The sequence below is a fragment of the Spermophilus citellus genome (assembly GCF_964194105.1).
Source record: "Spermophilus citellus genome assembly, chromosome: X".
Lineage (NCBI taxonomy): Eukaryota > Metazoa > Chordata > Mammalia > Rodentia > Sciuridae > Spermophilus > Spermophilus citellus.
The window spans coordinates 16,464,582-16,536,670 of record NC_138190.1 but is presented as its reverse complement, the minus strand read 5'-3'; the positions used below and the strand labels follow the sequence as shown (position 1 = coordinate 16,536,670).

General features: G+C 37.3%; 2 protein-coding genes across 2 annotated transcripts; both read right to left on the bottom strand.

Moving 5' to 3' along the window:
- Positions 1 to 18,817: 18,817 nt before the first annotated feature.
- On the bottom strand, positions 18,818 to 65,307 carry MBTPS2 (membrane bound transcription factor peptidase, site 2). The gene is made up of 11 exons (XM_081278365.1): positions 64,783 to 65,307; positions 61,466 to 61,614; positions 59,513 to 59,729; positions 50,238 to 50,341; positions 47,935 to 48,062; positions 32,972 to 33,090; positions 30,768 to 30,948; positions 25,249 to 25,343; positions 24,682 to 24,877; positions 23,131 to 23,206; positions 18,818 to 21,894 (listed from the first exon to the last, which is right to left on the bottom strand). Exons 1-11 carry the CDS (start codon positions 64,855 to 64,857, stop codon positions 21,672 to 21,674), a joined length of 1,563 nt encoding a protein of 520 aa, XP_081134491.1. The 5' UTR covers positions 64,858 to 65,307; the 3' UTR covers positions 18,818 to 21,671.
- On the bottom strand, positions 42,394 to 43,785 carry YY2 (YY2 transcription factor). Its single transcript, XM_081277010.1, has one exon. The coding sequence runs from the start codon at positions 43,563 to 43,565 to the stop codon at positions 42,432 to 42,434; it is 1,134 nt and encodes a 377-aa protein (XP_081133136.1). The 5' UTR covers positions 43,566 to 43,785; the 3' UTR covers positions 42,394 to 42,431.
- Positions 65,308 to 72,089: the final 6,782 nt, after the last annotated feature.

The following is a 72,089-nucleotide window of genomic DNA, read 5'->3' as shown; positions in this document are numbered from 1 at the left end:
AGTTACATACAATACCTTTATTTGTTTGAGGTGCTAAGGATCGAACCCAGGGCCTCGCACATGCTAGGTGAATATTCCACCACTGAGCCACAACCCCAGCCCCTCAAATAGCCAAATTTAACACTCCCAATAATCAGAATAAAGTGTTCATTTGAATAGGAATCCTTAAGAAAACCTTTGACCAATTAAGATCAGTGGTGTTGTCTTTGCCTCCCCAATTTAAAGCAATTATGTCTAGATTGTATTCTTATCATTGTGCTAATAAATTTAGCCAAAAAAGATTGTATATTTTCACTCTTGTAGTGTGTTTTCCCTCAACGCATATGAACAAGTCTTTCTATAATTCCCGAGACTTGCCAGGACCACATGTTTTGGGGATCTAAGCTGATAGACTCTCATAATGTCAAGGATTTTCTCATATGCTTATGTTCAGTAGCACACCCTCATAGTATCTGAGGAAAAATTAGTTAAATACTTGGTGAAAAATATTTTTTTCCTGCACTATATTTAAAATCTGATGCAGTTAAAAAAAGATGCCTTCAGCTCTGAGTAACAATATCCAACTAAAAGTGGCAAATCCAGTGGGAAATTGTGTTTGCGTTATGTAAAAAGACATTAGAGGTTAATGGTCCCAGGCCAGTGTAAACTGTGACCCAGGCTTTTTTCATTCCTGCATGTTACCATCCTAAGTACATTAGCTCTTATCTACTGCTTAATAGCCACAATATTATTTCCACAGTTCCCATGAAATAAAATGCCTATGAAATGACAGGAAGGAAGAGCAGGGAAAGAAAGCCCTCCCTGAATAGCTCTTGTTTTTGTCAGGATGGAAAATCTTTTCAGAAACTTCTTGGGAAAGTGCTGCTGAAAAGTTCATTTGACTAGATGAGTCACATGGCTAGCTCTACCTGCAAGGTGGCAAAGAGAGGATCTGGCATTTTTAGCTGCTATCATAGGAAGTAGACTCTGCAGGAGGGGAAGGAGAGACAGGAATGTCTTTGGGGGTAAGCAACAGAAAGTGAGTGCCAATACATTTTTTAAGATTATTCCTTAATTTAAAAGCCTATAGCCAGAGCCTGGCACAGTAACATATACTTGTAATTCCAGTGACTCCAGAGGCTGAGGCAGGAGGACTCCAAGTGGGGCCAGCCTCAGCAATTTAGTAAGACCCTAAGCAACTAAGTGAGACCCTGTCTCAAAATAAAAAAAAAAAGGGGGCTGGGGATGTAGCTCAATGGTAAAGCACTCCTGGGTTCAATCCTCAGAATAAAAAAAAAAAATCAAACAAAATAAAACAAAACAAAAAACCCACAAAACAAAACAAAAAGAAAGCTTATAGCTGAGTAATAGCATGCTTGCAATCCCAGTGATTGGGAAGGCTGATGTAGGAGAATCACAAACTCAAGCCCAGCCTGAACAACTTAGGAAGACCCCGGACAGAAAAAAAAAAAAAAAGGTTGGAGAGCTGGGGATGCAACTCAGTGGTGGAGTATAGATACTAAGAGAAAGCATGAGATCTCAGCCTTCAAGGAGTTTATAAATCAGGAAAGTAAATAGGACACATGAGGTTATACCTGAGTGTCATGAACATGTGTTTATAAAACTTAAGACAGTAGAGCGGGCTGGGGATGTGGCTCAAGCGGTAGCGTGCTGGCCTGGCATGCGTGCGGCCCGGGTTCGATCCTCAGCACCACGTACAAACAAAGATGTTGTGTCCGCCGAGAACTAAAAAATAAATATTAAAAATTCTCTCTCTCTCTCCTCTCTCACTCTCTCTTAAAAAAAAAAAACTTAAGACATTTGCTTATCAGCTCTCTGTCATTATCACAAAATAAACTTATAAGGATAAAAGGTTTATTTTGACTCATGGTTTCAGAGATAAATTTATTAAGAGGAAAGGTTTATTTTGGCTCACAGTTTCTGAGGCTTCAGTCCACATCAGTTGGCTCCATTGCTTTTGAGCTTGTGGCAAGGCAATACATCATGGTGGGGAACATGTGGTGGACACCTCATGGCACCTGGGAGACAAAGAGACGGTGGCGGGGAGAGGAAGAGACCAGAGTATCCATATTGCCTTTAAGGGCCCACCACCAATGACCTGACCTTGTCCAACTAGGACCCACCTCTTAAAGGTCACACTACCATCCAATAGTGCCATTGTTGGGGACCATGTTTTTACACATAAGCTTTTGGGGGACATTTCAGATCCAAACTTTAACATTACAGTACAGATGAACATTGAAAACATTATGTTAAGTGAAATATGCCAATCATAAAAGGGCAAATATTGTTTGATCCCACTTATAGGAGGTATATAGTATAGTCAGTTTCACAGGGAAACAAAGTAGAAGGGGGTTGCCAGGGGCTGAGGAAGTGGGAGAAGTGGGGAAAATGGGGAATTACTTTTTAATGGTATGGAGTTTCAGTTTTGCAATATGAAAGAGTTCTGAAGATAGATGGTGATGATGGTTGCACAACATGTGAATGCACTTAATGCCATTGTACTGTACACTTCAAAACGGTAACTCATATATGTATTTTACCACAATTATAAATAACGTTAAGCTGGGCATAAGCTGGGTGCAATGGTGCATGCCTATAATCTCAGTGACTGGGGAGGCTGAGATAGGAGAATCACAAGTTCGAGGCCAGTCTCAGCAACCTAGTGAGACTCTGTCTATAAAAAAGGGGGTGGGGCTAAGGATGTTGTTCAGTGGTAAAGTACTTCTAGGTTCAATCCCCAGAACCAAGAAAAAAAAAAAAAACAAAGAAGAAGAAGCTGGGCACAGTGGTGTGTGCCTGTAGTCCCAGCTACTCACGTGGCAGAGGCATGGGGACTGATTGAGCCCAGTTTGAGGCCAGCCTGAGCAACATAGCAAGTAATAACAAATAACAAACAAAAAACCAGATAACAAAACAAATAATAAAACAAAAACCCCAAAAACATTTGAGAAGGAGAAATATCAAATTGTAATATAACATAAAGAATATGACTAGGGGCTAAAAGAACTTGAGTTCACATCCTGTATTTACATCAGCAGTGTGACCTTAGCCATGTCATTTAACTTCATTAAATGTCCTCACCAGTAAGGTAGAGAAAGTTATAACTTGGAGGGTTATTGAAAGAATTCAAAGATATATGATAAAGCAATTTAGCTCAATGTGTGGTGCGATACAAATTAAGTGGGTATCAATGGGAGCAATGAGGGACAGATTCATAAAGGAAATGTAACTTGAATTTGTTTTGGAAGAGTAAATAATAGTACTTCTTGAGAGCTACTGTGCATCCATTTCAGTTTACTCGGCAAAAGTTAGAAGATATTATCCCTGTTCTAAAGAGCAAGAAATGAAGATACAAAATTTGTCTAAACCCCCAAAGCAGCTATCTTTCAAATACCTTACCCTTTGCACCCTTGGAAAGTTGTGAAATAAAAAGGTATTGACATTGGAAATAGAATGAAATAGAAAGTAAAAAAGGAGAATTGATCAATAAATGCAGACACTTGTTCTTTTAAAAAATAATTTTATTTTGAAAGAATTTCAAGCAAAATTTCAAGAGTACAAAGAATTCTGAAAAAAAAAAGAATTCTGTATCATTGACCCAGCTTTAACAATTATTGATGTTTTGCTCTATATGCTTTATTATCTCTCCTTGAATCATTTGAGAGCAAACTTCAGACATCATACCTGTTTTATATTGTCAAGGAGGAAAAACTTATGTTCCTATGTTCTTGGAGACCTGCAAATTAAGCTGACAAAATATAGAGTAGTAATATAAAAAACAGTTTTTTATTATGTAGGTAGGGATGGGAGTTCATAAAAAATGTGACTCAAGGAGGTGGTTAGAATTTGGGGCTTATATGCCATCTTAATAGGGAATGAGGAGGGGCAGAGGACACTTCTGGGAGAACAAATGCATTCTTAGAAGGGACAGGGGAAAAGTAGGTACTCATAGAAAAAGCAATATTTCTGAAACATTTGATAAAGCTCTTATAGGGTCTTTTTTACTTTATTTTTTAGTTATAGGTAGATACACTATCTTTGTTTATTTTTATGTGGTGCTGAGGATCAAACCCAGTGCCTCACGCATGCTAGGCAAGCACTCTAACACTGAGCCCCATCCCCAGCCTCATCTTATAGGGTCTTGATTTAACATCTGAGCACCCATCTTAAATGTTAAACACCATCTTATAAGTATTGCTTTCCTGTACTTCCTCTTACCCAAACTCCCCCATCCCCATTAGTGACCTACCCCTATGGTACCATAATCCTAATCCAATCCCAAAAGGACACAACCCCTTAACTCTGGAATGGCCCATGGTGCCATCGACCTAAGCCAATCCCATGCTATTCCCCACTTCCCTAGCTTTGACACAAGCACTCCTGAGCCTATCCCATAACGCCACTGCTACAACTCCAAACCCCTATCCCACAAAAGCTGAACACCTGAACATCTTGGGGCCTCTCTCCTCTCTATAGAGAGATGGCCTTTATTTGTCAGCTTTGACAAATAAACCTTTGTGTGTATCTCTGCCTGGTCTCCATCCTTCATTTCTCACTCGCCCATCTCTTGCTTTCTCATTTTCCTTTCATTTTGATGCTGATACCTAGGATCGGGTTCCATGGTGTGCCCGCTCCCTTCTTCGAGTGTCACTGAGCATTCCTGGGCCCGAATCTGGATTCCATCGTGGGACCAGGCTCTCCATTCTGCCGAATGCCCTCTCTGCCCTCACCACTGGACATTTCAGGTAAGACTGTCTCTGGTCGACCTAAACGACCTACGGACCCTGGGAGGTGACCGTTGATCCTCTGGTACTCCCAGGGTTACTGTGTGGTGAGGGCACCCCCCAGCCACACCTTTCACAGCTACAGCTGATCCCTACTGTCACCTGAAGCTATAGGTGGTCCTTTATTTGGGTCCTGGATTTTGAGAAAAAAACCACCAAAGGTGATTAGGAGTTGTTCCTGGTGAGACTTCCTCTTGGCCATGGGTTAATCTCTATGGGCTTTTGCCCCTTCTACAGGCTTCTGCCCCTACTACGTAGTCCTAGCCAGGTGCCCAAGTGCCTCTATGGGCTCCTGCCCTGACACTTACACAACAGTGGTGATGACCCCTGAGCGTAACCATCCTCTCGACTAGGTGATACTAGAGACTGAGGGATGCCCCTCCTCTAAACTCACCTCCTACATCTCACCATGGGCGGCTCCTCATCTATCCCTCCAATAGTCCTCTAGGCTGCCTCCTGGCTAACCTAGTTTCTCTCTTACCCAGGACCTAAACCCCCCAAAACATATCTGCTTGTGCAATCAGATCTGGCCTCAGTATCCTTTGGATAATGACTCTAAATGGCCACTTAATGGCACTCTAGATCCCAATATTATCAGGGATCTTTTCAACTATTGTGAGCTTTTGGGAAAATGGAAAGAGAACCCCCTATCCTCAGGCCTTCTCTTTCCTTCCTTCCAAATTGTCCTTCTGCTCTTCCTGTTCTCCGGCCCAAGTTCTGCTGGCTCTTAAACCTTCTCTTCTTGACCTCAGGACCCTCGTGAAACCCCAGACTTTGACCCGCTGATGAACCCCTCCCTACTGTTCTCCACTTTCTGCTCTGATTCTTCTGGGATCTCCTTCACCTACAGTCCACTGCTACTCGCTTTTGCTCTCGCCCTGCCCCGTCTACCCAGCTTTCACCTCTGCTTCCCTTTTGTGAAGTAGCAGGGTCAGAGGGAGTTGTCTGTGTACATATCCCTTTCTCCCTTAGTGATCTTTCCCAAATCAAAAGAAGGCTGGGGTCTTTCACCTCCAATCCTTCAGGGTACATTAAGGAATTCCAATACCTAACCCAGTAATATGATTTAACTTTCCATGATCCTATTCAACACTCTCCTACTCGAGGATTGCAGAAGTTTGGGAATAGCAGTTTTCCCCAGCTCCTTCCAGACATATGTCAGAACTTACATGGAAATACAAATGGAAGAAACTTCATACTAAACCAAAAAGTAAATTGTATGGTACTTTACTAACTTCCAGCTTGTCATTTTTTCTAGGACTCTTTGTTTTTCTTAAATTCCATATTTTTGGGGGCTGGGGATGTGGCTTAAGTGGTAGCGTGATCAGCTGGCATGCGTGAGGCACTGGGTTCGATCCTCAACACCACATAAAAATAAAATCAAGATATTGTGTTCACCTAAAACTAAAAAAATAAATATTAAAAAAATTACACATTTTTTGAACTGATAATTTTGGTCCTATGTACCTAGATTAATGTTTTCCTGATCAGTCTTATTTTTTATTCAACTACAGAGTTTTTAAACATCTGTAACATTGCAATGGAGATTCACCTGCAAAAAGCTACAAGGTCTTTACTTTTGTATGTGTGCACACTGTGTGTTGTGTTGTCTGCCCATATGTATGTCCATATGTCATGTACATGATATCAAAATTGGCAGATTGAAAATGAGTGCTCATAAATTTAAAAAAATGGATCCAAATACCTTTAATGCACATGATTTAAAATTAAATGGTTCAATTTAAATTGGGTAAACAGATGAAAGTAAAGCTGTCTTTAAAATTAAACTTAACTCTCAAGTCTATCTAGGTGGACAAAGAATAAAATGTTGATGTCTATAAAATGTTGAATATCCATTGTTTCTAGGACTTTTCTTCAACAAGGAAGAAATGGCCAATACTGTTCAATACACTTATCTGATATCTGCATAAAAATAAAAAGATTTGACATGGGATTTCTCATAAATGTGTTTGTTAGACATCTGATTAAATTTACAAGGTTAAAATGCTAACTATTAAATATACCATCAAGTACTCCTAACTCCTTGAATTCCATTGAGTAACATGATTGATGTTTTCATAAATTGGTAAATGAAAAAAAAAGGGTTAAAGTTGCTTTGTCATCCCTGGGAAAATGTTACTAAAAATTTTAGAGTCCCAACAGCTATAATTCTATATACTTGAAGATTGTGTTTTTATGAAATGGTAAACAGATGTGATTCTATATACAAAGATTTATGAAAGATTTCTATATGCAAAGGCCCAAAGTTTCAACTGTTGCAATTAAGAGTACTGTAGATAACATAAAGTATCTCTATTTTATTAAAATGAAATAATTTATCTAAATTCAGAAATTTATAAGGATTGTTTCAGAATGTAAACAGAAAAGAGGGTTAACAGATGGGAAAGAGAAACTAGAAGGTTCTAGGTATGGAAACCATATTTAATAGAAGGAAATTAAAGTGTTTCTGGATAAGAAAGTCTTTAAGTAATAAAGTAAATAAGAGGGTTTAAATAAGTGATAAAGAACGTCTATGTAAGTTATTTATATATGTATATGAAATAATCAGTCAAAGCTATTTAAGGTGTTTTTCCTAAGGTCAAATGTTAATGTGCTGATATAAGCCAAAGCTTAATCTATGTGTTAAAAGGACAAGGATTTCTTCAAACATTAATTTACCCATACATTGTGTTTATTGTTTTTTTTTTTTTTTTGAGCAAGTAATCTTGAAGGAATTAAGGATTAAGTCTGGAGGCTACAAAAGAGAGGTTCTTAGGAAGGTATGCCTAATAACTATCAAGTGAAACTGCTAAGTCAGAAGGTTTTAGTCAGTTTAAGGCCTATAGATCTTCCTAACCTCCTACACAGGTAGGATTAATATTTTTCTAACATGATTATCTAGCCCTAAGTGACAGAAATAAAGGGTTCTCTCTCTTTTTAAAAATATTTTTTAGTTGTATATGAACATAATACCTTTACTTTATTTATTTTATGTGGTGCTGAGAATCGCACCTAGGCAAGCACTCTACACTAAGCCACAACCCCAGCCCCAATAAAAGGTTCTCTACTAGACACAGAGGTCACAACAGTAGAAAGGTTTTAGAGATCAGATGACATTAAGTAGCTTAACTACATCTTATGGTGATGGACATCTGTAACATTAAAAGTTAACTGTTGTGTTTGCATTCCTGATAACTCTGGATATGTTAAAGATTTATGTCCCCAAATAAAGGTACTCTCCAACCTTGTTATGGGGACAACTTCTTAGCCCTCACACCTCCTGGTGAGAGATTATTGGCTTATCTCACTTAATAGCAGGTCTTCTAGCCTAAACAGCTCATTGGTAAGTCCATACTCATATGAGCCCTTGACACAAATGGGCTATCCAATTTGTTTCCCTACTAGCCTCCCTGGGGTTACGGCAAGCTTCACCACAGAAAATGCAGGAATAACCACAACCATTACCTATTTTTTTTTTTTAAAGAGAGAGTGAGAGAGGGGAGAGAGAGAGAGAGAGAGAGAGAGAGAGAGAGAGAGAGAGAATTTTTAATATTTATTTTTTAGTTCTTGGCGGACACAACATCTCTGCTGGTATGTGGTGCTGAGGATTGAACCCGGGCCGCACGCATGCCAGGCGAGCGCGCCACTGCCTGAGCCACATCCTCAGCCCCCCATTACCTATTTTCATCAGCTCTCCAATCAGCTGATAGGGGATATCCAACAAGTAACTGAGTCTATACTAACCCTCCAGAATCAACTGGACTCCTTAGCCTCTGTGGTCCTATAATAAAACAGCTATGGACTGGACCTGTTAATAGCAGAGAAAGGCAGACTTTTGTCTATACCTACAGTAGGAATGCTGTTTTTATGTCAATCAATCTGGTATAGTCAAAGCCGAGATAAAACAACTCCAACAGGACCTTGAAGGTCAGAAACAACAGCTCTCCTCTGTTGGAGGATGGCAGTTAAGTAACCCCCTTCTTCAGTAACACTTTCTTTCCTGACCCCTTTCCTTGTCATAGGCCTTTTACTAATGTTTGCCCCCTGCGTCATTAATTTTTTTCAAGACCAGATTCAAAAAATCTCTAACCAAACATTTCTAAAGTGCCTTCTCTATGCCAAATATCATTCTAGACACTTTGGATTCATGTGATGTTTGACAGAGACCCACATGACGTTCTCCATCAAACCCACAGACAACTGTGCTTGCACCCATTTTTCCCCCTATTTACTTACTTTTAGAAAGGGCACCTCTCTTACTGAAGGCTACTATTGTACTTGTGCTCTGGATCCCAGCTCCTCCCTTGGGCATTTTATCTTGTCCTTTCCATTAGCATCAAAAATATGCATGTGACTCTCCCATTGCTAACCCAATAACAACTTCCCCCTACATCATTATCTGGGTCCTACACCCTTTTTCTGCTCCCCTTTCAAATGAAAAAAAAATATATATATATATATATATGCTTTTTTACTAAGGATTGAACCTAGTAGTAGTCTACCACTGAGCTACACTGCCAGCATGTTTTTTTTTTTTCTGCAGGGTCTTACTAATTTGCTGGCCTCAAACTTGCTATCCTCCTGCCTCAGGCTCACAAGAGGCTGGGATTACAGGCATGCATTACTGTGCTCAGTTTCTTGACCCTCTTTGAATTTTCTATACCAAACTATCAAATACAGTGGATTCTACCTTTGAATTTGTCCTCATTGTCTTCTCTCTTTTCATCTCAACTGCCACCACCTCATTTTATATTGCCATCATCTCTTGCCAGAGATTACTAAACAGTCTGCTCACCAATTTCCTTGTTGCCAGTTTTGCTTCCCTCCCATTATGCTTTACCTTCTTACAGAATTCTCTTGCATGAAATTTTCACTGGCTCCTTATTTGCAGTGAAACTAAAGCCTATCATGTCCTTAATGTATTTCTAAAACTTGGCCTCTACCAACCTTCTCAATTGAAGGCTTCCACTGTATGCTTACAAAACTCAGTAATGCTTAGCATATTTATTGGTTCAAAGCCAAATGGCATTTTTTTTTCTTACACATTACCAAAGAGAAAAACTGTCTTATTGACTGCTGCATTCCCAGAACCAAGAACAGTTCCTGGCACATAGTAGGTGTGTAGTAAATATTTATTAAATGAACAAAAAACTATATGTAACCAGGTGTGGTGGTGCACATCAGCACATCAGTACTCCTAGCAACTTGGAGACTAAGGGAAGATGGATTACAAGTTAGAGGCCAGCCCAGGCAACTTAGGAAGACACTGTCTTAAAATAAAAATTAAAAAAATAAAAAATAAAAAAAGAAAGCTGGGGATGTAGCTCAGTAGGAGAACACCTCCCTAGTATGCCTGGGTCCCTGGGTTCAAGACTCAGTAAAGGGTGGGGAGGAAGGGAGGGAGGGAGGGAGGGAGGGAGAGGGAAAGGGAAAGGGAGAGGCAAAGGGAGAGGGAGAGAGAGGGAGAGAGAGGAGAGAGAGAGAGGGAGAGAGAGGAGAGAGAGAGAGAGAAAGAGAGAGAGAGAGAGAGAGAGAGAGAGAGAGAGAGAGAGATTGTATGTATCAGTTCTAGTGACTGAAGAATGGTAACAAGCAGGAAAAAAATGGAACCATTTTTATCCAATATACATCTCTTAGTATAACATACGTACAAGGTTCATATTGTAAAATATGGTAAGTTAAGCCTGATGTGACGGCATGCACCTGCAATCTCAATGACTCAGAAGGCAAAATTGTAGCATTGCAAATTTGAGGCCAGGCTGGGCAATTTAGTGGGCCCATCTCAAAATAAAAAAGGGCTGGGTGGCCTTAGTGGTAGGGTGGCCCTAAGTTCAATTCCTAGTTACACACACACACACACACACACACACACACACACACGCCACTTAATTAACTTCTTTTAAATTGATGATTTACTATAAATAGGAAAAATTATTAAACTTTTATAAGAAAATATAAATTCACGTTATCTTCATTATACCTTATTTTTGAAATTTAAATTATGATGGTAAAAATTAATGCATGTATTTGAACAAGTGAATAAGGAATTCAGCATTCCGTACTTCATCATTATATAACTAAAACACACGAAGATACTTTTAAAAATCAGGATATCTGTTCTAAAGATAGATTTTTTCAACCTTTAAAAACTAGTCTTAAATAACCCTCAGAGGAATTAAAAGTTTTGAAATTTATGAAGCAAAAATACTTCAAATTAAGAAGTTGATGAAAACAGTATCTTTCAATAATGACATATGTTAAGTATAATCTTCAGATTACTTATCTGTATTGTTTAGGAATGAGAAACATTATTTCTATAAAAATAAAAACACTTTAATGAAAAAATACATGAGCCATATACTTACTTCATTGTATTACTGGATTGAGAAAGTAAAATAATAAATAGTTGCCTCCTATATAAATTAGAATTATTTTTCAAACAAGAGATAATTTCACTAATTATATTTATTCTCTCCAAAGAAAAATATTCACACTTTTCCTTAGTTGGTATGAAATATCTTTGAAGATTACCATCTCCTTGGCAGGACTCGTTAACCATTTGAGGAAAACAAATATAAGGCTACATCCCTATTTTGCACCAACATTAAAATATATTATATGTGGGTTAAAGAGTTAAATGTTTGAAACAAATCATGTTTGTGAATATTTATAAATCTTGGGGTGGGTAAGGCTTTCAAAATGTATCATCAAAGGTGGAAGACATAGGCAAGAAATGGCATATCAGGGTATATAAAACATAAAGATAGCATTACACTTAAAGTTATATTCACGTGACAAATCAAATGGTACAGTTGAGTGTATGAGAAAAGCGGTAAGAAAATAGTCACTTCTATGAAAAATGTGCAAAGAATGTGGATAAACAAAAAAGTCCCATAATAGCCAATTGACACATTTTAAAATGTTCAACATTTTCCTAATCAAAGAAGTACAAATTAAAGTATGAGGTCATTTTTTCATACCCAATTAACAGATAAAAATTCAAATGTAGGGCTTGGGATGTGGCTCAAGCGGTAGCGCGCTCGCCTGGCATGTGTGCGGCCCGGGTTCGATCCTCAGCACCACATACAAAACATACATGTTGTGTCCGCTGAAAAAACTAAAAAATAAATATTAAAATTCTCTCTCTCTTTCTTATAAAAAAATTCAAATGTAACAAGGCTATATATATATATATATATAACTTTATTCCTACTTTAAGATAGCAATGCTCCCTCTAGAACTTTCCTAAGATTTTTCTGGAATTATATATAATCATAAATATGGAAAAAGATTTAATTGTAAGGATATTCCTAGTGACTTTATTTATAAATGTTTAAAAACTGGAAAGAATAGGAATTGATTAAATTATAGCATATTTTGCATAGTGATATTATATGATCAGTGAAATAACATCGGAATATTAATAACATGGAAAAATGATTGTAATAATACATTGTCAAGTTTAAACAGCAGTTTACTGGTTCATATATAATATAATCCTATTTTTTCAATAAATCACTATTTTCATTAACTTGTTTTCTATAATACACGTGGTATTTCTTTTCTAGCAAGAAAGAAATTTTCCTATAAAGGCCACTCAAATTGCATTCTTTTTTGGGGGGAAGAGGAGTGCTGGAGATTGAACCCAGGGCTTTGCGCATGTAAGGCAAGCACTCTACCCGCTGAGCTATATCCCCAGCCCTCAATTGCATTCTTTTTAAAATTCCAATTGTATTCTCTCCAAACAAGCCCCTGATTACCTATATCTTTTTCCTAGAAATTTCCATGAAAGATAAAGGGAGAAGTAAACATTCTATAAATTGCATAGTACTACCTACATTGTAGACTTCTGGTGATACGTAAAGCCTAGGGAAAAAAAATTAGAAGCCATTAAGGAATGGAATCAAAGGGGTCAAAAGGTAAGAAAAGAATCCTCTGTAAAAAGTATGACAGAGACTATAAGAGAAATTAAAATAGAGCCGGACACTGTGGTGCATGCCTATAATCCCAGTGGTTTAGGAGGCTGAGATAGGAGAATCACGAGTTAAAAGCCAGCCTCAGCAACTTAGTAAGGTGCTTAGCACTTCAGCGAGACCCTGTCTCTAATAAAGTATAAAAAAGGACTGCGGATGTGTCTCAGTGTTTAAGTACCCCTAGGTTCAATCTTCAGTACCAGAAAAAAAAAAAAGGAGTTAAAATAGAGTCTAAAAGTCTGAAGTTTATAAACCCTCTAAAAATGTGAGTCTGGATTCATGACAAGCAACAAAGTAACAATTGTTCCAGCAAAATATGGGCAAAATATGTAGATAAACAATCTACAAAAGGATGGACCTTTTTTTTCAAAGTTTAATCTCTTTCTAATCACAAAAAAAGAAAAAAGAAAAAGAAAATTTAAATGAACACATAAAAAGAGCTTAGTTTGCAATACAATACCCCAAATCATGCACAGAGCAGAGGGTTTTGTGCTATCTGATTTGGTGGCCTCAAAGGATCAAGCTATCCTACTCCTTGGTCTATATCCAAAGCACTTAAAATCAGCATGCTACAGTGATGCAGCCACCTCAATGTTTATAGCAGTTCAATTTACAATAGTTAAACTGTAGAACCAACCTAGATGCCCTTCAATAGATAAATGGATAAACAAACTGTGGTATATACGCACAATGAAATATTACTCAGCCATAAAGAAGAATGAAATTATGGCATTTACAGGTAAATGGACTGAGCTGGAGAACATCATGCTAAGTGAAGTAAGCCAATTCCAAAAACCAAAGGCCAAATGTTTATTCTGATAAGTGGATACTGATCCATAATGGGGATGGGGGGCAAGGGAAGAATGGAGGAACTTTGGATTGAGCAGAAAGAAGAGAGGAGAGGGGAGGAAGTGTGTGTATGCAGGGGAGATGGTGGCATGAAGCAGACATTATTACCCTATGTACGGGTATGACTGCATGAATGGTGTGACTCTATATCATATACAACCAGAAAAATGAAAAGTTATGCTCCATTTGTGTAAAACTAAAATTAATTAATAAAAAAGGATATCCTGCCCAAATTCTCTCCAATAATGATTTGCTGCAGTGTCTCCTTCTGTTAAGCTATTGTTTTCATAAAGCCAGATTTAAATATTAGTTATGTTACCATCAATGAACACTCCCTTGAACACAGGTTATTTTGACCAGTTTCTTTTTCTTTCTTTCTTTTTTTTTTTTTTTTTGGTACCAGGGATTGAACTCAGGGGCACTCAACCACTGAGTCACATCCCCAACTCTATTTTGTATTTTATTTAGAGTCAGGGTCTGACTGAGTTGCTTATCGCCTTGCTTTTGCTGGGGCTGGCTCTGAACTTGCAATCCTCCTGCCTCAGCCTCCAGAGCTGCTAGGACTATAGGCATGAGCTACGGCACCTGGCTTATTTTGACCAGTTTCTTTCTTTAAAAAAAAAATATTTATTTATTTATTTATTTATTTATTTATTTGGTTTTAGATGGACACATCACAATGCCTTTTTATTTTTATGTGATGCTGAGGATCGAACCCGGATCCCGCCTGTGCTAGGCAAGTGCTCTACTGCTGAGCCACAATCCCAGCCCTTGACCAGTTTCAATAAGCAAAATCCTTAACCAATAGCTTAAATATTGTGATTTTTGGTCCATTTTGATCAGGGGAAGAAATACTTAAAAGGACCAAGGCCAGCAGCTGGATGCAGTGGTACAGGCCTATAATTCCAGCTACTTGGGGTGCTGAGGAAGAAGAATTGCAAATTTGAGACCAACCTGGATAACTTGATAAGACCCTGTCTCAAAATTTAAAAAAATAATAAAAAGATCTGGTGATGCAGTGCAATGGTAGAATGCTTGCATAGCATGTATAAGGCTCTAACCCAGCACCACAAAAAAGTGGGTGGGGTTGGCAAGGCCTGGAAGATACTCTGGAAAACCAGAACCAGTCTGAAAGCACTGGAAATCTCGAAGGCATACCAAAATAAGGCAGCACCTAACACTAATGAGGACTGAACTATCAGGACAAAGCATATCATAATTCTGTATTCTGAAAATAAGTCATTTAAGTTTATAACACTTGAGTATGCTAGGCACCATATTAAGAACTTTAAATTTTTATTAAAAAATCTTATAATGAAAAATACTATTATGTCTATTTTAAGTATAGTTAAATCTACATAGAAAAATAAGTCTGGGTTCCTTACTTTATACCATATCTTTTAGGAGTTAAAGATCTCCTTGTGCAGGGCCGGGGTGGTGGCTTAGTGGTACAGTGCTCACCTGGCATGTGCGAGGCCCTGGGTTCGATCCTCAGTATCACATATAAATAAATAAAATAAAAGTATTGTGTCCAACTACAACTAAAAAATAAATATTAAAGGGGGTTGGGGGGTTATGGCTCAGCGGTAGAGCACTCGCCTGGCACGTGCAAGGCCCTGGGTTCGATCCTCAGCACCACATAAAAATAAATAAATAAATAAAGTTATTAAAAAAAAAATCTCCTTGTGAAAGTACAACTCTAAAATAGAGAAGAAAATGTAGAATATTATTATGACTTTGGAACAGGATAGGATTTTAAATAAGATGCACAAAACACGGGGCTGGGGATGTGGCTCAAGTGGTAGGGCGCTCGCCTGGCATGCGTGCAGCCCGGGTTCGATCCTCAGCACCACATACAAACAAAGATGTTGGGTCTGCCAAGAACTAAAAAATAAATATTAAAAAAATTTCTCTCTCTCTCTCTCTTTAAAAAAAAACACAAATAATAAACCAAGAAATTAATAAATTAGAATGTATCAAACTAAAGATCCTACTCAACAAAGGACTTCATAAATAAAATTAACAGATGTGTAATAGCCTGTAAAAAATCCTTTGCAACATTTTTTCCCCTGCTACTGAGGATCAAACCCAGGGAATGTGTGAAAGCTAGGCAAGTGCTCCACCACTAAGCTAAATTGCAGCCCTTTTCTATAAACTTTGAGGCAGGGTCTGGGTAAGTTGCCCAGGCTGGCCTCAAACTTGTGACACTCCTTCATCAGCCTGCTGAATATATCTGCAACATCTTAAATGGGCAAGAGATTGATATCTGGAACATGGGTTCTTTTGTGGATTTATAAAATATAACAAATATTTTAGGCTTTGTGGGCTATACAGTTTCTGCTGCAATTGCTCAACTCAGCCATTGTAGAAAAAAAGCAGTCAGACAATATGTAAATGAATGAATGTGGCTGTGTTCCAATAAAATTTTATTTACAAAAATCCATAGTAATCAGGATTTGGCTTACAAGCTGTAGTCTGCTGACCAATGATTTAGAATATATAAGGAATTCCTATGGATCAATAAGAGAAATTAGGACACCCAGTGGAAAGCTGGGCAATGGATAGCAATGAGCAACTGGCAGAATGAAAAATCGAAATGGACAAATAAGTATATGGGTGTGCAACTTTAAGAATAATCTAGGAAGCCAGGCACAGTGTTGCACACCTGTAATCCCAGCAGGTGGGGAGGGAGGCAGAGGCAGGAAGATAGCAAATGCAAAGCCAACCTCAGCAAAATCGAGGTGCTAAGCAACTCAGCGAGACCTCGCTCTAAATAAAAAATAGGGCTGGGGATTTGGCTCAGTGTTTGGGTGCTCCTGAATTCAATCCCTGGTACCTGCCTCGCCAAGAAAAAGGAATAATCTAAGAAACATAAATTGCTTAGAATTGTCAATTTATATCCAATAGATTTGTCAAAACCTGGAAGTCAGATAATTTAGTAGGAGATAAGGGTATAGGAAAACATAGAAACCTCATGCTTTGTCCCTAAAAATGTCAGTTATAAATAAAAAAGCCATTATAGAGTACAATCTGGCAGTGCTAAAGAAATTGTTTCCATACTGCAATAAAGGGGAGCACTTTGATAAAGGGTAGCAGGCAGACTTATAGCATCACACATACATTGTTGTAACTAAAGAAAATACACACAATCTTTTTTCTAATTTCACTACAGATGGAACAAAGTACCATCACAGATAACAGTAATATATAGATCAGCTGCTATAAACTACTTTACATCAATAGGTTTTAGAAGGGTGAAAATCTTAATATTCTTGCAATCTAAATCTTTTATAGTATAGCATTTCATATCTTTAAGAGGAGAGCTGGCTTTATGATAGCTGATTAATGGAATGCAAAATCCACTTGAATTTAAGATAAAGTGAGACTTCAGTTTTATACTGTGGAGGGTCAATTACAGAATTATATTCTTAGATCCTTCTGGGTTTTCCCTCTATTACAATGTAACACATCAATAGAAAAGTTTGAGAAGTATTCAGTTAATAAGACAGGACAATTATTGATTATATGTTAATAGCTAAATAAACTTATTAAGGATTCCCTCCCTTTAGTGGGAAATTGAAATATACAATATTATTAATTGTTTTGTAATTAGAATTACAACTTCCTTTAGACATTTTTCTCTACCTCCACTCTGAGTGTAACCTATTGTAGCACTAGATTCCAAAATAGTCTTTCCTTTCATTGAATTCATCTGACATGGCCTGATAAAATATACAATGGATTATTCAAATTAGTGTTTCCTAAATAGTAAGAGGAGTTGGAAGTGTACTGATTAAAAAGGCTTTTCTCAAAGAAAGTATATCCGGATACTTTGCCTTTACTTCAACTTTATTCTGGTGCTAAAAACCACCCCAGGTTAATATAGTTGTGAAATAACTGAATGCAATTGTTTTCCTCCCAGTCTTATCAGAGGTACAAGTATTCAGTTAGACTAAAATAAAGTATATAGTCAGGTTTTTGTTGCTGTGACCAAAATAGTTGAAAAGAATAACTTAAAGGAGAAAACAAAATTTAGCTCACAGTTCCAGAAGTTCAGTTCATGGTTGGTCAGTTCCATTGCTGTGGAAGATGAGACAGAGCATCATGGTTGAAGGGTGTGGTGAAGGAAAGCCTCTCATCTCACAGTAGCCACAAAGCAGAGAAAGAAGAAAAGAGGAGCCAGGGGAAAACAATATAATCCCTAAGGCATGCCCCTAGCAACCCACCTCCTTCAGCCATGCCCCACCTACCTACAGTTACTACCCAGTTAGTTCATTCAAACTAGGGGGTCACAGCTCTCACAATCTAATCATTACAACTCTGAAGATTATTTCATTAACGTAAGTTTTGGGGGAGATATCTCATATCCAAACCATAACACACATGTATGCTTTTGTTTGATAAGACACTAAAAGAAAAATGATTCTACATTGAATCGCACACTTTCAAATGGGTGAATTTTATAGTATTTATCTCAATAAAGATGTTTTTGTTTATATTTTTTAGTTGCTGATAGATCTTTATTTTTTTTTAATACGTGGTGCTGAGAATCGAACCCAGTGCCTCACAAATACCAGGCACGTGCGCTACAGCCCCAGCCCCTCAATAGAGGTGTTTTTAAAAAAGTGGTTTAGTCTTGTGGCTCTTAACTGTAGTGTAACATGATCAGAGGTGAGGAGTGAATGAGGCTAGCTAATCAGGAACTGGGCTAAATTCCCAGCTGAGAGAACACCACACACACACACACACACACACACACACACACACACACAGAGAGAGAGAGAGAGAGAGAGAGAGAGAGAGAGAGAGAGAGAGAGGAGGAAGGCAGGGATGGGGGAAGGTTGGTCCTAGGAACAAGGGAGAAAGTACGGGGGCAAAAGGTCAAGAAGAAACCAAATGTTACAGTTAAAATGCTTTTTTCAGGAATTCCCCAAAACACAGATGAACTTACAGGAGAATTCTGACCACACTAAGGAAACATGATAGTCCTTTTTCTTCATCCACAAACCAGCCATTTCCAAGATAATAGTGAACACAGGAATCTTGTTTAAAAGATTTCTTTTCAAGGCCTGCAACAACTTTTATATGAATAAAAACTGAAGGCTGCTTTTAGATCAGGAATTTTTAAATGATTAAGATCTTACTCTATGTAAGCAGAACAATTTTGACAGAACAGAGTACATTTTTTTAAAAAAGACAACACATAGATTATGATAAACATAAAATGCTGATAAACATTTTTTTTTATTGCTAAACACCAAACACTGGCAATTATGATATCTTCAAGTTAAAGCTTAAGAATGAATTACAGCACGGTCAAAAGATCTACAGAAAAACAAATACCTATGTACCATCAGTATGTGGACATTCAATAAATACCATAGGACAAAATGATGGCTGAAAATCACATAACCATGAAGCACACATTTACAATTTGCTATTGGAACAGACAAAGACCTAGCAGAGTTATTATATTATTAAAAGATCAGGTTTAACTGCGTGTCTTTTCAAACTGAGATGCTGAAAAAAATATATACATTCTCTACAGAGTGTAGGTGATTAAAAAAACTTTCAAAAATGTAAACAACGCAGAATAGGAACACTGAGAATAAAAGTTTAACTGTTGAACAAAGTGACAACACAGAACACTTTCTTCAAATCCTCAAAATAATTAATTTTTTCTAATCACTTTACAGAAACCAAAATGAATTCTTTCCAGAAAGATGATAATATGCCAGGGACATAAAGAGCTTCCAAGGTTTTTTCTTTTTTTATGTTAACATATATTTACAGTAAATATTCAATAATACTTTACAGCTTAAATAGAAACATGCTTTTCTAATCCATAAATAACACTAATCACCATCCATCCAACCACATTAATTAAGTACTTATGATGTCTCATGCACTGTGCCAGGGATGCAAAGCTGAATATGACATAGTCCTTGATCTAGAAGAGCCCATAGTCAAGCTAAAAAAACAACACATAACATTTCCTTTTTTATACAATGAGGCCATTTCTATACAAACAGTACTGATCTGCTCAATTTCTTATGACAGTATTTCCAAATCCTAACCCTATGGATCAACAGAGCAAGGTGTTTAAAAGCTAAAATAATATGAGGTTGCGTTTTTGTTTTTATCCAGAAAAAGAAGCTAATGGATAGGATTTCCTGTATTAAATTCTTTTCTTGGGCTGGGGTATAGCTCGGTGGCAGAACGCTTGCCTAGCATGCATGAGGCCCTGGATTCAATCCCCAGCACCACACACACATAATTTTTTTCCTAAATTTTAAAAAATTGACTTGCACACATAAATTTTCATTAGTAAACTGCTTAATTCAAATGTAAACAAGTTAATTACATAACTATTTCATGAGCATTCTCTAAGGTCTACTACCAGAACAGGTTTAAGCATTACTAGGCTAATACATTTTGGTCCAGAATGACTGTTCTACCTAAGAGTAGAACAAATGTAATGTTTTCTGGGATAATGAATAATTTGCATGGTTTTAGTACTGGGGTATTGACTGATGACCCAAGTCATTAATAAAAGATTAAAATTATTCAAAATATAATTTCTGTTTAAGAAGCAAGGTAAAATTCTAATACAATCTAAAAAGTTTCTTAAAAATGATTTAAAAGTTTTAGTGCTGAAAGAGCAACTAATGATCTGACAAAGGTAATCCATAGAGTACCTCACTTAGTGAAGAAGTTGGATACATGGCTATTAATAAGTTATTGCCTTTTATCACCTCTTGAGTGTATGAGAGAAGTGTATATTTTTCATCAAAGAACCAGCATGCTCATAACACTTCAAAGACCAACTGCTTCACAATGGCCTGTTGACTTCCCAAACTTCCCAGTGCTGCATCTTCATTCCATAAGACCTTAAACCAGGTATGGCTCTTTCAGATTCAAGAGTCTGTTCCTAGGCTCTGGCAAATCCAAGTTTGTCCCCTTTCACATGCAGCCATTCTTAACATACTACCAAGTCTTCTATGGACCCGCAGAGGTAGCTTAGGGGAGAGATAGAAAGCAAGGACTAGGTGTTTAACTACCCAACACAGAGAAACATGGGAGCCGCTGGTGAGGACAGAGTATGGCTCAGGGTTTAAAGTTGTTGCTTCTTAAAGATAGGCCCCAGATGGCCTTGGTAGCACAAGAGAAAATGTTTACCCTGGAAGAGCTCTAAGCTTCAAACCTCTATAAGAGAATGGTATCCAGGTCTACTGAAGATCCTGGGTTCGTCTTGTGATCTGTCAGAGGACCCAGTTGACTCTGAGGTTTGGTCCTAACTGCCTCAGCTCACAAGCTGCTGGTGTGAGACACTTCATGCAGCTGGCTCTGAATATCAAAGGTTAGTGCTTCATGATGTGGAGATACATTATCAATGAATATAATGCTTGTGGGACAAAACCATCTCATATCATTGGCCCTGTTTCCGATTTTGGTTTTATTTGCTATCATTTGACAAAGATTTTCCCTTTCATGTAAGCAAATTCTTTTTTAGAAGTTTATTAATTTAATTAAAATCAGACTTCTCACAGTTTTCAAAGTACAAAATAATACATCAATAAACTATAAAATACTTTTCAAGAAAAATGACAAGTGATGTAGACCAAGAACACATTCACCCTTCCACTTGGCCAAAGTCTGGTCTTCCTTAAATCTAGATTAATGGTGCTTTTAAGTTTTTCCTAATTACTTCCAACTGATTCTGTTCTTCTTTATACTATTTCAAGACAGTATGTAGTCACATAAAATGATATTAAAAGAATGAATTTTCACTCGTTTAAAAATTGTTCCACAAGCATGTGAAATGCATACATTCAGTTTTTAAAACTAGAATGTAGTTAGGGATTATGCCTTTCATTTCTTTTGCTCATCCTCTACCACTAGTTTGGGTACTCTGGATATAGGAGGAGCATAAAGATGTAGGCCAAAATGTAATTTTAAGGAAACACTTTACATTTCATACCAAGTAATGATTTCAATGGCAATGGACATTACCACGTAGATGAATATTGTAACTCAGAGACTTGTCAGATGAATGCAAATATTACCGTGCTGTAACCATCCAGAGTCCTAGCGTCACATTGGCAGCCAAAAGTACACTGCCACCAAGTAGGATGATAAATCCTACCAGATCTTTGACATCATTGTCTCCAATCACTGAGGTAAGGGTGGCATCCAGGAAAGAGTTTAAAATCCACTGACCATCCAAAGCAAAGCAGGGCACTGCATTAACAATAGCCAGTGCTCCGGAGAGGGAAATCAGATACCTGAGTTAAAATCAGTTAAGGAGCCAGCTGTGAGCTGAGTAGAAACCACCTTTCTGTGAGTCACAAGAAGATACTGTTCTGGGACTGAATTTGAGATTACGATGGATTTCTCTACTTTTTATTTTTTAACATATCTGCCATTATATCTATTATTTAAAACAAAAGAGTTTATATTATTTTGAAGTTCAAAAATCTTGACAAGAAAAATAAGGCAAACCACTTATAGACAAATCAATTTATAATGAACTCCTAGAAAGATTAAGCTTCTCTAATCCTTTAATGACACCATGGAAAGAAATGTGGAAGGAATAAGAAATTGGGGGGAAATTACTTTGTTTTGTCTTGACAGTGCTGGGGATGGAACTCAGGGCCTCACACATACTAGGCAAGCACTCTACCACTGAGCTCTACCCCCAGTCCCCAAATTACTTTTTGGTCTTTACAAAGACTTCCTTCATTTGAGGAAATGAAGCCTTTGACCCTTGAACCTTGCTTTATTTTATTATCATCTATAAGGTTATAGCATTAAGTATCTCTGACAAAGTTGCAGAGTCTCCAAGATACAATCTTGATTATACACTTTTTTTTTTTTGAGTAACTGCTCATTTGTTCTCCATTTCATTTTGTTCCAAATCATCAAGGAAGTTAAAGATTTAAAAGTGACAAAAATAAAGAACTCTTCCAATTACATAATAATCAATTTCTATTAAAAAATTCACCTTTTATATGCAAACAGGATATGCTAAAGACTACATGAGATTTTGTCCTCTGAATTGCTATTTTATTAATGTAAACTGGTTTGATCTTCCTTAGGCATTCCTTAGTGGACCAGTGAAATGCACTTACATAATTCCTGGTTATGTATGTAAGAATTGTCCTCCATTTGGTCAAAACTAACAAGCTCAGATGGGCAGAATTCATCACCTTACTAGTAACTGAAGCTTTCATCCTTTATAAACTTACTAAAAGGTTTTAGACCTGTAAATTCAACTTTTAATTTGTATTCAGGGTTCCTTGCCTTACAGATCTTAACCTTTCTCCCTTTCTGATAATTTTTTTCTCCTTTTTCTCTCCCAGGTACAGTCTAAGCTCTTTCAACTTCTTTAAAGTCTCCTTTTTAGTTGTTAGTAATTAAGTGATACTTGTAAGGTTCCAATACTCTATTCAAAGTAAAACTAACCAAACTCCAAACAACACTTTGAAAACTTTTTTTTTTTTTCATACCAGAAAGGATACTTAACAAATGTCTCCACAATCACTGGCAGATCTATGCTTAAAAAGTTGAAACGTGGGATAAAACTGGTGATGCTCACTAAAAAGGAGAAACAAGGAATAATGCATATTATTTATATTAGATAAGCAACAGCATTATAAATTTTACCATAAGGTCAAAATGTAGGCTAGCTATTAAACAGGTTGAGAAAGCCCAGGCTATAAAAGCAATCATTATTCCAGAATAGCTAATAAAATGATTGGAATGAAAGAATTCATGTCCCAGTATGTATTTATAATTTGAAGCAAGAGTAAGATAAAGGGGACTATATACCAAATATGACTACTAAATACGGAGTTTGAAAAAACATTTTATAGTTTACATTAAAGAACTCCTACACTTTCAAAGAGTTATAACTTTAAAATCACATTTACTCCAATTATTATGCTATTTAATCTCTTTTTGTTTTTTTTTTTTTAAAGAGAGAGTGAGAGAGGGGAGAGAGAGAGAGAGAGAGAGAGAGAGAGAGAGAGAGAGAGAGAGAGAGAGAGAATTTTTAATATTTATTTTTTAGTTCTCGGTGTACACAACATCTTTGTTGGTATGTGGTGCTGAGGATCGAACCCGGGCCGCACGCATGCCAGGCGAGCGCGCTACCGCTTGAGCCACATCCCCAGCCCTATTTAATCTCTTTTTGGTCTCAGTTTTTTCTTCATTGCTAAAACAAGGATTAAGATCAGGCAATCTTTAAAGTCCTTCCTCTTCCATGGATTCCAAAATCCTGTCTTTGTTCAAAACACTTAAAAACTATCCTGTAATTAGGCAGAACCCACAGTACACATTTATGAATGATCCCAACTTGGGACATATCTTCATATGTTGAGGGTGCACTGAATAATTGCAGTCTAGAGTCATTTAGTGTCAAATGAATAAATAAGAAAAATGACCCAGATTTGTTTATCAGGATATGACTACAAAGCAATGAAAAAGCCTTATGTTTATTTATTTGATACTAAGGACTTATTTTAAAAGTGTGAACTGTATGATGAATTGTTATAAGAAAAAATAACATTAGGAATCTTGTACAATAAAATGAGTTGGACTATATAAGCCATATGAAGAAGTTATATATTTAGTTCAATCAGGTTGCTACTGGTAAAATGACTATGCTGGCCCAACTTTGTAATCCTACGTTCATGTGTCATGCATACATGCCCATACATCATGGCGTTGTCTAGGGTATGAAGCTCTTGCTACTATTTGGGGGAGCTTGAATAAATTTAATAAACTCACAGAGAACATCTCTAAGACATCACCTATTTGACTTAGACATAAATAGTGGGAAGGTAAAAATTCATCACTATTCATGGGCAGGCTCTTTCTTGCTTCAGAAATTCAGATTATCTTCCTACTGCCTAAATTTCATTTAATGCTTAAGAACAAGAAAATAAGACTTTGACAAGTGATCAAATTTATAATAAACAAACTTAATGCAAGGACTTCTACTGAATTTCTACACTAAAAATATAGGTGGTTTTAATAATTTCCTACAGGTCCACCACAATAATACCCACCTGTATAGTGAAGATGTAGTGGATGTCCTACGTATAACATATCAATTTGAGGCGGGTGTTTTACTTTTATTAAGCGAGTGTGAGTTTCCAAAGAAGGTATTATACAGAAACTTGAACTTGAGCTTTTTTTACAATCTTTATTGGTTCTACAAACTTGAGTGGCTTCAACGGCTTTCCGGGCGGGTAGACATGTATGCTATGAATAAAATATTAATTAGTAAATATTAAAATGATTTATTGATTTATTAAATTCAAGTCACATTTTATCAATATTTTTCATGTCAACTAGCATATTAGCAGTAAAGTTCACATAAAGGAATTGCCATTTATGTGCATATACTATAAATTAATTTCAAATATTCCACCGTGGTCATATAAGATATTACAGTAGTATAAATTTTTAAAGATTCTCAGATAAAATGTGACATGAAATGTAGAGGTATTAATAAAATGATACAAAGTAAACAGAGAAAAAAGGGAGAAATTTTCATAATTTCCATTATAGCTTTCTATGCTTATTTTGTTATAATTATATCAGACAAGCAAGATTGCCTCAGGGCAACTTACCAAACGTTTATTAAAATTATTTCTGTAGGAAAAGCACACATCTGTGAGGCTGTGATTGTTACAGCATTCAGTGGAACCATCTAGCCGTTTGTATGCTAAAGAGAAACAGTGCTTATTTGATTATTAGAATCTGTTACATATTTGTAATAAAAATTTTGCTTTTTTTAAGACAAAAAGTAAATAAAATGGCATATGAATCAGGAAGCTGCATAATTCAGTGTTTAGCTTGACAGCTAATTGCTACAGTTTGATTTTACATTATAAAAAGCAATTCATCCAATTTGAAATCAAAAGTGGCACTTAACCCTAGGTAAGCTGTCCTCGTAAACTTATCCACCCATAAAGTTGGAGTTACAGGATCTCAGTAGGTTTTATAATAATAACCCTTTCTGAAGTAGATAGTGAAGAGGGCCTATCTACTTCTGAAAGGTTTTGGAAGATAGTAAATCTTGAGAATAGGGAAAATTGACAAATATTTCAACCTTAAAGAATCAGGTTGCAGGCTGCGGTTGTGGCTCAATGGTAGACTGCTTGCCTAGCATGTGTGAGGCACTGGGTTTGATTGTCAGCACCTCATATAAATAAATGAATAAAATAAAGGTCCATTGGGCTGGGGATGTGGCTCAAGCGGTAGCGCACTCGCCTAGCATGCGTGCGGCCCGGGTTCAATCCTCAGCACCACATACAAACAAAGATGTTGTGTCCGCTGAAAACTAAAAAATAAATATTAAAAAAATTCTCTCTCTCTCTCTCTCTCTCTCTCTCTCTCTCTCTCAAAAAAAAAAAAAATAAAGGTCCATCAACATCTAAAAAATATTTTTTTTAAAAAAGAATCAGGTTGGCCCACTGAATAATTTTAACATTACTAAATGGGAGAATACAAGTGCCTCCTGTTATGATCAATAGGAAATACCAAGTATTACCTATGAAGTATTTCTGCTAAAAGAAAAAACAAGGAGTATCCTGAATCAAATCCAGCCTCTAGACCTAACCACTGGTTTACAGGAAACCAGGGGCATCTGAACATATTAGTGACATCAAAAGGATATATAAATAGAAAAACCCAGAATATATGAAGTTTAAATGGTTCAGTTTCTTCAATAAACATATACCATTTCAAAAACAGGGAACTACTAACAACTTAAAAGAGATTTTCAGAAGCCAAATTAAACAAACCAAGTATTAAAAAAAAAAATTAGTGGGGCTGGGGCTGTAGCTCAATGGTAGAGTGCCTGCCTCGAACATGTGAGGCACTGCCTTGAACATGTGAGGCACTGGATTCTATCTTCAGCACCACATAAAAATAAATAAAGGAAGAAAGAAAAAAAAAGCTATTGTGTCCATCTACAACTAAAAAATAATTAGGGGTCTGGGGATGTGGCTCAGTGGTGGAGTGCTTGCCTTGTTTATGTGAAGCCCTGGGTTCAACCCTCTAGCGCCATGAAAAGAAATTAAGGAAAACTGAACAGCAATAAGATATTTTGTTAGGTGTTGTTATGATTTGGATGTGAGGTGTGCCCCAAAAGCTTACATGTGAGACAATGCAAGATTCAGAGGAGAAATGATTGGGCTGTGAGAGTTTTAACCCAAGCAGTGATTTAATACCCTGGTAGGGATTAACTGTGTGATAACTGAAGTGGTAGGGTGTGACTGGAGGAGGTGGGAGTTGGGGCATGGCTTTGGGGTATGTATTTATACCTGGAGGGTGGAGTCCCTCTCTCTGCTTTCTGATCTTGGTGATGGGAGCTGCTTCCCTCTGTCATCTTCTCCCGCCATGAGGTTCAGCCTCACCTTGAGCTCTGAGGAATTGAGCCGGCCTTCTATGGACTAAGACCTCTGAAACCGTGAGTCCTCAAATAAACTCTTCCTCCTCTATAATTGTGCTGGTCAGACCCTTTAGTCGCAGCAGCAAAATTGCTGAATAAAACAGGTGTGATAATGGCTTTGTGTTCATGTTTAAAGAGTAATCACCTTCTAAAAAGAGGCTTAAGTTTATGGGTGAATTGATAGGGTGCCTGGGATATGCTTTAAAATACTCCTCCCAATAGTGGGCTGCTTAGATGACAAAAGTGACAAAACGTTGGTAATTGCTGAAGATGGGAAAAGGTCCATGAAGGCTTGTTTATACTACTCTTGGCTTTTATATATTTATTTATTTATTAATAAAATGTTCTTAAAATGGGTTATACAGGGGGTTTGGCTCCGGGGTTATGGCTCAGTGGTAGAGTGCTTGCTTAGCACATTGAGGCACTGGGTTCGATCCTCAGCACCACATAAAAATAAATAAATAAAATAAAGGTATTGTGCCCAGCTACAACTTTAAAAAAAATTAAAAAGTGTATTATCTAGGGCAGGGAATGTAGCTTAACGGTAGAGTTCAATCCCAAGCACTGAAAATAAAGTTATATATAGAAGACTAAATTTGAGAAAAAATAAAAAATGGTTTTCACTACTTTGCCTTTGTTGCATAGTAAAATTATTCTCGAATATTAATCACATTTACCTATACCAGTAGTTGTGGACAAATATCTAGGGTATTCTTGACCTAAAAATACAGGTTGTGAACATAATTTGTATTTTGGAACACTTTAAAAATTTGGGCCCAACAATTTTGTATAAAGAATACTGATGGGGCTGGGGTTGTGGCATAGTGGTAGAGTGCTTTCCTAGCATGTGTGAGGCACTGGGTTCGATCCTCAGCACCACATTAAAATAAATAAAATAAAGGTCCATCAACAACTAACAAAAAAAAAAAGAGTACTGATGATTTCCCAGCAACTTACGAGGCTGAAACAAATAGATCACAAGTTTAAGACCAATTTGAAAAATTTAGTAATACCCTGTCTCAAAATAAAAAAAAAAAAAAAAAAACGGCTAGAGATAGAGCTCAGTAGTAGATTGCCCTCTGAGTTCAATTCCCAGTACTACAAAAATAAAAGAAATAGAGATGCTGATTTTTTTTTTTTTTTGTACTGGGGATTGAACCCAGGGATGCTTTGCCATTGAGCTACATACATCCCTAGTACTCTCTCTTACTCTCAAGCCCCCAACACAATCTATCTGTCTGTCTCTGTCTCTGTCTCTGTCTCTGTCTCTCTCTCTCTGTCTCTTTCACACACATATCCTCACACATTTATGTATGTATGTATTTATTTATTTAGCAACAAGATCTCACTAATTTGCTTAGGGCCTCACTAAGTGGCTGAACTTGCAATCCTCCTACCTCAGCCTCCTGATACACTGGGATTACAGGCATGCATTACTGCACCCAGCTAAGTTGCTGACTTTTTAAAAAATATTTATTTTTTAGTTGTAGTTGGACACAATATCTTTATTTTATTTATTTTTATGTGGGGCTGAGGATCAAACTCAAGGCATCTAATGTGCTAGGTGAGCGCTCTACTGCTGAGTGACAACCCCAGCCCAGTTGCTGACTTTTTTAGAGCTGAGAGAACTCAAAATGTTTAGTGGGTCCTGAGAAGAAACTTACTTTAGTCCTGTTACCTGCTGCACAGGGCAACATATCTGACCTCAAGGGGTATTTTCATTAGCCAAGAAAACTTTTCCTGGATTTCTGCCACCTAAAATATATAAAATAACTCTATCCCAAATAGTTTTAAATATGCCACCATTCACACACAGCTACCACTAGAATTGTTTAAGTTTAGGTATATTTCAGCCAGAATATGTAAGGGAAAGTTTATGCAAAGGAAAATTGCTTCTTGTTACTTAAACTAATTTCAAAATTATATAAACAAAAATACTATTATATATCTACACATAAAGATATTATATTAGGGTATTTAAGTACCCCTAATTAATTAAATTAAATTTAGTTAATTGGTTATGGTTGAGTTTGAGTGCTGATTTAACAAGTTTTTTTTTTTAATATTTATGTTTTAGTTGTAGTTGGATGCAATACCTTTATTTCACTTATTTATTTTTATATGGTGCTGAGGATCAAACTCAGGGTTTCACACGTGTGAGGCAAGCGCTCTACTGCTGAGCCACAACCCCAGCCCCTTAACAAGTTTTTTTTTATGGTATTGTGAACTGAACCGAGAGTTTCACACATGCTAGGTAAGCACTTTACCACTGAATGATATCCCCAGTCTATATTTAAATTTTTTTGTTGGTGAATCATAGTTATATATAATATTGAGTTTCATTTTGACATAATCATACATATATAGAATATAATTTACTCTACTTCATTCCCCAGTACTTCCTCCTTCCCTCCCCTCTTCCCTTTCCCATTCTTCCTCTACTCTACTGGTCTTTTATTTATTTACTGTTTTTTTTTTTGTTGTTGTTGTTGTTTTTAAGTGGTGCATTGTAGATATATATACAGGTAAAATTCACCATGATGTGTGTGTAAATTTGGTCAATTTCATTCCACTATTCCTCTTTTCCTGTTCCTCCTCCCTCCCTTCAATTCTCTTCCTCTGCTCCAATGATCTTCCTTTAATTTTCATTGGACCCCCCATTTTTCTCCTCTTTATTTTGGTCTAGATTCTGTATATGGGACAAAATATTCAACCCTTGACTTTCTCTGTCTAGCTTATTTCACTTAGCATATTGTTCTCCAGTTCCATCCATTTACAGTAAAATACTACAATTCCATTCTTCTTTATGGCTGAGTAGAACACCACTGAGTATATATACCACATTTTATTCATCCATTCATTTCTTGACAAGCACCTAGACTGGTTCCATGACTTGGCTATCCCAGCCCATTTTTTAAATTTTATTTTGAGACAAGGTCTCACTAAATTGTCCAGACTCACCTTGAACTTACGACACTCCTATCTCAGCCTCTGAGTAGCTGGGATTACAGGCATGTGCTGGGGTGAGAGGAGTGGCGTACTAAAGATTGGACCCAGGGGCACTCTACCACTGTGCTGTGTCCCCAATCCTTTTTATTTTTATTTTGAGACAGGGTCTTGCTAAGTTGCTGAGGCTAGCCTCAAACTTGCAAACCTCTTGCCTCAGCCTCCAGAGTCACTGGGATTTTAAGTGTGTACCACTGCAAATTTTTTAAGAACAGAAAGAATTTTGTAATTCTAAAAGTCAAATATAAACTAGGCGTGGGGGCACACGCCTGTAATCCAAAGGGCTGGGGAGGCTGAGACAGGAAGATTGTGAGTTCAAAGCCAGCCTCAGCAACGTCAAGGTGCTAAGAAACTCAGTGAGACCCTGTCTCTAAATAAAATACAAAAAATAGGGCTGAGGATGTGGCTATGTGGTTGAGTGCCCCTGAGCTCAATCCCTGGTACCCCTCCCCTGAAAAAAATCAAATATGATATTATAAATTAGAAGTTCAACAATAATATACAATAAAGGAAACATATATTTAGTATCCAGTTTACCAAGAATAATGCTTAGTGTGGGCTTGTTTATTTTGCTGACTTGCTTTAAAAATATTAGAAGAGAATAAATCTATAGACATGGTCTAAGGATTAGTGAATAGAAGGTAGCTGTGTTCAAAGCATTATATTTCACTGACAAAATACACATACCTCTAACTGGGAAGCTTAACTGTTGTAAAGTTGAGGCACTTATACAATAACCAATTTGGGGCTCATAGGCGATAGTATCTAGACATTCGTTCCAATCTTGCACATTAGTAACAGGACAGTCCTGTAGATGAGTGACAAGGTCTCCAACAAAAAGGCCTCTGGGTCCAATGGCAGGAGAGTCCTTGGGAAGAGGGAAAAAACAAATCAGACAACATGTGAAGACAAGCTATGATTAGTTTGAGCAAACAATAGTAAAAGACATGTAGTCAATTAAGTAGAATATTTTTTTAAATGCAGAAAATAATCCAGACTTGAATCTAAAACCTATAGTCCTAGAAACTTACCAAAATAAAATTATAGTTGCTTTCTCTAAGTCTCCAAGATTTTGACTTTGTCACAAAAAAAAAAAAAAAAAAATCCACTTGCTGACCATTAAGACTAAAATGACAAAGGACTGGGAGAGTGAATTATTAGCATATGTGAGGCCCTGGTTTCAATACCAAGCCTCATATTCTCTCTCTCTCTCTCTCATACACACACACACACACACACACACACACACAGACACACACACACAGAGCTTTTACCATATTTTGGAGAAACTTTCCCATATTCTCAAAATACATATAATTTTATAAGCCCGTATATAAATATAGTCCCAAATATGCAGACAATACTATCAGCACTATGAACAGGTAAGCTCACAAAAGCAATTTTCCTCTTTAAAAATGTCTGAAGGGAAGATTTGGTGCCATTATAGTAGTCATTGTATAAGGGAATGAAATACAAAGTTGAAGACATTAACTTAAACTCCTATAAAATGTTTTGTCTGGATAGCTTAGGTTTCATCTTTCTTACTACTTAGGAGAAATGACATTTGTCTCAAAAGCAGAGGCATAAAAATTAACAGTAAATGTAAACAATTAATTTTATTAACAAACTACATGGAGACAGATAATCTTGATATTATCTTTGTAACTCAGAACAAAACAATTTCCATGGAATTTTTAAAAGGCAAAATCTTTTGATACTCAAATTAGTATTATAACACCTTTATATCTGTTGGGTGTAGCAGTGCATGCCTGTAATCCAAGTGACTCAGAGGCTGAGGCACAAGAATCACAAGTCCAAGGCCAGTCTCTGCAACTTAGCGAGACCCTATCCCCAAATACAAAATAAAAAGGACTAGGGATGTAGCTTAGTGGTAGAGCTTTCCTGAGTTCAATCTTCAGTATTGCAAAACAAAAACACAAACAAAACCCCAGCAGTAGACACATTAAAAAAAATCCTTGGGCTGGGGTTGTGGCTCAGTGGCAGAGTGCTTGCCTAGCATGTGTGAGGCACTGAGTTCGATCCTCAGCACCACATAAAAATAAAAATAAAGGTATTGTGTCCAACTACAACTAAAAAATAATTTTAAAAAATTCCTTAAAAGAATAGAAGAGCTGGACATGGTGGCACATACCTATAATCCTAACAACTCAGAAGGCTAAGGTAGGAGGATCAGAAATCTGGGCAATTTAGTAAAAATCTGTCTCAAAATAAATAAATAAATAAAAAGGGCTGGGGATATAGTTCAGTGGTAGAGTGTCCTGGGTTGAATCCTCAAGTCACAATAAAAAGGAAGGAAGGAAGGAAAGGGAAGGGAAGGGAGGAAAGGAAGGAAGGGAAGGAAGAAAGAGAGAAACAAAGAAAGAGAGATAAAGAAAAAGATAGAGAAAGATAGAGAGAGAGACAAAGAAGAGAGACAAAGAGAGAAAGATAAAGCAAAAGACAGAGAGAGACAAAGAGAGAGAGAAAGAGAAAAAGAAAGAAAGAAAGAAAGAAAAAGTGAGTGAAAGTATTTCCCAACATTATATTTAGATTTGAAAGAACTGCAGTAATTTCTTCAGAAGAAACTGAGCATTCTTGGGCTGGGGATGTGGCTCAGGCGGTAGCGCGCTCGCCTGGCATGCGTGCGGCCCGGGTTCGATCCTCAGCACCACATACCAACAAAGATGTTGTGTCCGCCAATAACTAAAAAATAAATATTAAAAATTCTCTCTCTCTAACTCTCTCCTCTCTCACTCTCTCTTTAAAAAAAAAAAAGAAACTGAGCATTCTGTGTATGAGAACTTGAATAAAATGCCTGATATTAAATGCTAAGTATTAGATCATAACATCTGGAGAAAGAGTGCCCCAAGTACCAGTAATCCATTATTTACCTCAGCAACTTCAGTGATAAGCACCCCAACTCCAGTGTAGTAAAATGGCAAGAGAATTACCGGGAGTAGAACAAGAGCTAAAATACCCAAGAGGGCAAGAACAAAATTATGCCAGATACCTGAAAAGAGAGAAAAAAAGTAGTAAGCTCAACTGGGACAAGAGTGCCATAGGTAGCTGGATTTTACAACATGTAGGTATTCTGATAAATTAGTAAAGTGACCAGAAGAAACTGGGAAGTAGAGAGAGCTATTTATTAATATAGCAGACAAACGTTCTGTTAGAGGCTACCTTCAATTCAGATACCAATATCTAAAATGGACTTGTTAATATCGCATTAGAAAGACCACATGCTAGTATATTTAATACCAATAGAACTAATATATTCTACTATTTCTTCTCTTCACAAAATCTATACATCATTAATTTAAACATACTTGTGATATTTGAAGGAAATCTCAAATATATTCAAGTGAAAGTTATGACAAAATTTAAAAAAAAAAATCTTGCTAAACTGGGGTATGAAATCCCAAGTGGCACTTAGAAAAAAGGATTGTTTCCATTTAAGAATTGAACTATTACAAAGAGTAATTTGTGGAACAACTAGTTATGTATCTTATATCATGTCACAGACTATAAAGCAACAAACCTTTATAAAGGAACTGGTTCTTTTAAAAAGAAAAAAAAAAGCTAAAATTAGGGATGGGGATGTAGCTCAGTGGTAGTGTACCAGTCAAGCATGTATCAGGACTTGGTACCCAGCAACAACAACAAAAAAAACCCAACCAAACAAACAAAAAAACAACAAAAAAACAAAAACAAAAACAAAACAAAACAAAAACCCCAAAAATCAACCAGGAAAAAAAAAGCTAATATTTACACAGCCAGATCTGCTGATCTTTTCCATCATATATTCAACATTTGCAGCCATTCAAAGGAAGACTTTTCCTATCCCTAATATTATGTAAGTAATTACTCTTTCTGTTTAGAAAGGTGGTCTTAAATAGTTTTGTTTTGACATTTAAGTCTTTTATCATTTGGAATTTTTGTGTGTATGTTGTTGTGATTTATAAGTATGATTTTATTCAAATGTTTAATATTTTTTCCTCACTAAATTAAATGTTACTTTTCACCTATACTATACTTGCATCCATTCATTGATTTGCTTCTGAATTTTCCACTCTTTTCCACTGTTCAGATTATTTAAGTGATGATAAAGCAGTCATAATTACTGGTAGTAATAATATTATAGTATTTAGCAAGTAAATAGCTTCAATTTATTTTAATTGTTTATTTTGGTTATTTATCCTTTATTCTTTCTGAAAAATTTGAGAATCATTTTTGCAACCACCAAATAGTATTCAGAATAGCATTGCTAATACCACTACAATAACTAGGGGTGAATCCACAATTTTGTATTTCTAACATATGATCTTGGCATATCTACATTTACTCAAATATTTTACATCTCTCACTAAAGATCTGTAGTTTTCTCTATATTGGACCTATATATTTCTTGAAAAAAGTTAACTTTTTTTTTTTTTTTTTAGTACAGTGTATAACTTTCTGAATTGAATCTTTTCTTCCTAGGATGCTGTTGGGTTGTTTCAGGAACACTACACTCATTTACTTCTTAACCACCAAAATGAATTTTACATATAGAATTGCATGGTCTCTAAATTCTTCTAATAATGATAATTTATTTCCTCCCTATCCCACCTGTTTTGGTCTTTTTTTTTTTTTCCGGTGGACACAACATCTTTATTTTATTTTTATGTGGTGCTGAGGATCGAACCCAGTGCCCCACACATGCCAGGCAAGAGCGTTACCGCTTGAGCCACATCCCCAGCCCCTCTTTTGGTCTTGTAGCAGTGGCTAGAACTTCTAGAACAATGTTAAATAGTTGTGATAGCACGTCTTCTCTTGCTTTCTTCAGGATTTTAATAAAACACAAGAAACATCAGGGCTTAGATGGAATTGGTTTATATACTAAGCAATGAGATCAGGGTAAAAATAGAAAAATCTGAGTATAGGTGATCCAGGGTTTAAGTTTGAGATCATGGATCAAGGGAGAAGAAAATCTATTGCTGTGATCAAAGCAGCAAGGTACCCATTGCCTTGAGGCTGGTAATCATTACTGAAGAGGCTAATGTTTACTTCAATCAAGCCCTACTTGTGTTCAGTATAGTTTGGAAACAATAAAACACAACTACCTCAATTCTCAAACACACAGAAGTGATCAAGATGACTTAATAGGTAAAAAAAATCAACTCACATTATTATTCCTAGAATCATCCATAGTAGTTATATCTGAAGGAATATAAACTGTCTAGCAAGACCATTGCTTACTATAATTACATTATCATTTCCAGATTCACTAATATTTTTACTTGACCCCATAAATAACTTTCAATTAGCTGATATAAATAAAAACAAGATTTTCAATATTTAAGATTTTAAAAAAATTTAAGTATAGAGCCAGAATAGTCAAACTTTCTTTATTATTTAAAGTGATTTTTTAGCAACAAGGCATAGAGGTTTAGTTAGTTTGTTTTGTTTGGCAGTGCTAGGAATCAAACCCAGGGCTCACACATTCACACATGCTAGGCAAACACTCTACCACTGAACTAAACCCCCAGCCCAAGAACTTTTTTTTTTTTTTTTTTGGTATCAGGAATTGAATCCAGGGGCACTTAACCACTGAGCCACATCCGTAGCCCTTTTTATTTTTATTTCAAGACAGGGTCTTGCTAAATTGCTGAGGTTGGCTTTTACTCCTGATCCTCCTGCCTCAGCCTCCAGAGTTGCTGGGATTACAGGAGTGTGTCACCATGCCCGGCTCCAAGAACTTTTTAAAAGCAATTTGCTCTTCACTTAGGATTGGACAGTGGGTACTATTTAATCTCCCTTCTGAAAATTCTTTATACTTTAGTTCAAAATTTAAACACCTTCCTATAAAATTTGCTCAGGAAGCATCTATCTCATCTCTCTTCCTCACCAAATTTCAGATATATGGCTACTGGATTTTCCTTTTCAAAATCAGTATGTATTTCATTGCTTTAAAAAATAGCTATTACCTGGGCACGATGGCATATGCCTTTAATCCCAGTGGTTTAGGAGGCTGAGGCAAGAGGATTGCAAGTTCAAAGTCAGCCTCAGCAACTTAGTGAGACTTTAAGCAACATAGTGAGACCCTGTTTCAAAATTAAAATAATAATAATAAAATAAAATAAAATAAAAAGAGATGGTGATGTGGTTCAGTTATTAAAAGACTCTGGGCTCAATTCCTGGTATCAAAAACAAAACAAAACAAAAACTTCAAACCAAAAACAGTAGCTATTACACATGCAGTGCTTTAAAAGTAGCATTATAAAAGCAGAATTAAGTATTCTTCAGTAGACTACCATAAATAATATTCTGGACTTTTTACATGGAAGTGGGAAGACATTTTAGAAGCAATGAAATTATTAAGTTTAAAATCAATAAGCTAGGCATTATGTGCACACGAATCTGTTATCTCTCTAAGTATGTAATTTATGTATATTCCCCCTTGCTCATTTCCACTTTGGGCAACAGCAAGGTGAGCCCACAGATAAGTAACTATTTAGCAGGGAATGAGATACTAATCCCTTCTTTTTAAAAATATTTTTTAGATGTTGACAGATCTTTATTTTATTTATTTATTTTTATGTGGTGCTGAGGAACGGACCCGGTGCCTCACACATGCTAGGCAAGTGCTCTACCACTGAGCCACAACCGCAGCTCTGATTAATCCCTTCTTACAGATAATTCTAAATATTTGAATTTGCCCTCTATTGATTTCATGGCAAGATGAGCATATCCCCCATTCCACCTCTCCTTATCCCTCTGCCTGGGAAAGATGGCAGAGCACAAAGCCACCTCATTCTCCACTAGGCTGACAACTTCTAACTGGGAATGAGAAGGTGACAGGTTAGGTAGATAGATAGCAGGACTAGTTACTCCTATGCCAATTAGTAAACTCTGAAGGAGATATGTGGACCCAATTATTGGCCCTAGTTGGGAATGTAGAGTGCTTGCCTACCATATGTGAGGTCCTGGGTTCAATCCCAGTACTGCAAAAAAAAAAAAAAAGATTTCCCTATTTTACCTACCAGCACCACTCACAGTAAACATATTCAACATTTTCCTTTTATCCCTCCTGAAATTTTCTCTGACCACACCAGCAAGTATGTGAGTATATTTATGCATATATTTATTTATCCAAAGGTAAAAACCAGCATGTTTTCTAATAATTCTTTAAGGATACTTAAGAATGGTTTTAAAAGACTTTTTCCCCCCTGCAGTACTGGGGATTCAACTCAGGGGCGGGTCTTTACCACTGAGCTACATCCCAGCCCTTTTTATTTTTTGAGGCAGGGTCTCACTAAGTTGCTGAGGCCAGCCTTGAACTTGCAAACCTCCTGCCTTAGCCTCCTGAGTTGCTGGGATTACAGGCACCCACTACTATGACTGGCTGGCTAAAGGACTCATAAGATAATTATCCATTTAAAATTTGTATTGTTACAATTATTGAAGAATGAATGTGGTGTTTAGTTCTAGGTTATGATGCATTGTGAATGTCCAGAAATACGTATACAAACACAATAAAGGGCATTTTAAGATACATGTTTTTGCAAAGAACTTAAAATCAGCCTACTACAGTGATGCAGCCACGTCACGTTTATAGCAACTCAATTCACAATAGCTAAGCTATGAAACCAACCTAGGTGCCCTTCAATAGATGAATAGATAAAGAAAATGTGTTATACATACACAATGGAATATTATTCAGCCATAAAGAAGAATAAAATTATGGCATTTGCCAGTAAATGGAACTGGAAAATATGCCGAGTGAAATAAGACAATCCCAAAAAACCAAAGGCCAAATGTTCTGATATCCAGATGCTAACACAAAATAAGGGTGGGGTTGGGGAGTAGAAGTTCATAGATTAGACAAAGGGAAATGAGGGAAGGGAAAGAGGATGGGAATAGGAAAGACAATAGAATGAATTGGACATTCCCATGTTCATTATGAATACACAACCAATATACATGTACAACCACAAGAATAGGAATTCATACTTCATGTATACATAATATGTCAAAATACACTCTACTGTCATGTGTATCTAAAAAGAACAAATTAAAAAAAAGTGAATGGGAATTTAAACCTAAAAAAAAAAAAAACTGGATACAGGTTTTTGGTTTTTTGTCTTCCTTCCTTCTTCTTTTTTTTTTTTTCCTTTTTGGTGCTAGGAATCAAACCCAGGATCTCACACAAGCTAAGTACATGATCTATTACTGAGCTATACCCCCAGATTCTAAACATACTTCTTTTGCAGTGTTGGGGATGGAATCCAGAGCCTTGTGCATGCTAGGCAAGTGCGTTACCACTGAGCTACACTCCAACCTTCTGTTTTAGTCTTTTTTAAATATATTTTTAGTTGTTAATGGACCTTTGATTTCTTTATATGCAGTGTTGAGAATTGAACCCAGTGTCTCACACATGCTAGGCAAGCGCTCTACCACTGAGTCACAACCCCAGCCTTGTTTTATAGTTTTTTTAAAAAATAGAACAGGGAGGAAGAGCATGAGAAGAAGATTACCATTAAACAGGGATGAGAGGTGGGAGGGAAAGGGAGAGAGAAGGGAAATTGCATGGAAATGGAAGGAGACCCTCATTGTTATACAAAATTACATATAAGAGGTTGTGAGGGGAATGGGAAAATAAACAAGGAGAGAAATGAATTACAGTAGATGGGGTAGAGAGAGAAGATGAGAGGGGAGGGGAGGGGGGATAGTAGAGGATAGGAAAGGTAGCAGAATACAACAGTTACTAATAGGGCATTATGTAAAAATGTGGATGTGTAACCGATGTGATTCTGCAATCTGTATTTGGGGTAAAAATGGGAGTTCATAACCCACTTGAATCTAATGTATGAAATATGATATGTCAAGAGCTTTGTAATGTTTTGAACAACCAATTAAAAAAACTCATTTTTTTTCTCTTAGGACTTATACCTTATCCTGTGGCAGAGATAATTACATGAACTCATTGGTGTGGTAGAACTGTTCCTACCAGCTTGCCAGGTCAATTGTGTACATTTCTTCCCAATTCCTTCTTCAGAAACTGTAGGTCAGTAGCTTGAAACTGATCATGGTGGGAGCATTTACACCATAGAAACCAGCAAATGCTAGTATCAGGGCTTCCCACCCTGCCCTCCAGAGCCAGGAGTTAAGCATTCACTAGCACACTCTCCTCCTATATACAGTCTTCCCTTTTTCCATAAGTTTTTCTCATTGACAGGTTAGAGGCATTATTAGAACCAGGGTAGGTGCATTATTAGTATAAGTGGAAGTAACAGGAACAACTCTGCGCTGGAATGTACTATGATGGAGTTGGACTTGAGTCTGTGACAAAGAAGCTGAATGCTGGGAATAGAAGAGCTCACAAGACAGGAAGAGCCCAAAAGTCTGCCAAATCACAGAATCATCATATCAACACTGAACCGCTTATATTTGGAAAATTTTATGATAATTTAGGCCACTGTTATTTTAGTTATTAAAGCAGGTAGATACCTAGTAAACATATGTTCCATTTACCATGTGCACATTGCAAATTGTTTTTAAAAAGTTTTCTAAGTGGTTAATTCTAGAAATATCCAGAGTAAGTCTGGTCTAGAATTTGTGGGGTAAATGATATCTTCTATTATATACAGATACATCTCTTAAAAACACCAAAGGTGGGCTGGGGGTGTGCTCAGTGGTAGAGCAGCTGTCTGACATATGCTAGGCACTGGGTTTGATCCCCAGCAACATAAACAAACAAAAAACCCTAGCAATGGTATTAAATTATGTATTATACTATATTTTAGACCTTTTCCCATATTTAGTCATGACTACCCTCCACCCCGTTTTGGTACCGAGAATTGAACTCAGGGGCACTCAACCATTGAGCCACATTCCCAGCCCTATTTTGTATTTTATTTAGAGAGAGGGTCTCACTGAGTTGCTTAGCACCTCACTGTTGCTGAGGCTGGTTTTGAACTCCTGATCCTCCTGCCTCAGCCTCACAAGCTAATGGGATGAGCAGCTGGGATTACAGAAATGCTGGGATTACAGGCACACACTACAGTGCCTGGCAACAGGTTTGCTTTTATTATGCATCTAATTAAGCACGCATCCGTAAGGAGATAGAAAATTATCTAGAAATGGAATTGTTGGATCAAAAAAGTATGTGAAATAAAATTGACCTTCAATAAATTTACATTAACTTATGTTCCTATATTTCAAGTTTCTCTTCCCTCTGAATAGAGTGAATACTATATTAAATTTAGTCTTTGATATAATCTGCTGGGTGAAAAAATGAAATCTGTCTTGATTTCTATTTTATTTTGTTACTGGGGTTTGAACCCAGGGGCAGTTAAACCGGGAGCTATATCCCCAACCTTTTTATTTTTTTTGAGACAGGGCCTTGTTAAATTGCTCAGGGCTTTGCTAAATTGCTAAGGCTGGTTTTGAATTTGCAATCTTCCTGCCTCAGAATCCTGAGTCAGATTACAGGCATGTGCCACCACAACTGGCATGATTCTGTGTCTCATGAAAGATCCTACACATTCTATAAGGCTATTCGTATTTCTTCAGAGAGCTGCATATTTCTATCCAATGCCTGTGTACATCCTTGGTCACTTGCTAAGCGCTCTCCTTTAAAAACCTAATTTGTATACATTATTACTTATAAAATATAAATAGAGGAATTTAGTCCTTTGTAATAGGTATTATAATTTTCTCCTCTGAGTTTCTTTGGCTCATTTTGTAGTTTTGCATTTATAGGCATTTTAAGTTTTGGCATGGTCAATGGGTTCCTTTGTAGTCTTTTCCACTTTAAGATTACAAAAGATACTCACATGTGTTTTATTATACAGCTTTCATAGCTTTATTAACAAAAGTAAAACAAAAAACCCTCTAATTTCTTCAATTCACTCTGGGAAAACCAATTCAGAATATTGTGGGTGCGTGCCCTTCCCCACGGCTCCACGGGCTCCCCCTCCCTCTCGGTGACTCCTTTTTCCCCCCATGACCCCCTCATGCCCCCCTCATGCCCCTGCTGCGCACCTATCCCTTTATCCATCTTCCTCCCCACCCCCACTCCCAACCCCATGGTGCTAATACTAGTCAAAGAAACAAGGCATGAACAAAAGGAATGAAGGTAAGGGCACACAGCTGCATAGATTCCTTGACTCTACAGGTGGTCTCCTATTTCTTGCCAGGCATGCAGCCTAGTACAGTATCACCCCTCTAGATTCTGAATTTGTCTACGATAGCTTAAGTGACAATGGGGATGGTGGAACAAATTTTTTCTAACCTTCTCATCCATTAATGATTTGTCTATAAGCACACACGAAAACTGTTACAACTTTGACTGTCTAGAGCAGGTTTCTTAACACTGGTACTGCAGGCATTTCAGCAGGATAATTCTTTGTCGTGGGGGATTGTCCTATGCACTATAGGACATTTAGCAGTACTCTTTCCCTATACCCATCAGATACCAGTAGCACCCTTCACTTTTCCTACATTTCCTAGACACTGTATTTATACAGACAAGCTTTATTTCCCTTCTTTTAGAACAGCTATTTTATTTTTGCTTTATTCTATTACACAGGATGTATATATAACGTGTTGAAAATCAATATGCAAACAATATATTCTCTTTCTGAGCACTAAAGAAATCACACTGGATGATAACATCTGGTAATATTTTTTGGAAAATAAAATTGACCAAAATAGGCTCAAACTGACTAATACTACCAAATCATCTAATGTTCAATGCCATTCAATTCAATGCAGCTTAGTTATGCAAAATGTATTAACATCAAAGAATACAATCAAAATTAAGACAGCAAATAAAAGTTACTTTTCTTCAGCAGGAAAATACCTAAGTATGTAAATGTTCATTCTTTTAAAGAAAACCTCTGCAGTCAAACTTATTCACCTCCAAAAAAAAAAAAAAAAAAATCAAAACAGTATTCCCAAACATATTTCTAAGAGTACAAAGATGAACATTTGGAAAATAAAAATTTAAAATATAGGCAATAAGTGAACTTCATATTTTTAAGAATGACAAAAGTCTCTAACTCAGCTTCTACAAACTGTCCTTTGATGTCAGGCTCATCAATCATTCTCCTGTAGGGAAAAAACTTCACAGAAATATCATTACAGAACAAGGCAGTGAGTGCATTTTAGTAATATTATGCTACATAAAATTTGCTTTTTCAGAAATATTTTAACTTTTACTATTCTATCAAAACATGACCTTGCATATTCAGGATACGTTTTCCTTTTTTCTTGGAAAACACCTTTTTCTCCTCAAACAACAAAGGGCAGACATACTCTCAACCATACCAGTGGAAGATACTTCCCGAATTGGGGAAGGATCTTTTTTCACTGGCTTGTCTTGTTCTTGGCATGCGTTAAGATATGCGACTTCAGGTTAGTTGATTGAGCGAACTTCTTATTACAGCCATCAAAAGGGCACACGTAGGGCTTGTCTCCGGTGTGGATTCGTACATGGGTGCGCAAGTTGAAATCCAGAGAAAACCGCTTTCCGCAGCCTTCAAAGGTGCACTGAAAGGGCTTCTCTCCAGTGTGAACCAACTGATGTCGCTTTAATTTGGAGCTCTCAACGAAAGCTTTGCCGCATTCTGCACATACGTGGACTCGGGGACCGTGGGTGTGCAGATGTTTTCTCATAGCAGAATTATCCCTGAACATCTTCACGCAGCCTTTATGAGGGCAAGCGATGTTTCTTGGGCCATCTTCTTTGGGTTTTTTTGGCTTCATTCTGGTAAATTCTGCCAGCTGCTTGGGATCAGAGAGGTCAATACCTGGTATTCCTTCGGGAGGAAGTTTCTTCCCTGTCATGTATTCAGAATAATCAGGAGGTGAGTTTTCAGTCTGTCCTTGAACCTCTGCCCCCTGGTTTCCTTTGTCAACTGAGGACCACATAGTGACAGAGAACTCTCCCTCCAGGGTTTTAATCTGCACCTGCTTCTGTTCCCACTTCTTACTGCCCAGTTCAGAGCTGCCCTTTCCTACCTTGGCCTCACTGCTGGCATTCTTGCTGCTGTGCTTGCCACTCCGGCTGGTGTGCTTCCCACCACTGTGACCACAGGCTGAGGACTTGGTGGAGCCAGAAAGAGATGCTAGGGTCTGTTGGAAACTGACATCTTCACTGCCGACTGGGTCAACCACTTCGCCCTCGAGCTCATTGTTGGCTGGCAGGTTGTCTGCATCACAGTAACCCACCACCTCCTCTTGTGTCTGCACCATGATCATTTCCTGATCGTGGTCTCCGTGGCTGGCAGCGGGAGTGACCAGAGGCTGAAGTGCAATTAGCGGTGGGTGGTTGTGGCCACCGTGGACCCAGTTACCGCTAATATCCTCGTACACTTCAATGGTTTGAACGGCCATAGTCTCCAAAGGAACCGTTTCCACATTAATCTGGTGCAGTTCTACAACATCTACAGGTATCTCCAAATTTTCTGTGGTAATGTAGATAACGCTGTCTGAGGACATGGCAGAGACTTTGCAGTGGTCTCAGCTACTCCGAAGCTGGTACAGGCCAGGAGATGGCGGAGAACCACGGAGAACGCAGGATCAGGTACAAAAGCACGAACTGCAGAGGAAGGCACGAGCTTGGAAAGCGCGTCTGCTTAAAGAAAGCGTGGGCTCTAAGGCAAATTACAGGCGGTTGAGTCAGAAGACGCTCGTTCTTCTGGAAACACCAAGCGCATGCGCCTGGGCACCACACGTAGGCACTTCCGGCCACTGAGCGATCGCGTGCCCACGTCTATACCCACGTCTATGCCCACGTGCTCCTCTATACCCACGTGCTTGTGCTCGCGTGTTCGCATTGAACTTCCGGCTTTCTTGCCCCGCTACTGTTGTTTGAACATTAATTTTGCTGTCCAGATCCTTACTGAATTTTTCTGCATTTCATTTCAGTTGATTTTGTAACCCCCCCAACTAGGCTTATAATTAAGTATCTGGGGAAAAAAGAAAAGCCACTCATTTTTAATATTTAAGCTTCTTTATTTCCTCTAATTTAATTGCACTGATCCACATTTACAGATCAACATTTAATAGTATCAGCAATAGTTGATAGTGGGATTCGTTGTCTTGTCCTTTAACAGAAATGCTTCTAAATGTTAAACCAGTATGAAATATACAGTTATTCCTACTTTTAGTATTTTACAAATTATAAACAGATTTTGAATTTTGTTAAACACTGTCAGTATGGGCTGGGGATGTGGCTCAAGCGGTAGCGCGCTCGCCTGGCGTGCGTGCGACCCGGGTTTGATCCTCAGCACCACATACCAGCAAAGATGTTGTGTCCGCCAAAAACTAAAAAATAAATATTAAAAATTCTCTCTCTCTCTCCCCTCTCTCACTCTCTCTAAAAAAAAAAAAAAAAAAAAAAAAAAACCAAACAAAAACACTGTCAGTATCTTCTGAGATGAGGAAAGTTTTTCCCCTAATGGTGAAAAATATTTACTACAGTCAAATAGATTTCCTAATGATGAGCCATCCTTGCATTCTTGAGATAGGCCATATGCTTATAAATTTTCTATGCTATACACAAAAGATATATCATTGGTATATTGACTTTAAAAAAGTTTCAGTTTTGCTGGGGCAGTGGCACAAGCCTGTTATTCCAGCAACTTGGAAGAGGGAGGCAGGAGGAAAACAAGTTCAAGGCTAGCCTCAGCAACTAAGTGAGACCCTGTCTCAAAACAAAAAATAAAATGGGCTGGGGATATGGCTCAGTGGTTAAGTGCCTCTGAGTTCAATCCCTGGTCCAAAGAAAAAAGAAAAAGAAAAGAAAATCTATACATTCAAGATTTGAAAGAGCCCGGAGTGGTGGTGCATGCCTGTAATCCCAGTGACTGGGGAGGCTAAGGCAGGAGGATCACACGTTCAAAGACAGTGGCAGCAACTTAGCATGGGCCTAAGAAAATTAGTGAGACCCTGTCTCTAAATAAAATACTAAAAAGGGCTGCAGAGGTTAAGCAACCCTGGGTTCAATCCATGGTAATACAAAAAATTAAAGAATTCTACCTGTGAATTTTATAGGGGCATTCTTCATCAATTTTGTTTTAATTTTCTCTGCATTAGCTGTCAATTCCCACACTAACTAATTTTGTCTATAGATGCTTCCTCCCATCATTTAATCTTTTTTTCCTTCAAATAACTCTTAGATTTAACAGTTCTAATTTTATTTTTTCCATTGTTTTCTGCCTCTATTCTTTTTCAAAAATTGTTTTGTAGTTGTAGATGGATAGGCTTTTATTTTATTTGCTTATTTTTATGCTAAGGTTAGAACCCAGTGCCTCATATGTGTAGGCAAGCATTCAGCCACTGGGCTACAGCCCCAGACCCTATATTCTTATTACTTCTTCATTCTAAAAACTATTTTATAGCTCTTTTCCTACTCTTCATTTTTTTTTCCTTTTTTTCGGTACTAAGGATTGAACTCATGGCTTTAGCCATGCTAGGCAAGTGCTCTACCACCAAGCTATACCCCAGCTCTTCATACTCAAGTTGAATATTTAACTTATTTATTTCCATTTCTAATTGCATAATAATCACCTAAGATAGTGAATTTTCCTTATGGCAAACTTTTAGCAAAACTTCACAACTTATTCTGGTAAAATGATTTAATTATCATCATTTTTATACTGCAATTCTGGTTTTAAGTTGATCCAACATGTGATTAAAACAAAATTCTAAATTTCAGGTGGTTTTACTTAAGTTCCTACTATTATTTTGGTAATTTATTGAAGACTTTTTTTGTGAACTAATACATGGTCATTTTTTTTTAATTTCATGGGCACTTGAAAGTAAATTGTCTTCTGTGTTTATGTTATAGAATTTGATTTACCTATTTTACTAATTTGAGCTTCCAAAGCTTTTCTTTCTTATACTTATCATCATGTGTTGAAAGATGAATATCTTTATTACATTTGTTTCTCCTTGAGCCTTTTCCATTTTTTTTGGTTCTAAGGTTTGATGGTTTGTTACTTCATACAACAAGATTCATAACTATTGTTTATTTTATTTTTTAAATGTTTATTTTTTTAGTTTTTGGTGGACACAATATCTTTATTTTATTTTTATGTGGTGCTGAGGATCGAACCCAGTGCCTTACGCATGCCAGGTGAACACGCTACCACTTGAGCCACATCCCGAGCCCCTATTGTTTTATTTTTCTCTTTCTTTCTTTCTTTTCTTTTTTCTCCCTTGTTGTATTGTGTATTAGACTCAAGGCTTCCGCATGCTAAGCCAATGCTATACCCTCAGCCCCACTATTATGTTTTCATATTATCTTATATTCTTCATTATTACGAAGTGATCCCTGTGCCTCACTTAACGCACTTTGGATACATCACATATAATGGAGTATAATTTCTCATTCATCTGGCTGTCTGGCACTATTTATTTTGTGTGTGTGGTTCTGGGGATTAGAACCCAGAGGCCTTATGCATGCAAGGCAAACACTCTACCAACTGAGCAATATTCCCAGCTCTGGCACTCTCTTTTAATAGGAAAATTTATTTCATTTCTATATATTGACCAGATAAATGTATCTTTTAAAAGGTTGTTTGTGTGTGTGTGTGTGTTTTTTTTTTTTTGTTTTTTTTGGTACTGGGGATTGAACTCAGGGGCACTTGACCACTGAGCCATATTCCTAGTCCTATTTTGTATTTTATTTAGAGGCAGGGTCTCACTGAGTTGCTTAGTGCCTCACTTTTGCTGAGGCTGGCTTTGGAATCCTGCCTCAGTCTCCTGAGACACCAGGCTTATTTATCTTTTGATGATATCAGTTTTGTTGACCTGTTTCATGCTTTCACTATTGTAATTTGAAAGTTTTATGTGTATCTTTAGATCTTGTAGTGTTTATATTTAAGTGGTATAGTCAAGCCTCTATTTCTGATTTATCAACTTCAGGTAGACTCTCTTTCCACTATGATGAAGTTGAGAACATTAGTACTTAGACTTCCTGTTTTTACTTTCCTCACCTCCAATTTTTTTGGACAGTTGTATAGTCACAGTCTGTTCAAGGATTGCAAGTTCAAAGCCAGTCTCAGCACTAAGCAATTCAATGAGACCCTGTCTCTAAATAAAATACAAAATAGGGCTGTGGATGTAGCCCAGTGGTTGAGTGCCCCTGAGTTCGATCCCTGGTATCCCACTCAAAAAAAAAAAAATTATAATTACACTCTTGCTTAGCTTCAGTTATTCCTTTTAAAGAGATGCAGAATTGTGATGAATTTGTCATATACTAATTTAACTCAGATGGATCTATGTATCCCAGAATTTCTTCCTATGTAGCTGTATATCTCCAAGTGATTCTGTTTCTCTGAACTCTGACAATGCTAGAAGTCATTATCCATCCTGCCCATCCTTGAGTGCTATCTCTTCTCCATTTCTGAATTCCTTTATCTCTTGGTTGATTCTTCAAGTTCTCTTTTGATTTGAGCAAATTGCCCTGTATTTCAGCTGAAGTAACATTCTTCATAGTTTGCAGGCTCTGTTTTTCTTTTATTTTGTAGTGCTGGGGATCACAGGAACTAGTACATGCTAGGTAGGTGCTCTGCAACTGAGCTATATCCCCAGCCCTTGGTCATTTTTTGAGTCAGTAAAAACAAAGCTTTCTTCTGTGTTTTGTTTTTTTAAATTTTAACCATTTGTGTTGTTTCAGTTGGTCTTAAAGAAATAATTATAAATTATTTTATTGTACTACTTTTAAGGGAGCCTTATAAGCTGAGTTTATTAACCAAAAGATGTAATTTTTGATGTCAGTACTTTCAATAAAACCACTAACCATAGAAAACTAAAACAAAAACCACAGATGAATGTTAAAAAAAAAAAAGTCATCTGTTACCTGCACAAAATATCCTTAGCTGCTGAACTGGTGATATAAGTTGCAGATGGGTAGTGAACAGATCCACAAATGCTCCAGGATAAATTATGAAGAGAAAAATCCCAAAGCCATTAAACCGAACTTGTTCCCTAAGAAATGACAAGAGAAAAAGGAATTTACTAATACTATTGCATTTGTCAGATTAATAATTTATGTAATTTAAAAAAATCACTCTAACTTCAAATTTTGATTTCAAAACCAAGTCCCTGGAATCTAAAAAACTGTGTTGATACAATATATAATCATGATTTTAGAATAGTGTAGTATATATTTGGCTGTCTAAGAAATTAAGAATTATATAAGACAGATAGCATTCTGATATAGACTATTTCATTATGCTGAATAATAATTGAAATTAGACATATATATAAACAGATGGTTATTGCTGAGAAATTAAATGATAATAATTTTTATGGTTTCCTATGAACTATTTTTAGAGAAAGACACAGAAGAATATATAATTCAAGTAAATTATCAAATAATTCTAATTATCTTAGCTATTACAAATAGCAGGGGAGATTTATTCCTATTGAGGTAATGTTAAATATTTTTGAAAATATATATATTTTGCTCAGATTGTCCTTAAGAGAACTATTTTTATCACTTCATTTTCTAAAATAAGCATTATACTAATAGTCTCATAAGACCAAACAGCTACTCTAAAAGAAAAGCAGCACCCTAATATATTGTGCTGTCAATACTAAATATATAAGACAATACAATTTACTTTTGTTGGCAATTGAGATTTTATTAAAAAATTAATTACCCAAGTTATACTATTAAGTTGTTAATAACAACACCTCTATATGTAAACCCTAAAAGACTGCAACATAAAAGCAAAGGTGAGAGTTAAAATAAAAGTTAATTGCCCTTTAAATCACTACCATGCACATCTGTGCAACAGTGTATGTTCTGTCAAGATGAGGATTTATTGGGCTGGGGATGTGGCTCAAGCGGTAGCGCGCTCGCCTGGCGTGCGTGCGACCCGGGTTCGATCCTCAGCACCACATACAAAGATGTTGTGTCCGCCGAGAACTAAAAAATAAATATTAAAAATTCTCTCTCTCTCTCTCTCTCTCTCTCTCTCTCTCTCTCTCTCTCTCTCTCTCCTCTCTCACTCTCTCTTTAAAAAAAAAAGATGAGGATTTATTGCCAACAGACTCTAATTCATAAGCAACTGGACAATAATAAGAAGCAATCAAGTTATTTCCTTTAAATAGTAGTTTGCCTTTTCTCTCGGCTACATACTCAAAAGGATGAAACACATTCCTGTGAGCATACTTGGTTATGGCAGTAATTATCAGCAGGGTGACAAGGAAGTTGTGATGTACCTTCTTTCCACTATGATTTTTGTTGTTTTTGGCACCAGGGATTGAACCTAGAGCTAATCACTAGGCTTAATTATTAAGCCACATTCCCAGCCCTTTTTTATTTTTTATTTAGAAACAAGGTCTTGCTAAGTTGCTGAGGTGGCTTTGAACTTGTGATCTGAACTGCTGGGTTTACAAGTGTGCAACATCATGCCTGGCTCCATCGTGATTTTATAATTTTAGTAGGCTTTTAATTACTCAGGTATAATTAGAATGATTATACTTGGGTATTAAAGACCACCAAGACATGATTCTCAAAGGAAGTCCTAGGTTTCATCCTCTTCTTATCTTCCACTTGAGTTTCTAGATAGGCTATGATATTTGTTAAATCAGCATTTTTAGTTTTCTTATTCTAGCCAATACTGTACATGACCAGATGCAGGAAATTATTTCAGCTAATAAGCCAAAGAAAGTACCAAGGTGGGGGCTGGGGTTGTAGCTCAATGGTAGAGTTCTTGCCTAGCATGTTTGAGGCACTGGGTTTGATTCTCAGCACCACATATCAATAAATAAAGGTCCATTGACAACTTAAAAAAAAAAAAGAAAGCAGCAAGGTGTGTGGGGGAGATTGAGTGCAATGGTTATGATTCTAACCCAATGACAAATAGAAACATTAGCTTTCAAGATGGGATGAAAAACCTTGAAGCACCATGAAGCCACAACCATGCCAGCAAAAGGCAGAAAGACACAAATTATAGATATGCACATTCATCAATATATTAATCTTTTCTAGAAAAAAGAAGCTACCTCAAAGTAATACATGAGGGATATGCACTGGGCAATTTCCAGAGAAAGACTAATAGTTATTAAATACAACAGATTTTAGTAACTAACCCTCCTAAATGAAAAGCTTCTTTGCATGTAGTAGAAAAGAACAAAGATAAATATCATTACCTAATAGCTGCTATTCCATGTCCAATTTCATGTACAACACCACTAATGAGAACTGCAGCGAAGAAATAGGTCAGTTGATTGACAGGTAAATTTATTCCAGGAACCTGTTCATAGACACAACATGGCAGTAACTGTCAGCTGGAGGTGCAAGGGAGCTTGGCCACCAAGAGATAATGATATTCACTGTGTATTAAAGCTTAGACATCCAAACTGCATGTTATGTACACTAAAGATAACATGAACATTAATGATTCACTTATCTATACCATAATTAAAAGCAGAAACACCAGTCAGTTTCTGAATTGGCAGTTTGTCTGGAACAGCACTAATACAAAGTGAAAAGGAGACACTAGGTTAAAAAGTTGGAACTTTATTGGGGCTGGGATATAGCTCAGTTGGTAGAGTGCTTGCCTTGCATGCACACAGGCCCTGGGTTCAATCCCCAGCATCACACACACACACACACACACACACACACACAAAAAAAAAAAGTTGCAACTTCAGCTTCCTGAAGTGTTCACCATGAGAGAGCCCAGCATAGTGGCAGGGAGTATAGAGTGACAGTGAAGGCAGCAGTTGATCCATCCTCAAAGGCTGGATACTTGATTTGAGGATATTTGTTAAAATTTATAGTCCTTAAAAAATTATAAATCCTTCCTCTGAATTGTTACTGTATGGTTTTAAGTACTTATATGGAGTGATTCAGAACACCTGCCCATGCCCCAAATTAGTGAGTTTCATTTTAATATTCTTAAATTATAGGACAGCTGATAATGAAAGCTAGTGTAATAAAACATCTCATCAGTGTGGGAAAACAATGCCCTTCATTGCTTCTATTCAGTTTGTCAATTATATTGGTCAGAAAATAGTACCAAAAAGATACATACATACATACACACACACACACACACACACACACGTATACGTGTGTATATATAATTAAAAATATATTTTATTAATTGTTCATGGACCTTTATTTTATTTACTTATTTATATATGCTGCTGCAAATCAAACCCAGTGCCTCGCACATGCTAGACAAGTGTTCTACCACTGAGCCACAACCCCAGCCCTATAAATTGAAATTTAATGCAGAAATTAAGACACTTGGAACACAGCTACATTATGGACACAAGGAGCAGGAGTTGTCTTGCAATCATGTGCCCTTAAAATGTTGTGCATATAAATATTGATGCATATATAAAGGAAGTTTGCTATTATAAGAGCTGGATATTATAACATTCTTTTAGTTAGTCCACAGTGTTCTCATAAGGTAAATGATCACTCCCAACTTACACCATGTTTTAGGGAGAGATTATATAATTTCCATAATGAGCACCTATTTCTCACAGTATAAGAGTTGTGACCCAAATGTTATCTTTCTGGAGAAAATACCATCTTTCATTCATTATTATTATTTTATTAATTGAGAATGTTTAAGGAAGAAAAACTGGAAAACTTAAAGAAAAATTGAAGTGTATAACCCTGCTGGCCAAATACAAAATTTTTTTTTTTTTAAAGTTTTCAATGCTTTCCTAAGTCCTTGAAGCCCCATCCCCCCCGCCCCCCCCCCGCCCTTGACTGAACACAGGGGTACTTACCCACTGAGTCACACCCCCACTCCTTTTTTTTAAAGATTTAAAAAAAATATTTATTTTTTAGTTGGACACAATTTATTTATTTTTATGCCGTGCTGAGGATCAAACCAGGGCCTCTCACATGCTATGCTAGGTGAGCACTCTACTGCTGAGCCACAACCCCAGCCCATACCTCCAGCTCTTTTGTTAAAATATTTTGAGACAGGGTCTTGCTAAATTACTTAGAGCCTCTCCAATATGTTGAGGCTGGCTTTGAATTTGGGATCCTCCGGCCTTAGCCTCTAGAACTGCTGAGATTACTGGTGTGCACTACTGTGCCAGGCTTAACACGAGTTTTAATAGTCACATTATAGTCTTTGAAATGGAATGCTGTGCATTTAATTGTTTTAAAAGTTTCTGCTTGGGGCTGGGGATGTGGCTCAAGCGGTAGCGCGCTCGCCTGGCATGCGTGCAGCCGGGGTTCAATACTCAGCACCACATACAAACAAAGATGTTGTGTCCGCCAATAACTAAAAAATAAATATGAAAATTCTCTCTCTCTCTCTCCTCTTTCTCTTTAAAAAAAAGTTTCTGCTCTTCTAAATAATATGATAAAGATATGGGTACATATACCCAAATATTTTGGGGGAATAAATTTTTAGACGAACATAGTTGTTAAGGACTCAGGTTTTGGAGGTATATTGCTTGGGCTCCAGGTCCTGACTATCAATAACTAGATAAATGACCTTGAGGAAGTTGGCATATTATTCCTCAACATTTCAATTTCCTATATCATTAAAATGGAAATAACCAAACTTGCATAAAAGGGCATTTTGAGGATTAAATGTGCTAATCTTTATCCACTAGTTAACATTATGCCTCACAGGAAGAAAACAATTACTCTCAAACTTTAAAGGATTTTTGTGTTGGCTTTGTCTCTATGACCAAAATACTTGACAAGAACAACTTAGAGGAGGAAACTTATTTTGGCTCACAGTTTCAGACTTTTAGTCCATGGGCAGCCGACTTCATTGCTCTAGGTTAGAATGAGGTGGAATATCATGGAGGAAGGGTGTGGCAGAAGAAAGTGTTTGGCTCAAGGAAACAAGGAAGCAGAAAGGGTTTGAGGGAGGGGCTAGAGGGAAGATACACCTTTCTAAGGCACACCCAGTGACCCACCTTCTCCAGCCAAGCCCCACACCTATAGTAACCATCAAGTCAGTCCATTCAAACTAGGATGAACTGATTAAGTTACAGCTCTCACAATCCAATCATTTTATCTCAGAATATTCCTGAATTAACATAGAAGTTTTTTGGGGACGTGTCATATCCAAACCTTAACAACTTTGATACATACTATCACGCTGTTCTTCAAAAGCCAACCCTTCCATAAGCTTGGACAAGCTCATTTTATTCAAATTTGTGATGGAACTACATTTTTTTGTTCATTAGTAAAACTGAAATTCCCTCATATTTTTGTCAATATTTTTGACATTTGTGAGTTGCCTACTTATGATCTTATGACCTTTTTTAAAAAATCCTAAAGTATTCATCTTGGGGGGGATAGATTGCTTGTCTAACATGTCTGAACCCCTAGGTTCAACCCACAGCTCCAAAATAAGCAAAATAAATATTCATCTTTTCCTCACTAATATTTAAGATTACTTCAGGTATAGCAGTCCTTTGTAATACATCACAAATGTATTCCCTAGTTTGTCTTGTAATCTTATCTTGCTTTCCGTTTATAAATAAATTTTATGTAAGTCAAATCTATCAAGATTCATCATTTCCTACAATACTGGGAGGTGTTTTTTTTTTTTTCTTTCTTTTATACTGGGGATTGAATCCAGGGGTGCTCTACCACTGAGCAACAACCCAGTCCTTTTTTTTTTTTTTTTTTTAAAGAGAGAGTGAGGGCTGAGGATGTGGCTCAAACGGTAGCGCGCTCGTCTGGCATGCGTGCGGCCCGGGTTCAATCCTCAGCACCACATACCAACAAAGATGTTGTGTCCGCCGAGAAACTAAGAAAAAATAAATAAATATTTAAAAATAAATAAATAAATAAAGAGAGAGTGAGAGAGGAGAGAGAGAGAGAATTTTTAATATTTATTTTTTAGTTCTCGGCAGACACAACATCCTTGTTGGTATGTGGTGCTGAGGATCGAACCCGGGCCGCATGCATGCCAGGCGAGCGCGCTACCGCTTGAGCCACATCCCCAGCCCAACCCAGTCCTTTTTTTAAAATATTTTTTTACCTGTCAATGCACTTTATTTTATTTATTCATATGCAGTGCTGAAAATTGAACCCAGTGCCTCACACATACTAGGCAAGCACTTTACCACTGAACCACAACCCCAGCCCCATTCCAGTCCTTTTTAATTTTCATTTTGAGCCAGTGTCAGCTAAGTTGCTGAGGCTGACTCAAACTTGTGATCCTTCTGCCTCAGTCTCCTAAATTGCTGGGATTATAGGAGTGCACCACTGTACACAGGTAGGAATGAACTTCAGTGTCAACTATGGACTCTGAGTGGTGATGACCCACCAGTGTAGGTTTATCAATTATAACAAATATATCACTCTGGTGGGGTTTGTTGATTGTGGAAGAGGCTGTGCATATGTAGGGGTTGGGAAGTATATAGGAAAACTCAATATTTTCCTCTCAATTTTGCCAGGAATCTAAAACTCTCTACAAAAAAAAAAAGCTTTAAAATTAAAAAAAAAATTAATACTTTGACATTAGTTTTACACCTTCCTCGTTCTGTGTTCATATAACAATAATCTGAGGTTCTTTCTTTCAAAGTATTTTATGATTTAAAGTTTTAATTCCAACTCAATCAGAATTTATTCAGCAGGAGTTTCATTTTTTTAGGATTAAAAATTTTTTTTTTTGTATTGGGGATTGAACCTAGGGCTTTGCGCATGCTCGACAAGTGCTCTGTCACTGAGCTATATCCACAGCTCCAGAGGAGTTTCACTTTTTTTAATATTTATTTTTAGGTGTAGATGGATACAACACAATGCCTTTATTTTTATGTGGTGCTGGGAGGATCGAACCGAGGTCCGACCTGTGCTAGGTGAGCGCTCCACCACTGAGCCACAATCCCAGCCCCAGGAGTTTCACTTTTAAGCCTCCTTTATTAAATGAAGAGATTAACAGAATGCCGCTTTGATCATTTTCCAAATTCCAATAATTCCATGCCTCCTTTCTCTGGTTATAAAATCAGTTTCGGGGCTGGGGATGTGGCTCAAGCGGTAGCGCGCTCGCCTGGCATGCGTGCGGCCCGGGTTCGATCCTCAGCACCACATACCAACAAAGATGCTGTGTCCGCTGAAAACTAAAAAATAAATATTAAAAATTCTCTCTCTCTCTCTCTCTCTCTCTCTCCTCTCTCACTCTCTCTTTTAAAAAAAAATCAGTTTCATCATCATTCGTAATGTATGCATAATATCTCATTATCTGAAGTTCTCTTTACTTGACCCTATTGAGCTACTTTTTTTTTTTCACAAATATCAATATCCCTTTTCAACATACTTGCTCCAGTCTCATGTTATTAAAGGTCTGTTCAATTCTGTTGTTTAGTTTTCTCTGACCCTTCTCTAAATTTATGTACTATGGCCAAGTGCAGTGACACACATCTGTAATCTCAGCGGCTCCTGAGGTGAAGGCAAGAGGATCATGAGTTCAAAGCCAGACTCAGCAACTTAGTGAGGCCCTGTCTCTTAAAAAAAGGGCGGGGGTGCTGAGGGGCTGGGGTTGTGGCTCAGTGGCAGAACACTTACTTGCTTAGCATGTGTGAGGCTTAGTACCACATAAAAATAAATAAATAAAATAAAGGTATTGTGTCCATCTATAACTAAAAATATTTTTTAAAAAGGGCTGGGGATGTGACTCATTGGTTGAGAGTTCAATCCTGGTACCAAAAAAAAAAAAGATTCACTCTCATATCCTCTGTCTCACAAAATATCCAGGTTGCCTTTCCTTCCTTTCAAATAAACCAGTAAGCCTGATCTAATAGGATATTTGTTCCTTCTCTTTATTGTCTTCTGGATGTAATAATAAGTGAGATAAGGTAAGAGTTTTAGTGACTATACCAACAGATGGTAGGTCTTATTTGCTGGCAACAGTACAAAATGGCCCATCTGTTTGCTGTGATCACACAGGGTATTAGCTGTACCAGAATACTGAATACAGAATACTCTCAATAACACAAGAGTGCCAGGGTTTGAGGAATTAATACTGAACAAGGCGTGTAGGGAATTTTAGAGTAAACTGAATGTATGTTCTTTAAGCTACAATGGCTTATATCAAACTCAGGAGACAAAAATTCTTCTTCTTTTTTTTTTTTTTGGTACCATGGATTAAACCCAGGGACACCTAACCAGTAAGACACATACCTAGCCCTTTTTCAAAAATTTGAGACAGAGTCTTACTAAGCTGCTTGTGGCCTCACTGTACTCTATACACTGAAGCTGACTTTGAACTTGCAATCCTCCTGCCTCAGCCTCCCAAGCTGCTGGGAGTACAGGTGTGTGCCACTGCACCCATCAGACATAATGTCCTTAATTACACATAAATAGGCATGGTGGACTACAGGTTTGCTGACTTCTTTGTGTGTATGTGGAGGGTAGAGACTAGGGATTGAACCGAGGGTCACTCTACCACTGACCTACACACTCAGCCCCTTATTTTTTAATTTTGAAATAGGATTTTACTGAGTTGCCTAGGCTGGCTTTGAACTTACAACCTTCCTGCCTCAGCCTCCTGAGCTGGCTGCTAACTTAATGGTTCCAAAGCACGGTTTGCCTAATAGAATGAATATTTTTTGTGAAAACTAGAATAAACTGAAAATCAGAAAGAAGAAACAATTTCTTCTCTACACAACATTTTGTCATTCAAAATCTAGGAGGTAGATACATCTGTCAATGATCATGTTTTCTCCATCAGTTTCTTTCCATCCTATCCTCTTTTTGGTGAACAATAACCAGTCAGGTAACCTGAGAGTCATCATGAACTATTCCTTCTTCCTCTAACCTCACATTCAATCAGCCACTAAGTCTAAAAACTGCACTCCAAAAGATAACTTGAATCCATCTCTTCCTTTTCCTATACCACTAATTTAGTTTAGATCTTCATCACTTCTAATAGCCTTCTTAAATGGTCTCCCTATCTTTAGTTTAGACAACTTTGCTCCATTTTGCACATATCTATTATGTATAGGTAAAACTAAAACTTCCTAGAATGGTCCTTCCTAACCTAGACCCTACCTATATTTCCCATCTTATCTCCTGCATTGTCCTGTTCTCTTGCTGACACTCCTACCCATTCTTCCACCATATAATTCATAGATATAGGTCAATATTATTTATACTTTCTTGAAATATCTGTCCTCCAGAGGAATACAACATAATGTGTGTTGGCTCTAAGGTCAGTGATGATGGACCTATTATTTACTAGCTGTGACCACAGGTAGAGTCACTATCTCTGTGCCTTGATTTTTTTCATTGGTAAGTCAGGGAGAACACCAATAGTTACCTCTGGATAATCATAAGAGTAAAATAAAAAAGGTACAGAAAGCTTACACAGGAAGCGCTGAATGTTAACTAGGTCTTATTATTACTATGATTATTCCCTCCTATGTTACATTGTTTCATTACTGAGATGCCCAATTTCTACCTTCCTTTCCTAGTCAATGTGAACTCTCCTCATTATTCTGTTAAGATTCTCTTTTTATTCTTTTCCCAGTGCCAGGCTCACTTTGCATTCCTATACTGTTCCCATAGCACCTTATATGATGTTCAACTGTAGTGCAATCATAGAAGCTATCCTTCTAAAAGTTCTATGAATGCCAGGATTGGATTTCTGTTCCCCATGTAAATAGGGCCTAGCTATAATCTTTTCTAGTGCTTCACCTGGTGAATAGTTTTTACTTCTAAGAAAAAACTGACTATTTATCATTCTCTATAAATGACTTCTAAATCTTCCCATAATTACTGAGCCTAGCAGAGATCACAAAGAGATGAGTTAAAAAAAATAGAGGAACTGGGCATGGTTGGCATAACTATAATCCCAGCTAATTTTAGGAGGCTGAAGCAGGAGGATCGCAAGATTGAGACCAGCCTGGGCAACTTAATGTAAAAAGCTAGGGATGTAGTTCAGTGGTAGAGCACCTCTGGGTTCAAAACCCAGTCTGCAAATATAACTGTTACTGACTCTTAAACAGTATATTCCACTAACAAAACATGATTAAAAACTTAACATCCATGCTTCATGGAATGGGAACTATAATTTAAAAATGTGAAATAAAAGTGAACCAACTAGGGCTGAGGATGTAGCACGGTGGCACAGTGCTTGCCTAGCATGCCTGAGGACCTGGGTTGTGCAATCCCCAGTTCTGCTTAAAAAGGGTGGGGGGGACTGGGGATATGGTTCAGTTGGTAGAGGGCTTACCATGGAATGGTAGGTATAGGTATACACACATTCTTTAATGTGAGAATTATTATAAATAGATTACAGTTAAAGGAGTACAATTCAGCACATTATTCTTTACATCAAGAATCACAGTGACTGTTTGGAAAGGTGTTATACCTCTTTTCTTGTGTGTGGTTGTGGTGGTAGGGATTGGACCTAGGGTCTCACACATGCCCACAAGCAGTCTACCACCGAGCAACACTCAACTCACAATCCCAGTATTATACTTTTTTTTTTTTTTTTTTTGGAACCAGGAAATGAACTCAGGAGCACCCACATCCTCAGCCTTTTTTTTTTTTTTTTTTTTTTTTTTGGTATTTTACTTAGAGACAGGGTCTCACTAAGTTGCTTAGCACCTGGCTAAGTTGCTGAGGCTGGTCTCAAATTCGTGATCCTCCTGCCTCAGCCTCCTAGGCCACCAGGATTATAGGCCCGTGCCATGCGCCTGGCTATACTTTTTTTTGGCGGGTACTGGGGATTGAACTCAGGGGCACTCGACCACTGAGCCACATCCCCAGCCCTATTTTGTATTTTATTTAGAGACAGGGTCTCACTGAATTGCTTAGTGCCTCACTTTTGCTGAAGCTGGCTTTAAACTCACAATCCTCCTGTCTCAGCCTCCCCAGCTGTTAGGATTATAGGCACACCATCTTGCCAGCCCAGCTATACTTTTAATTAAAAAAATATTATTGGTTATACTCTGAAAGCCATGGAATGAAAAGGAGAACACTCTGCATAAGACTAAAATGCAATTTACTTGTGCATTATAGATACCTTAAGTCAGCATGCTTATTCCTTGAAAGCAACAATCATTTAACACCTTAAGATGACAATATGAATTAAGCTGAATATCTCTGTAATTGCTGACAGTTTTGATACTGGTCCATTTGTTCACTGCTATAACTATTATGCTACTACCAAATATCACAATTCCACTCATTACTTACTAATTAGTATTTTTTACTTAAAAAATTTTTTTAGTTGTCTATGGACCTTTTATTTTATTTATTTATATGTGGTGCTGAGGATTGAACCCAGTGCCTCACACATGCTAGGCTCTGCCACTGAGCCACAACCCCAGCCCCCAGTATTTTTTATTTAAGCAAGTAATTTGAAAAATTTTAAGGCTTTTATTTTCATGTTTATATTATGGATACTAGGTATACTAGCCAGAAAGAAATCTTGTATCTACATTTCAACAGTTATTTAAAACAAAAAGAAGGTACTTACCACAACTTGTAACACCTGTTCATTGTGAAGAGCAGAGGAAGAAGAGGAAGAGGAAGAAGAGGAGGAAGAAGAAGAGGAAGAGGAGGAGGAAGAGGAAGAGGAAGAATAAGAGGGAGAGTCAGCCATCATCTGTGCCAAAGTCTGCATCAATGTTTTCCCAAGAAGAAAAAAAGAGCTAAACATGGCAATTACACCAAAGACCATTCCAAAATTGAACCTGTCAAGATGAAAAAAAATCATATAAATGTACAACTCTTCACAATCTGCGCACTAACAAATTCTCTGCACAACCACACTTCATAGCTTTAAAATAATGGCTAAATGTTCAACAACTCTGTCTCGTTTTCCTCTCTGAACTTCAAATACTTGACTCTAGCATTGGCACTAATTTCTTTAAGCAGTTATAATAATTTACAATTTCCTGGTACCCGGAGAGGCTCAGTGTTGATCCCAATTAAAAAAAATAGTTGGGTTCCTCTCATGTATTTGCTCATTTACACAGCTCTATTTTGATCTTATTTGAACACAGTTAGACAGCTCTTGGCATTATATACCATTGTTTTTCACTTATTTTTGTCTGCATTGTATTTTAGCTTTACTTTGAGATAAATTAGTCTAAATATTAATATGGGAAGATTTAATAGTTCATTTTCTTCTACTTTTTTAATAATTAGAAGTTACTGTGCTATAGTGGAGAATAATATGTTCCATTTTCTTTTTTCTCTTTTGGTACCAGGGATTAAACCCAGGGGCACTTAACCACTGAGCCCATCCTAATGTTTTTATTTTACTTATTTGTACCAAATATTGAACCCAGGGGTGTGTAACCACTGAGCCATATTCCCAGGTGCACCACCTGCCTTTTTAAATTTTAGAGAGAGTCTTGCTGAGTAGCCAAGTTGCCGAGGGCCTCGATAAATTGCTGAGCCTGGTCTAAAACTTGAGATCCTCTTGCCTCAGCCTCCCAAGTTGCTGGGAATTATAGGTGTGCTACCACAACCAGATTATTTTTTAACTTTCTGATAAGTTGTGTTTTTCAAGGAACTGGTTCATTTCATCTAAACTGTCAAATTTATAATTGTAGACTTGTTCCTAATAGTCTCTTTTTTGTCTACAGAATCTGTAGTAACATCCTCTTTTCAATTCTGATTTTGAGTTTGTGTTTTCTTCTTTTCTTGATTAGTTACTTTTATTAATCCTTTCAAAGAACCAAAATTTGGCTTTGCCAATTTTCTTTATTGTATACTTTCTATTTCACTAATTTCTGCTCTTATTATTTCCTTTGTTCTACTGTATACTTTGATTAGCTGTTGCATTTTCTGTTAACTCTTTGATGATTTAATTGTTTATATTTAGCTGTAATCTATCTGGAGCTATATTTTTAACAAAAAGGAATTCAGACCACCCTCCAACCCCACCTTCCCTCAACTAAGAACCTGTCAGGATCTGGGGTATCCTAGAGATCATTGTAAACCCAAACCATAAAACACAATTTTTCCCCCACATTTTTTATTGGTGCATTATAGTTGTACAACCATGATTGTGTGTGTGTGTGTGTGTGTGTGTGTGTGTACTAGAGATTGAACTCAGGGGTACTCAACCACTAAGCCACATCCCCAGCCCTATTTTGTATTTTATTTAGAGACAGGGTCTCACTGAGTTGGTTAGTGCCTCACAGTTGCTGAGGCTGGCTTTGAAGTCTACATCCTCCTTTCTCAGCCTCCTGAGCTGCTGGGGTTACAGGCGTTTGCCACTATGCCCAGCACAACCATGATTTTTAATGTATGTAAAAGCACAATGACACAATCCTATAGTTATTAAAAACTAGAAAAATTTTCTACTGCCAATATTCAAAAACTTGGTAGATCAAAAATATGATGGAAATAGCTAATTTAACAAGCTATTCCTCATGAACATGTCTAATTTAAATCAAAAAAAGAAGATGAAGAGTACCACTGGTAAAGCATCCTTGCTTTCCGCCGTCCCCAACTATAAAAGGCACGATTGAAAACTGCAGTTTGCCATCTTATGTGAAAAGGGGAGATGCTCAATCCATTGTTTTCCAGCCAGTCTTCATAAGAATGTTTAAAATATACAGATGACTATAAGAGAAAGAAAAAAATTTCATATCACTTAATTTTGAAGAACAATTTATAACATATAAGAAGCGAAAAAAGTATTTTCTATAAGAAATCATAATGCTGAACTGCTCAAATGTCTTTTAAAGCTTTCTGTTTATTCTTCAGAGTATTAAAGGTTTGAGCTGCTGAAGTTAGGGTCTGGCAAATCATGGCCCACAAACCAAATATGGCTTACAACCTGTATTAGTATAGCCTGTGAACTAAGAATAGTTTTTTACACTTTTTTTGGTACTGGGGATTGAACTCAGGGGCACTCGACCACTGAGCCAAATCCTTTTTTTTGTATTTTATTTAGAGACAGGGTCTCACTGAGTTGCTTAGCAGCTCGCTGAGTTGCTGAGGCTGGTCTCAAACTTGCGATCCTCCTGACTCAGCCTCATGAACTGCTGGGATTTCAAGTGTGCGCCACTGCACCCAGCCTAGTTTTTGCACTTTTAAGGGATTTTAAAAACCAAAAACAAACAGGAATATATGACAGATAGACTGTGTTGCCCACAAAGACTAAAATCTTTTATAGAAGTTTGCTGACCTCTGCTTAGAATCGTATTGTCCAACAGAAATATAATGTGAGCCACAAATGTTAACAACATATAATTTTAAATTGTCTATCAGTCAAATTTTAAATAATCAAAAAGTGATTAATTAGCATGTATTTTTAACCCCAAATATCCGAGATATCATTTCAACATGTAATGAATATAATAAAATATTGAGATACTGGTTTTGACTTTGTTTGAAATCTGGTATCAACTTTAAACTTACAGCACATCTCTATTCAGACTAGCTCTATGTCAAATGCTTAATAGTCACATGTGGTCAATAACTACCATATTGGACAGCACAGGTTTCCTTTTTACCACAGAAAGGAAAGACGCCTTATGTTACAATCAATTCAACACAAAGGATAGATTAGTTGGAATCAGTGCTTTCCTTCTTTTTAATTTTCTTTTTGCTACACTGGGGATTGAATCCAGAGGTCCTTTATTACTTAGGTAGATCTCCAACCCTTTTTTTATTTTCTGCTTTGAGACAGGCCCAGGCTGCCTCAAATTTGTGATCTTCCTGCCTTAGCCTCCTAAGTAGCTACAGTTAGAAACATGTGCTACCATGCTCAGCTGTAATCTGTGCTTTCTATCTTTGGAGAAAGCCCTAAGTTAGGCCAACTTCCAACATGTAAAAGTACAGAACTTACCTAAAGCCATCTTGGTCTCAGTAATATCTCTTAAATTCTCTGGGGGTTGTGGGAATAGTTGTTTATACACAGCTACAATAGTTTTATATTTAGGAGAGTTTGAAGTACTTGACTAATACAGGATTACAGATAACATAAGGCTATGATATATATGTGACAATTATAATAAGGACTGTAAGTAGATATAATTGATGCTCACCTATGTGAGGCTTATTTGTCCTAGAAGGTTATTTCAGCCCTATCACAGTGATTAAAAAGTGACCTGAGTCTGAATATACATATCTAAGGTTTTCTCATCTCAGTCTTTGGGTAGCTTTTAAAACCTCTTAGTTTTCCAAGACTTTAAAAGGAGAGTGACATACCCCTCCAGCAGATATGTACTGCAAAAAATGCTAAAACAAAACAAAAAACAACTAAGGGTGGAATAGCAGATCAAGCTAGAAGCAGAGAAGCTGAAGGTACAAGCTCCTAAAGTTAAAGTCTCTCTATTCCCTAGGCAGACACTCTGAATGAGTCATTAGGTCTTTTGATTGAGAATTAATACTCTTAGGGAGCTGAGGGCTGTTACTGAAATTAAAGAGACATCCTGATCACCTCACACACTTGATGAAAGACTGTATAGATTTGACTTTGTGTGTGTGTGTGTGTGTTTGTGTGTGATACTGGGGATTGAACCCCAGGGGTGCTTTACCACTGAGCTACATCCCCAGTCCTTTTATTTTTTGAGATGGGGTCCTTACACCTCAGGTTGTATAACAAGCCTTTATGTGGATGTACTAACATATTCCTCTCTATAATCTCAGGAGATCCTTCCTATTAGTATTCCTATTTAAAGATGAGAAACTGTGGCACAGATAGTAATTTGCCCAGTCAAAATGGTTAGGAAGTGGCAGCACCCAGCTCTCCTAAGAACTACGTGTATAATCTCTTGCACTTGGCAAGTTTAAAAATAATGACGAACAAGCATCACTTCATTTTATTGTTATATCTAAGACACACAATACTACAGCATTCTATTTAAAACAGTATTCATTACATAAAGGTTTTCCTGTTCATAATTTGTGTTTTTATTAAACCATTGAGAATGTATATGATCTTATTCCACATATAGTTACCCTCACCCCCCCTCCAATATTCGACTGGAAAAGGTTCTTGAAGCACGTGGTCAGAAAATTGTTGCTATTTTTTGCTACCATTCCCAAATAACTCAAATATGGACCATGCACCCAGAGGGTGTGTGGCTAGTGTGAAGAAGGTGCAGGGTGAAAATCAGAATTCGAATAATAGAAAACTGGTTATCTAAATCCCTGATAGTTGAGTGTGCTACTTTCAATAATGGTCTGGGGACCAGCTGCATCGGTAGCATGCAGGAACGGATTAGAAATGCATAATCTTAGGAACCTTCCCAGATCTGTTGAATCAGAATCTGCATTTTTAACCGGAACCCCAAGATGACTCTCTGCACCTCTAAGTTTGAAATCAGTGATTTCAATCATGACTTGATTTAGATTCATTCCAATACCATTGTCTCTAGAGGGTCGTAACCTTAAAACAATGAGGGAAAAGAAAGCCTTTCCTACACAGACGTTTTATTTTCCTCCCTGGTACACTGCTGCTGTAGGGTCCAGCAAGAACCGCCCCGCAACCCCTAGCCCACCACTGTCGCCTTCCCGGCAAGATCCAAAGGCAGCGATGACCGTCACCCGCAATGCGGCAGCGGTAGCTGCGCGGGCCGCCACACCCCTCCCGCAGCCAGCCGTGCTTTATTTACTCCATCGGGCGGATGCACCACGCAAAAGGCCGCACGTGGGCACCGGCGGTGAGGCTTCTAGCCCCGAAGGCTCTTGGCAGGGGAAGAGAAAGGCCTCGGGCGACACAGAACCTTGCGATCGGGCCCTGGTCACCACCGGCTTGGGTCTTAGGCCCGAGGCCCTCACCTTCAGCACCAAGTCGGTCAGGTAGACGGCAGTCCAGCCGCCCACCACCACCACCACCAGCGACACTGGAATCATGGCGGCAGCGGAGAGAAGATGAGCCCCGGCTTCCTCCTCCCTCAGAGCCGCAGCCGCCGACTGCCAGGCGCCTTACAGCTCCAACATCCGCGCGGGAACCAAGTTACCTGCGGTTCCTTTAAGGCGGTGGAGACGTTTCCCTCCGGATTCTTCCGGTGCCGATACACGGTCGCACTTACGAGTACCGGAAAATGGCGTAGGGGATTATATTCTTGTGACACTAGGCGCCGCTGTCTTGGGAACCCCTTGTTTTCGACTACCAGTCTTGTGGAGATTTGTTAGGTTTTGCCCGTCTCTGCTGTGTGCTCTCCCTTCTCAATAGTTCTGATCTGAGGTGTGCAGTTCCTTTTAATCTAATAAGATCTGGGGGATCATCTGAAGTAATTATTATCGCTGCCTCCCCGACCTGGACATAGGTATCCACATTTAAGTTAATCAGGTTTATTTATTCATTCTTATTACGGAAGTGTAATTTACATATGGCGAAATCATACACACAGATCTCAATTGTTCATTTCGATGAGTTTTAATAAATGTGTATTTCCATATACCCTAATAAAAAATGTAGAACATTTCCATCTCAGGAATTTCCCTCTAGTGTTCCTCCTCAGTTGATTCCCCCAACCTCCCCCCACCCCGCCCCGTTCTGTTTTCTTTTTTTAACTTTATTTTTTTTTAATATTTATTTTTTTTAGTTCTCGGCGGACTCAACATCTTTGTTGGTATGTGGTGCTGAGGGTCGAACCTGGGCCGCATGCATGCCAGGCGAGCGCGCTACCGCTTGAGCCACATCCCCAGCCCCTTTTTTTAACTTTATGTAAATAGAATCACACCATTTATGTCTGGCATATTTTGCTTGACATATTTTTTGAGATTTATTAATGTTGATTGTTAACTGATTTTCCCCAACCTCTTTGATTATAAAATTTGAGATTGATGCTACTGTTAAAAATTGGAGCTCTGAACATCTGCACATATTTTTATATTGACATATACTTGATTATATAGTAAACTAGAGCAGTGTTTCTCAACCTCAGCTGCACATTAGGATCACCAGGGGGCTTTAAAATTCTGGATGCTCATTTTGTAACCCAGACCAATTAAAATCCAAAGCTCCGTGGGACCCAAGATCTGTGCTTTTTAAACTCAGGGGTCTTTCCACTGTGGAGCCAAGGTTGAGAACCACTGAACTAGACAATCTCTATTAGAGGGAAGGAAAACTAATATTTATTAAGTGTTTTTCTGCAATTTCTTCTAGCACTGGGACCCAGGGCTTCACGCATGGTTGCAAGTGCTCTACCCAGCCCCACTGCATATATTATATATAAATATTTATTTATTTATATTTTAGTTGTAGGTGGACACAACACGTTTATTTTATTTATTTATATGTGGTGCTGAGAATCGAACCCAGGGCCTCACATGTGCTAGGCAAGTGCTCTACCACTGAGCCACAACCCTAGCCCCACCACTGCATTCTTTTATTGTTTATCTTTGAAAGTTAATTGTTTCAGCTTTTCTGGAAAAGCATTGTTAAATGGTAGCTAGCAAAGAGAAGTGAAATGCATGGCAAGGTCAGGAGTGTTCTTTAAATTACTTTAGGGTCTTCTTAAACTACTTCCAAAGTAGATAAGAAATTAAGGGTTATACTTAATTTGTAGACAATAAACAGAAACAAATGAGCTAATGGGAAAACACATCAAGAGAAAAGGATCAATGGAATTAACTCGACAGGGTCCACTGAGGTTGATGTGAAGTTAGGAATTATAACTCTAAGTGTCTCCATCTGTCTGGGAAGGAAGATTCCTTTAGCAGGGCACTAAGGTAACTTCTTTTTTTTTTTTTTTTTTTTTTTTTTAAAGAGAGAGTGGGAGCGAGAGCGAGAGCGAGAGCGAGAGAGAGAGAGAGAGAGAGAGAATGAGAATTTTTTTTAATATTTATTTTTTTAGTTCTCGGCGGACACAACATCTTTGTTGGTATGTGGTGCTGAGGATCGAACCCGGGCCGCACGCATGCCAGGCGAGCGCGCTACCGCTTGAGCCACATCCCCAGCCCACTAAGGTAACTTCTGACCAGCTATTAACCCTAGCACCTATATTAACATGGGATTGACTTATAAATGAAGCCCCTTTAAATAGGATGGCAACCATGACAGTTCTGGAGAGGACCAACTAAGGTGAAAAACTCCACCACCCCATATGAAGTAGGAGTTGAACATCTGGTTGGCAAGGGGTACAGTACAGAAAGCGGTCCCAGTTCTCCTGGTAAACATCAAACAGTAATAAATTTGTAGACAGCATTGTCTCCTTGCCGTTCTCTGCTCAGAGATGGCCCACTCTTTTCAGAGTGCTCCCTGTATGAGACTTACTTAGGTTTTACTTAGGTTTAACTTTCACTTATAATAAAGTTCTCTTGCATGACTTTTGGGGTTTGACTTTAAATTTTATTTCATCAGGGGCTGAGGTTGTGGCTCAGTGGGAGAGCGCTTCCTAGCACATGTGAGGCACTGGGTTTGAGCCTCAGCACCACATAAAAGTAAAAAAAAAAATAAAGGTGTTGTGTCCACCTACAACTAAAAAGTAAACATTAAAAAAATTATTTTGTTGGAATACAAGAATCAAGGTTTGAAGTTTCCAGCTCCTTGCTTTCCTGTGACAGCATCATCAGCAATAATAGTGTTAATACAAAAATATCAAGGTCTTGATACTATCTTTAGGACAAGTATCCCAAATATAAATGCATCCTCAGCCCTCTTCAAAGTGAAAATGTAGTATAATATGGGAAAACTGTTTTACAGATAATGCTACTAACTTGCATCATTCTCCCATACTTTTCCTAATGTTTCAGTCACTTAGAAACATGTCTCTCTAGCTTCCAGAATTTTTTGACTCAGCTTTACATCTTTTTGTTTATATGTGTGTATATGTTGTTATAAATGGTTTCAATTTTATTTTTTAATTTTTTATTTTATTTATTTCAATTTGTTATATATGATAGCAGAATGCAATTCAATTCATATTACACAAATAGAGCACATTTTTCCATGTCTACTGGTGTACACAAAGTAGAGTTACACCATTTGTGTTTTTGTACATGTACTTTGGGTAATGATGTCCACTCATTCTACTGTCAATTTTCTTTGAACATAGCTGAGTATAAATTATAAAAGCTTATGTTTGCCCCCCACCACTCCACATTTTCACATACAGGTGTCCCAAAGGTCTTAGTGCTGTCTTAAACTTTGAGAACTTCTTAGATAGAAATGATAAAACTTAGAAAAACCATCACTTGAAAGTCATTTAAATTTCCTTGAAACTCATTTAAATCTTCATTACTTAATTTTTTTCATAGACACAATACCTTTATTTTACTTATTTATTTACTTTATGTGGTGCTGAGGTTTGAACACAGCACCTCATGTGTACAAGGCAAGTATTCTACTTCTGAGCCACAACCTCACCCCCACCCTTTTTTTTTGGAACCAGGTATTGAACTCAGGGGCCCTCAATACCAGTACCAGGTATTGAACTCAGGGTCTCCCTGAGTTGCTTAGTGCCTCCTTGTTGTGAGGCTGACTTTGAACATGTGATCCTCCTGCCTCAGCCTCCTGAGCTGCTCCATTACTTAATTTTGTGAATTTCAAATAATTTTGAATTTTAATATTCCAACACGATGGCAAATATTGACTGAAACAAAAATTTAAAATATATTTACTGTTCAAAAATTCACAAAACCAAATGATCATGAAATTTAAATATTTTTACCTTCAAATGATGTTTTGTGTAAATTCATAGAATTTATACTTCTTAAAGTTATTAAAGCCTAAAATTACACTAAAGCTATCAGTGCAATGTTGTATTTGAATTGACCTCTGTTTGGTATTATAGACTTTAAAAAAAAATTGTTGTTGTAAATGGACAGAATGCCTTTATCGTATTTGTTATGTGGTGCTAAGGATTGAACCCAGTGCCTAATGCATGCTAGGCAAGTACTCTATCACTGAGCTACAGCCCCAGCCCCAAGACTCTAACATTTAATAATATTTTTTCCTGGGAAGAAAATACTAATTTAAGGATTGAAATGGCTACTCTTGTGTTAGCCAGAAGCTTTGTCTGGACTACTTGCTGAGACCAGTGCCAGCTACCTTGTGGGTATCTGATAACCTAAAATATGGAGGAAATGAGTTGATTGTGCTTTTCTGTTCCCAGCCTAAAATTTAGTTATTCAACTGAGTTGGTGTTCTCATCAGGAGCCCAGCAGTCAAAACAAAGCACAGAATTGAATCCTGCTGGTTACTGGAGTTTAGCAGTACTGGAAGCCAGCTGGTGGCAGCAGAACAGACATTATAGAAGATGTATAATGGCAACAAAGAACTTCTAAATTTTTCTTAAAAATCATGGTATTTTTTCACAGAAAAAAATTGTGACTTAATTTACAAATCATTTCAGGTTTCAGTTAAGTAACTACTATTTTAAATAAAGAATACATAGCCAAGATTTTATTCATATCATTTTAATTTAGTAAATAATTTTTAGAGGGGCCTTGAATATATATATTTGGCAGAATGTTACAAATCAATATCCGGTTGAAGCACAATATCACCATATTATAATAAACTTCTAAGATAAAAGAATATGTGAAATATAAAAATTAAAAATCTTACTATAATTTTAATTGAAAATGTTAGTATTCAATTAGCCACTGCATAATGTATTTTTAAAAAATATTTATTTTTTAGTTGTAGTTGGACACAATACCTTTATTTCACTTATTTATTTTTATGTGGTGCTGAGGATTGAACCCAGGTCTCGCACGTGTAAGGTGATCACTCTACTGCTGAGCCACCACCCCAGCCCTGCATAATGTATTCATATTTCATAACTGTATGCTGTGCATTATAAAAATATATAACTCTTATTTATTGATTTTAAAATGTTAGTATTCAAAAATTTTAAGTTTGACATTACATTTAGGAATGTTGATTTCTCATCAGTTGTAAGCTGACAGATTGTTTCTGGGGTCATTAGATTCTACATTTATAACACCGAATTGCACCCATCAGGATAAGCCAGGATATGCTTTGGAAACAAACCCTAAAATCTAGTGGCTTTAAACAACAAAGATTGCCTAGTGGGGTGGCATATTCCTTTAATGCTGACTATCAGGAGGCTGAGGAAGGAAGATTTTAAGTTTGAGGCCAGACTTGGCAATTTAGGGAAACTCTATCTCAAGATAAAAAGGCCTGGGGATGTAGCTTAATTGTAGAGTGCCCCAGAGTTCAACCCCCAGTACAAAAAAAAAAAAAACAAATTTTTGTTTTGTTTTTGGTACATATCCATCTGGAGCCACTGGGATTATAGGCATGCACCAGTGTGTCTGCCTATTTTTTTTTTTTTTTGTACTTGAAGGGTTTTTGTTTTTGTTTTTTTCCCCCAGGATGGCAAATATACCATATTGCAGGGAATGGAAGTCTTTATGTACTTGGTATTTTTTAAAGTGTGGTAAAATATACATAACATTAAAATTAGCATGTATGTTTTAAGTGTACAATTATGTATGTTTTAAGTGTACAATTCAGTAGCATTAAGTACATTCACAATGTTGTATAACTATCATCACTACATATTTCCATTTTTTTTATTTTTCCAAAAGAAACTCTACCCATTAAACTGCAACTCCCCATTCTTCCTTCTCATAGCTCCTGGAAGCTTCCTAGGACCTGTTTCCTCCCCCTCAACTCCAGGGATTGAACCCAGGGTGCTTAACCACTGAACCATATCCCTAGTCCCTTTTATTTTTTCTATTTTGAGACAGGGTCTTGCTTAGGACATTCACAAAGTTACTGAGGCTGGTTTTAAACTTGTGATCTTCCTGTCTCAGCCTACCAGAATCTCTGGAATTACAGGCCTGCACTACCATGCCTAGCTTATGATAAGAGTTTCTGCCGGTCTTTGAGACTGTATCTTCAGAACGCAAGATAAACCGGGTGTATTGGTGCATGCCTGTAATCCCAGAGGTTTAGGAAGCTGACGCAGGAGGATAGAATGTTCTAAACCAGCCTCAGCAATTTAGTGAGGACCTAAGCAGACCCTGTCTCTGAATAAAATATGAAAAAGGGCTGGGGATGTGGACCAATGGTTAAGCACCCCTGGGTTTAATCCCTCCTACAAAAACAAAAACAAAAACTCGGATACTCTCAGGCCCCATGTGAAGATGGTTAAAGATCATAAATTTAACATCATGGAATTATACCAGGAAAATACTACTGGTTACTGCTCTACTCTGTGCCTGTGACCAGTGCCTTTTATTTTTATTTTATTTTTTAATTTATTTTATTTATTTTTTTATTAGTTGTTCAAAACATTACAAAGCTCTTGACATATCATATTTCATACATTTGATTCAAACGGATTATGAACTCCCATTTTTACCCCGTATACATATTGCAGATTCACATCGGTTACACATCCACTTTTTTACATAATGCCATACTAGTGTATGTTGTATTCTGCTGCCTTTCCTATCCTCTACTATCCCCCCTCTTCTCTCTCTACCCCCTCTACTGTAATTCATTTCTCCCCCTTGTATTATTTTTCCCTTTCCCCTCACTTCCTCTTGTATGTAATTTTGTATAACCCTAAGGGTCTCCTTCCATTTCCAAGCAATTTCCCTTCTCTCTCTCTTTCCCTCCCCCCTCTCGTCCCTGTTTAACGGTGATCTTCTTCTCATGCTTTTCCTCCCTATTCTGTTCTTAGTTGTTCTCCTTATATCAAAGATGACATTTGGCATTTGTTTTTTAGGGATTGGCTAGCTTCACTTAGCATAATCTGCTCTAGTGCCATCCATTTCCCTGCAAATTCCATGATTTTGTCATTTTTTATTGCAGAGTAATACTCCATTGTGTATAAATACCACATTTTTTTATCCATTCATCTATTGAAGGGCATCTGGGTTGGTTCCACAGTCTAGCTATTGTGAATTGTGCTGCTATGAAGACCAGTGCCTTTTAAAGTTGGGATGTGCAAATGTTATGTAAATAAAATAATTTTTTAAATAGCTGAGATGTGCTGCTCAAATTCATATTTAATAAACTACAATTTGGTTCTATCATTTTCCAGATACAACCTTGCTTTCCAATTTTTACCTTTGTGATCTTTAGCAGAAAAGATTCTGAAAGGAATACCTGGTATAGGCTTATAGATATTGCCAAGAAAACCAAGTCAAAAGCTTAC

Coding starts and splice junctions, on each gene's coding strand:
- YY2 (XM_081277010.1), bottom strand. CDS start 43,565: ATGTCCTCAGACAGCGTTATCTACATTACCACAGAAAATTTGGAGATA.
- MBTPS2 (XM_081278365.1), bottom strand. CDS start 64,857: ATGATTCCAGTGTCGCTGGTGGTGGTGGTGGTGGGCGGCTGGACTGCC. Junction 59,730..61,465: donor GCAAGGATGCTTTACCAGTG/GTACTCTTCATC, acceptor TCATCTTGACAG/GTTCAATTTTGGAATGGTCT. Junction 21,895..23,130: donor ATTGTGGAGACATTTGTTAA/GTATCCTTTCTG, acceptor ATTTTAACTCAG/GTATCTGATTTCCCTCTCCG.